General features: G+C 39.8%; 2 long non-coding RNA genes across 3 annotated transcripts; one reads left to right on the top strand and one right to left on the bottom strand.

The window, feature by feature from the left end:
- Window positions 1-32,419: 32,419 nt before the first annotated feature.
- Window positions 32,420-62,726, bottom strand: LOC132673580 (uncharacterized). The gene is made up of 4 exons (XR_009608113.3): window positions 62,633-62,726; window positions 36,967-37,078; window positions 34,173-34,290; window positions 32,420-32,560 (listed from the first exon to the last, which is right to left on the bottom strand). It is a non-coding gene; the product is annotated as an uncharacterized LOC132673580 (long non-coding RNA).
- On the top strand, window positions 33,020-36,408 carry LOC132673579 (uncharacterized). Of its 2 annotated transcripts, XR_009608111.1 has the most exons (3): window positions 33,053-33,176; window positions 33,999-34,126; window positions 35,853-36,408. It is a non-coding gene; the product is annotated as an uncharacterized LOC132673579 (long non-coding RNA). The 2 variants fall into 2 exon arrangements; XR_009608112.1 differs by lacking the exon at window positions 33,999-34,126 and having other exon boundaries at window positions 33,020-33,176.
- Window positions 62,727-72,089: the final 9,363 nt, after the last annotated feature.

Raw genomic sequence — 72,089 nt, 5'->3', positions numbered from 1 at the left:
TTCCGGGAGGGACACCGAACACTCCCCGATCGCCTAGGCACCAGCTGTTCTACGCGCTTTTCATCAGACTGAAAGGAGATACCTGTAAATATGCCAATAAATTAACTGAGGTACTTTGGATCTAGAGATCTAAACTACGGCCTGACTTTTCCTTCTTGTATTGACCGTAACCCCATGGACATGCTCATAAAGGCAAAAATCCGTTCAAGAACCTGAACTTTCCTATGAGCGAGACAGAAGAAAAATGAATGTCCTTTTCGGTGAAGAACCTGATTCTTTTACTTGTGGACCCCCCACACATACCTGGGCTAAAATCCTGAATGCTTTGCTCTAGAAGCAGATGCGTAGCATAGAGTAGCTTTTTCCACGATGGCTCTTCACCATCCAGCGTAGGATATGTTTTGAGATTCTAGGAAATGTCCAAGATTTCCAAAGGGAAATTGCTAAGACCTGAGACGGCCGTTGCCCTGATCATTGAGTGAAAGCAGTTTGCAGTGACGCCAGAAGTTCTTCAACAGTACCCCATAATTATCTCTGCTTTTGAAATCTCACTGTAATTAACTCATACTTACTATTAACTCTTAACTTATTATGATACCCATGTCATTCTTTTCTTATACTAACGTTATGTGTATGCCTCATCTTCCCAATTGGATTATAAATTTCTTGATGATTTTACATGTCTGTTTTTCCATGACATCTGTCGTAGGGGAAAACGAATATCGATGCCCATGTGGGTTAAATAAATGAATTGAAATTTGTCCGTGGACCTGCCCGGCATTGTTTCTATTTCAGGAGTCTTGAAGGGTGATCATTATTAATAACTTCAGGTAGCAGAGTTACAGGGAGAGTAGCCTGCTTTTGTAAATATGAACTTTGTTGAGTCAATCAGCTTTTAAATGAAATGCAATACACTGTATTTTCATAAACCAGGAAACTTTTTTGTTCTAGATGTTCACAATAATCCATAAACATTGTCAAAATAAATGTCTGTGACCTCCCCCAGCTAGAATATGAATCTCACTAGGTCAGATATGGTATCTTCTCTCAATAGAAATGAAATGCATGGGGTGCCTCGGTGGCTCAGTGGGTTAAGCGTCTGACTTGGGCTCAGGTCATGATCCCACGGTCCGTGGGGTTGAGCCCTGCGTCGGGCTCTACGCTGACAGCTCAGAACTTGGACCCTGCTTCAGATTCTGTGTCTTCCTCTCTCTCTCTGCCCCTCCCCCACTCACACGCTGTCTCTCTCCCTCTCAAAAAATAAACGTCAAAAAAACTTGTTTTTAAATTAAATGCACGTACAGTATTTATACGTCAGTGCTTTCCATGTGATAGGTATTCAATAAATGTTAAATTTATTTTTAGGAATTTTTCGTATTTTGGCAACAAAGTGTTTGCAAACCTTTAATTTTCTTCTCGTCTGACCAGAATAAATTCAGACTTCGGGGCTCAGTGCATGACCTTTAAAGGGGTAAATGAACTGGATTGATCAGGTGTGGCATGGCAGCATTGTGGAAACAAAACAACCAATGACTCACAACCTTGATGAAATCCTGCCTCTTCCCCTGCCCTAGGGTCTGAATGTTATGGTTCATAAAAGCTCCAGCCCTGAGAACAGCTCCAGCATGGTGGCAAACTGACACAGAGCAGGTAAATACGGCAGGGCCGGGGCCAAGAGAACTAGCCATATAGTTGAAATTGCCCCTGAGAAGAAACAACGATCTCAATCACTGTGTCCAAAATCTGAGGCTTTACCCAACCCAGTCTGACCAGACAGGCTTGATCTGACCACATAGGCAGGGACCCAGCAGCAGGAATCTTTGGACACCAAAGAGTCCTTTTGTCATTACCAAGAGGTCCATTTGGGCTGAAATAGGGCCCTGATAGGGGGTCTGCAATCCATCATACCAGACAGAGATCCTAGGAGGGGGATTACTGGTAAGGGCTAACAACAACCAAAGGTTATTTGGCATGCAGAACAGTGCAAAAGCACAACTGAAGCTGACGGAAATCATGCCCAAAGACAAAGTGTTCACAGGAGAAGCTGCAGGTCAATGACGTAAGGTTATAGGAAACTGCTTCTTAATGCATCTCAAGTTAGCCGCCGATTGGCTCAAGGACTAAGCTACACTGAGAATGTCGGTCTCCGTGTTTAAGTATAGGTAGCCTAGGACCATGGCAAGAAAATCTTACCAACTCAGCCCTGGGTCTCTAAACTGCAGCCCTATTTCAATTCCATGTCAGCATTTCTCTTTGCACCTTTTTTTTTTTTTAATTTGTTTTTAATATTTATTTTTGAGAGGGAGAGACAGAGTGTGAGCAGGGGAGGGGCAGACAGAGAGGGAGACACAGAATCCGAAGCAGGCTCCAGGCTCTGAGCTGTCAGCACAGAGCCTGACGTGGGGCTGGGACTCACAAAGTGTGAGATCGTGACCTGAGCCGAAGTCGGAAGTTTAACCGAATGAACCACCCAGGCATCTCGTTTTGCTCTTGAATCCTGAAACCAATTCCTAATCAGCCATCAGTATGCTGCTTCTAAATCAACATGCCTACCTAGAATAATTTCTCTTGGCAGTAGCTTCTCAGTTGACTGGTCTCCTGCAGTCTCCTAAGGGGTCTTGCCCGCCGAATGCTGATAGGTCAACCTTGTCATAGATACAGTCGTTTTCATGACATATGAAAGAAATTGACACACAGAAATGATATGTGATTTGTCACAGAGAAATTAACCCCAGGGCTGGGAATACCCTAGGGCTTCTAATACTCTCTATCATGCAAACCTATTTTCTTTTCCATTTCCAAAATGATCTTTTGCTCTGCCGGGTTTGAAAAACTAACACTCATTCTATAAACTAGTTCCCCCATTTCTTTATTTGCCGACTCTAAACAAACTGCTGTAGCCAGCTTCAGGTTCGGTTTCCTGTAAAAAAGTAAAAAGAAGTAATCACAATATTGGGATTTTTAATGAAAGAATCACCAAGCCAACCTAATTAAAGAAGGTCAATTAAACATAGCACTAAACCATCCGAAGCACAAAGAACAATTTTCCATTTAGAAACTCAGGATACAGCAATTACCTGGTTAATTTGGCATGTAGCCAGGATACAGATTCCCAAAGCACAATCCTGTTTCTTGCACTTTGAGTCTTTATTTTACATTGGTTTCCACAAGCATTCATTTATAGGGTAAAATTTCTTTGGAAGACTGCTTTGGAAACCACATAGTTGATTGAGTCAGATTTTAAAAATCTGTTTAATGTATTCTGCCTCCATCCTGTTTTTATCCTAACCAAGCCCATCCTTTTGGTCCATTCTTGATTTAGTATTCAACTGGGAAGACGTCTAACTAATGTCCTTCTGAAGAAAGCAGTCAAGTATCATCATTCTACGTGAATCTAGAAAATTTTCATTCCCTAATGAAGCGGTTCTCAAAATTTAGGATTGAAAAAGTTGGCTGGAGATATGATAAAAGTTTTAATTCCAGCCTTTCTGGAAATTCACTTGGTCAAAGATAAGGCCCCCAAATCTCCATTTTAATAAATACACACCAGAATTTTTTTTTGCATGGGTTTCCAGACAATATTTGAAATATCTATCACTTTAGAAAACTAATGACATATTAAACAGCCTCCAAACTATCTCTATGCCCCGACCTGTCTCAATTTATGATATTAACCTAGGTTCGATGGTCTCATGTAATAGAGATTCCAAGGACCAGAAGCATTTTCGGTTCTACCTACTGCTTTGTGATTTATCTTACAGAGTTAAATAAAAACCACAACATCTTGAAAATACATCACCTGAAGTTTATTTCTCCCTCCTCAGACAAAAGTCCAGAAACTCTTATGTTTGAAACCTAATCTCCTTAATCATGTGCTTCTCTTGAGGTAAGGTTTTTATTTACTACTTTTCTATGTCCCTACAGAATTGATTACTGGGTGAACCATTTCTGGCTGTCTCCAAAAGCTGATTTCTGTGTGCTTTATAGAGTCGGACAGTCCAGTCAGGAGTTCCTAAGATATTATACAGGAGGCTGCATAACACGTAGAGTTAACGTGAATTTGAGATAAAGTCCCAACAGGGCACACAGGCTTTCTTTTTTTTTCAAAAATGAGTATCAGTGTAAATAGAACATTAGCAAAGCTTCTATTCATCAAGATCTCATTTCCCAAAAAAGAATAGAGAGCAGACTTTTAGGTTGAGGCTTTCTGCCTCTTAAACATGCAACAGAGACATATGGAACAATTAATTCATTTTTAGGGCCCATCAATAGTCAATGTGATGAATTGATAAAATGTTGCCCCAAGGAGTGCTTTCCAGCTTGTTGTTGGTCTCTTATTCTGGTGAAATTGCCTGCTCTCAATTAAAGCAGGGTTCTGGGTCAGTCTTCATACACTGGCATGAACTCCAGACCCATGTTTTAGACAGAGGCTGGGTATGGCTCTGTGTGTCTGAAACTCAGGCCCATTTGGATATCCAGAAACCCCCCACAACAGGGCCCATGGTAAATCTGCTTTATTTTTTTTTATTTTTAAAAATGTTTTATTTATTTTTTCAGAGAGACAGAGACAGAGACAGAGACAGAGTGTGAGCAGGGGAGGGGCAGAGGAGAGAGGGAGACACAGAATCCAAAGCAGGCTCCAGGCTCTGAGCTGTCAGCACAGAGCCTGATGCAGGGCTCAAATCCACAGACCGTGAGATCATGACCTGAGCCAAAGTCGGATGCGTAATCTACTGAGCCACCCCGGTGCCCTGATAAATTTGCTTCAGACCCAAGTAGCGTTCAGTTCTGGAGTGGCTCCACACTTACTGTAGGTACAAGGTGGTGTGGGGTTCCCTAGGGCAGGATGTCATGGCACCAAGGGAATCGCTTTGCTGTAGAATCTGTGCATTTCCAAAATAAGCCACAAATCCAAACATACTATGGATTCACCCTTTGTCCAGGCTCTTCAGATTCTAGGGCCCTCTGAGTAGCCACACAACAGAGTCTTCTTGAACTCAGAGTGGAGCCTTGGGATGGCCAAGACCTCAGGATCTCCAGCTGCATACTAACCTGCCCCCTCCCCAAATTAGGCCAATTGTGTCTGCAAACTGTTCATGTGCTATTTTAACTACCCATCACTGATAACCGCAGCCCTGTGAGACTTCCGAGAACACTAAATCCAAGAATAACCCATCACTTCTCAAACTGGATCATATCTCCAAGACTAACCGGTGGTGCGCCATGGGGGTCTGTAAGTACAAAGGATTTAAGTACGGTGTGACCTTAGGCATCACCAGATTTGCCTGAAAATCAATGAAGGAATATACATTTTTATGTTAACCCCCAAACATTAAGGAGTAGGGATATGGTATTTGACTGGATTCTGTAATAAAAATAAGATTCTAAAGAAAAATCTTGTTTGCATTGGGGTCTTAGAGCTCTGCCTCCTCAACGCCTTAGACAATACGTTCATTCTCTTCTGTCTTCCACGGTATATGTTTAGAAAAAATGGCAAGCCCTATGTCAATTTCCTCACATGATGAGAGAGTAAATCGTTTGTTCAAAGTCAACAATTAACCAGTGTCCATAGCTATGATTCCTATGTAGGGCCCTCACTTCTGCTATCATTTATTCTTTCTTCCTTATTATAACATAAACCACATGAAGTTCAATCCTTCATATTCTTTTAAGGCTTACAATACAAATAATCTCAGGAAGGATATAAGACATTGATATCTTGGGTAGAGATGACTGATATGTCTTGTCCTTCTCTTCAATATTTTTACAGCAAAAGGAAGAGGCAGAATAAAATGGTGCTTTGGAAATGAACATGATTGCTTTCTTGTGTCTGTGTGTGTGTGTGTGTGTGTGTGTGTGTGTAGACTTCTACATATATGTTTGTGGGTCCAGGTTTATGAGTTTGTCAGTAGACATGTAGTTGAGTGGGAGAAATACAGCACAAAATAGGCAGAGAACCAAAGCACATGTTTCCTTAGTTTGCAATTTTGCACAAGATAATAGTAGTTGTTATAACCCAAATACTGCCTACCTAACCTTGGCCTTTTCCTTGGAAAAATCATGCCTTCTTGAACACTTCCATCACTCATGTAAAAAATATAGCTAAACATCTTTCCACTTGCAGCTGCTTGAGGTAATGGATTATGCCTTTGAACTTGCCAGTAAACTTCACGGTCCTGGTATAAATATCAAACCTGTCAAACTTGCTTTCCAAGGAAGCCCTATAATGAAAAGCTTATCTGTTTGGGGGGTAAGTTAATGCCTCAACTTTGCCTCAAAGCCAGATCCTGAGAAAATTTTGGTTGCAGAGAACTTCCTGCCAGCTATCAGGGTGATCTCTGGCCAGGCCCGGAGGCTGGTTTCACTGAAGTTTGGTCTCAGCCATTCTCTTGACTTCCACAAAGAAGGCACTTTCCCCATGAGCTCTGTGCCTTCCTCTGCTTTTCCTTTCCCTTTGAAAAGACATATCAGATTATCAAAGGCGTCTGTGTGCCCAAACTACCACCGAAGGAGAAAGAAGTCAGTGACAGTGTGATGGGTTTCCGCCAGGGACTTTGGGGGTGCCTGGTGTTACAAGGTGAACAGCCAAGCAAATAATTCTCAGCCTGCTCATTACGGACCTCAGGTGACAATCTGTGGAGCCATGGACATTTCTCAGAATCTAGGTTGCAATGGGGCAGCTAGCAGTTTCCTCCTTTCTGGGAAATATAACTAGATAGACCGGTATCCCTTAAAAAAGTCTCTGCATTCCAACAACAAAACCACTGTCAAATTTCAGAGGTCAAAGAGTATTTTTTTAAGTTCTTCTTCTTCTTCTTCTTCTTCTTTTTTATTTTTTTAGGGAGAGAGAGAGCACAAACAAGAGAGAAGGGCAGAGGGAGACAGAGAGAGAGAGAGGGCAGAGAGAGCGAGAATCTCAAGCAGGCTTCACGTTCAGTGCGGAGCCTGATGCAAGGCTCAATCCCATGATGATGAGATCATGACCTGAGCTAAAACCAAGAGTTAGACACTCACATGACTGAGCCACCAAGTCCCCCCTCAAAGAGTATTTTTTAAAAGAGGAGTGAGAGGGGCGCTTGGGTAGTTCAGTTGGTTAAATGTCCAACTCTTGATTTCAACTCAGCTTATGATCGCACCGTTCTTGGCTTCCAGCCCAGTGTGGGCCTCCATGCTGACAGTGTGGGGCCTGCTTGGGATTCTTTCTCTCCCTTTCCCTCTTCGCCCCTACCCTGCTTGCTCTCTCTAAAAAATAAACAAACAAATAAAATAAACTTAAAAATAGAGTTAGAAGAGAAATATTGTTAATACTAAGAAGAATGGCTTTAGAGCACTCCCCTACAGATCTATTCCTTGCAAATGCATGTGTCTCAACTGCCTTTTCATAAGGAAATGCTGGCTTCCTGCCCCCCTGGGCTATAGAATTCTTAGTAACGTCCATTAGGTGCTGACCATTTGGGCCACATCCAGGGTCCTCCCTGGGAAAGGCAGGGTTTGTTTTTTTTTTTTTTTTTTTTTTTTGGTTTTCTCCTTAGGTAGTTGAAGGATGATTGCTAATAAGAACCTTCTGGCCTTCTTTAGACACAAAATGTGTTTCCACAGGATGCCCAAGAGAAAAGCTGTGGATTTTAATGTGTTCTGTGGTACTAGGCAAAAGGAGAGACTCAGCAAACAACTGATGATAATCAGGCCAGCCTCTCTGAACAGATGTTTCTACCTGGCCCGACTAATAAAGATCCCAGACCTATTGTTCCTTTTTCTTTTCTTTTCTTTCTTTCTGTCTGTCTTTTTTTTTTTTTTTTCCACTTCTAGATCTGTGGCCAGCTGTATTGTAGTTAAATTTCAAAATACTCATTTGGCAGCTTTGTACAGTGGTGCTATAATGTTTATAAAGCCCACGGTGCTAGTTTGAAAGTGACACGCACAGATATGCATTTAAAGGGGGCATAAAACGAACAAAATGCATTACCGAATGCAATACCCAGTATTAACCACATTCATATGAGTTTTGCATTGGATTCAATAAACCCGTGGTGCCAGATGTAAAATTAGCCTGTCAGCCTTTCTCTGCATTTCAACCATCCATGATTCCTGGTCTCAAATACCAATGTATGAAGGTGACATCTTTCTTAAAAAAAAAAAAAAGTTAAAAAAAAGTATATAATACATGGCATGTGCAGCACACGTATATTCATTATATACCATGTATGTTAACAGATATCATATATACAGTATATTTCACTATATATGCTGCGTGTTTATGTATATGAAATAATTACAATTAGTTCAATTATTGACGAAATCGAATGAGATTCTCTCATTTCTGATTTGACTTACTTCATGTCAGATATTAAAGGGATTGTAAAAGCCCTACGTCCTTGGAAGTTATTTTGGTAGTTTGTCCCAATATGCTCCTCTTGGAAGGAAACAGATTTTGTAGAGGCATCCATGGTGTTTGCCCAATCAGTACACATTACCCATTCTTCGGAGAAAAATCACCCGTGGCTCAATTCAGTTGACCTCATGTCCTCTGCTGCGAGCCCAGGCTAGGATGTGCACAGAAGCCAGACCTGGTTAAGCAGGTCATTTGGTCTCCACTGTCTGAAGTTATTTGGTCAGGGATGGACATGTGGACTAAACCAGGGCCATGAGATGTAGTCCAAGCTCTTTTTCGAATCTTTGGGAAGAGAAGAAACCTGCCCCCATTAATCTTGAATTTGTGACGATACATGCCTGTTGCTGATGAGGGACATCTTCAGAGGAGAGGTCACCCAAGAATGAAGCTAACTTGGAAGAAAGCAGAGTTTAAAAGCAGGGAAAAGCTAATCTCAGAAAACATTATTTGAGAAGCCAGTTCTTTCTTGGATTTTCCAGCAAAGTCTGTTGATAGATCCCTTTCTTTTCCTGAGCCAGTTGGAGTTCAATTTTGTCTCTTGCAACTGAAAGTGTACTGACGAATACATCTCTATTTAGAAGTTTCCTGTTGATCTTGTCAGAAGGCAGATATTATCTTCATTTAACAGATTAAAAATCTAAGCTTCAGATAAAAACTAAGTGACATAACTCACCCGAGACCACACAATTAGTACATCTTAGGAGCGAAATCTGTCTAAGTCCAAAATGTAGGTTTTTAACATAAACTCAAGGTCTTTGATGTAAGTTTATTTAAATGTGAATATCTTTGGAAAGGGAAATAATTTAAGCAAGTTGTAAATCATTTAAATCTTAATAAATGAAAGATCTAAATATGCTTTTAGTGAGAAAACCAAAATGAACTTCAAAGGAGTGGGATCTAATAGGAGACTGGATGTATATCTGAATTGACTAGAAACACTTGGAGAAGACACTTGGAGAATGAGCTGACTTTCGTTGAGGACATATGTACAGAAGGACGTAATCTTCTCTCAAACCCCATAAAATGGGCGCTATTGTTATCCCCATTGTACAGATGAGAACATTCAATCATATAGACAGGCAGTACCACATCCAAAGTGTTACAGTTGCTAGAGGTAGGAAGTCTCCAGATCCCAGTCTCACCTTAATGTGTAAGGAAAATACAGGAGATGAGCTCCTAAATAAAATGTAATACCTGGACTGGCAAGTATTTACTAATAGCTCTGGTGTACACATTTTTCTAGAATCCTACGGTCTCTAGAATGTGGTTCGCTAACATATAAGGTTAAACATGATTTCATCTATGAGACTTGACTTTAAGAAAAACTTGCTATCGTATAGAAATGTGTTATAAACAGTTATTTTCCACGGATATTCAGACGGGTAGAAATTATGATTGTAATAGCTCTAGTTGTTAAGAAGCTGATTTAGCAGGGTCTGAAGTCCTAAGATCTTTATAATTTAGATATGGAGGGGGAAAATTATCAGCCCTTTTTGCAACCTAACTGCCAGAGATGTTACAGGAAGCTGTTTGATCATTACACAGTGTCACAGAATCCGAGGTATTCAACAGAATTTTCAATAATGATTTCACGTGACTTGAAAATTTAGGTAAGTCCAGAAAATACAAGAGGCAAAGACGGAACCTGGAAAGGCATATTCATAGCTGACATGTCTGCACTAATACTCTCCAAACTTTCAGAGGGTTCATTGATAAGGCAAAGGGCAAAGGGCATCTCAAATACTTCCCTTCAAGCAATACGGATTTGCGTGGTCCTGTGCTCGGTCCGTTTCCAATGGGCTCTGGCTTATAGGCAGCTATGAAAAGGGCTTTGTCTAAGAAAGGCTTTGGATTGTCCTTTATGACCTTACCCTAATTTTCCAGAGACACTGGGTTGACTTTTCCTTTGTGGGGAAGGTCAGGCAGAGAACATCTTAAGGGACGATGAAAGAGGTGCTAAAGAAATGAAGGGAATGTAATTCTTTCAAAACCATAAAGTCACTTCCATGTGCTAAGAATAATATAACATTACAGATGCCTGCGACTTTCATGTCTTTTATGTAAAAATAGTAACTTTAGAGGAGCTTATATAATGGTCATTTTAACTTGCCTTAGCGGGGTCCTTCATATCGGGCCCCAGCTCTGACCATGGCTCCCTTGGATACGACCAGAAACACAGACAGGCTTGTGAAGATGCTCGTAATGACATTTTTAATAGACATTTCTTACGTATGGGGGAAGTGTAGACATGAGGAGACGTTAAGGCTTTTTTTAAATGCTACCTTTAATTGTTCTGTGACAGGGTAGAGAGGTCTTAAAAGAAGAATCATTACTTCAGAAATGGAAATAGGCTGTTTTGGACAAATTTTTAAATTTGGAATTGCAACCTAGAGTCCCACACTACATATTGTTTATGGACTGAAAGAGTTTTCAAATATGAAGAAACACTCCAACGTTCATAGTTTATTTCTCCATTTCGTTAAGAACGGCCAAAATTTTAAACATGAGCAAACCTGAACTGAATCTAAATAAAAGTATTGTTTGACAAAACAGTTCACACACATGGGACTTAAGACGTCTAAAATAAGATTTGAGGGGTGCCTGGGCGGCTCAGTTGGTTAAGCATCCAACTCTTGATTTCAGCTCAGGTCATGATCTCACAGTTCATGAGGCTGAGTCCCCCGTTGGGCTCTGTGCTGATAGTTCAGAACCTGCTTGGGATTCTCTCTCTCTCTGTCCCTCCCCTGCCTGCAATCTCTCTCCCTCTCCCAAAATAAATAAATAAAATTAAAAAAAAAATAAAAAATCAAATAAGATTTTATTCTTAGAAATACAACTCTCACGTCGCTTGTTAGAAAAATACCTTACTATGTAAAGTGGATTTCAAATGTTACTTGGTAAGTCAAATTTTATAATCATTTTGTCTTATTTTTGTTTCTGTGTTCCCTCTAAATGGAAGAACCTCCTGCTTGTGTGGGAAAAACTGATTTTTCTCGCCATCAAACCTTAGTATTTAGTAGAAACACATCACTGCAAATGCTTCAAGTATAACAGGGATGAAATGCAGAAACAATGAGAAAAAAAAACAGCCCTAAGTATCCTATGATATACCCGTGTAAGTTTTTGGGTTATCCAGATTTTGGTTCTTCTTCATTTGTGTGGGTGATGAAGGCTAGACTATAATTATATTGAATTCAGTGATGCTGAATTCAATCTTAAGTCCTAGGTCATTAGCTGACTATTAGTGGTTGGCCTTATAAATGCTCTCTACTCTTATAATGGGTTTTCTAAGATTCGCTGGAAGCCAAGATTTTTTTAACTTGGGTTTTAAGGATTTGCCTAATACCCTTAGAAAATAAAGATTAATAAAACTCGTCCCTACATAAGATGAATCAAGAGTACTTAACTATATTCATTTTAATAGTTCACCTTTATAATAGTCTTCCATAAAAGAAATCAAAATACATAGATTTGATTACTAATACATATCTCTACCTCATGCATTGCAGATACTGAAAGGTAATTCACTTAAAAAAAAGTATATTCATATGAAACAGTTCTGGAACATCAAAGCAAAACTGTGACAAAACATCACTATCCTTGGAATATTTCTGGCCACCTATATTTGGTCAGAAAATTTTCTGCGCTTTTTAAAAAAAAAATCTTCAGTTGTGCTAGATTGCATATTCAAGGATATTTATCTTCAGTTGCAAAATAGATAATTAATTTAATAGCAATGTTTCTGGAAAAATTGTATTACATATTCACTTTTTAATATACGAACCATAAAAGTAAATATTTATTCTTTTTATTAATAGAACACACCCTTTTTAAAAATAGAACATACCCTATTTTCTTCTGTATTAGAAAATTTGAGTCTGAACAGAGCTCATATTCAACGTATTAATATTTAGTGAATCATTTTGGTTTTTATCATTATGCATGCTTCAAAATAACACTTTCTCCCCTAATCTATGCTCATCACTTTCATGTTTTTAGCATTTTTAAGATTAATAATATAATTTCAAGATAGATGAAAAATACTGAAGTATATAGTCTGCACTTCTATTTGGTAAATTATATTACAGTCTTAAATATTTTGTTCTCAACCGAAGTACTTGTTTTTAGAAGTCATGCAAAGTCTCTTAAAAGTCAAGCCAGAAGGGGCACCTGGGTGGCTCAGTCTGTTAAGCGTCCAACTTCGGCTCAGGTCATGATCTTGCAGTTCATGAGTTCAAGCCCCGTGTCGGGCTCTGTGCTGACAGCTCGGAGCCTGGAGCCTGCTTTGGATTCGGCGTCTCCTTCTCTCTCTGCCCCTCGCCCACTTGTGCTCTCTCTCTATCAAAAATAAATAAATGTAAAAAAAAATTTTTTTTTAAAGTCAAGCCAGAAGATACTGACAGATGTTAGCTCCTTTAAGCTTTCAATACTCAGGAACAGATGATATTAACTTCTCCTAGCTTTGAACATTCTATGATCTTGTCCAAGAGTTTTGGCAATTCCTACTGTCTTTAATTGCAGACAACCTTCTGTGTGAACAATGCCTTTTCATTTTGATTCTATATCCTATAATGATTTTTAAAAGCGATTTTATTTGAAAAATCAAATTTTAATCTTTAGCGAAAATCCAATTGCATGCGGAGCCACCATTGCCAAAAATCTCATTAAGGTGGCAAGAGGAGGAAAGTCATCTCTCTACACAGCTGATCTCACATATGTGCAGTCAAAGTTCACTGCTTCGTTATTACTCCCTGCTTAGCACTGAGAGTGAGTAACATGCAACCCAATACCATTAATAGCAAAATTCTTTTAAAAAATGGTACTTATATCCCCTGGCAGAAGGATCTCTCTCTCTCCTACAGTCTCCCTAGTGCATTTTATTTTATGGTTATATATGCATCTGTCTTATTTATTCCACTTGATTGTAGTTGTTGAAGTATGTATGGAGGACCGTGTTTCTCCAGCCACAGTCAGTCTGGCTCTCTGTGCCAATCCATTCCTGCCAAGCTCTGAGAGTTTCATTAAAATTCATTCAGCACAAATGTGTAGGTAATACCACAAGCTACTCTATTAAACTAGCCATCATCGAGTTACTAAACAGAGAAATTAGTAAGAGTTCTTATAATTGCTGGCCCCCTCCACTCAAGAGGAAATCCACTTTCTTGCCTTCCAACATAATCCAAGTGAAGGTGTTTTTCATGCCAAAAATGTCCATTCTTGGATTTGAGGACAGGTTATGAAAAAGAGCAGAATCTGTATTTTTCTTCATAGTAGCTCATAACAAATGCTCAATTTAGTATCTGCCGAATGAATGGGTATACAAATTATAATATCTATGTATTAGTTATCTGTTGCTGCATAACAAATTATCCCCAAGTTTAGCAGCTTAAAACAACAAACATTAACACACAGTATCTGTGGGCCAGGAAACCAAACTGGTGCTTAATTAGGTGCCTCTGGTTCAAGGTATCTGATGACGTTGCAATCAAGCTGTCTTTTGAGGCTGTATTCAATCGAAGACTCAAATGAGGCTGAAAATCAAGATCAAGATTTTCTGACTCAAATCTGGGAAAGTGTGATCCCTAATGTGGTTCGTTGTCAGGCTTCAGATGGACTTGGGGCCTCAATTCTCATCATGCCTTGTAAGATTCTCACAACATGACAGTTCACTTTCCTCAACATGAATGACCCCGGGAGAGAAAAAGAGAGACAGAGAGGAGGTGAGGGGGAGGGAAACAGGTAGGGATACAGCCTTTCAAGGAGTGGAGAAAATGTCTCTATTTCCATTGAAATGGGTGTGGAGATGGTGATGGGAAGGCTTTTTGGCCATTAGACTATCTACCACACTCTTTTCTCTAGTCACAATATGTCATATGTCTTCCACATACAAAACATATTCACCCTTTCTCAAGACCCCACTCCTCATAATCTCGTATCATTATGGCATCAGGCATGAAGTCCACAATTTTGCTAACTGCCCCAAATCTGGCTTCACATGAAGCTCCTGGGGATAGCTCTTCAGGTTTGGTTGCTCTTAATCCAAAGACTTGTGAACTAAAAAGACAAACTGGTTGCGATTCATGCAGCTCATATACATAGTGAGGCGGTGACAGGTCAATTATAATAAACACTGCTGGCCAGAAGGAGAGGAACAAAAGGCACATGAGCACGGACAGTCCGAGACAGGCTCACTCATGTGCTTGGCAATTGACTCCAGTTCTTGGCCAAGCCAAGAACTTTCTCAGGGCAGTTGATTGGGCTCCTTTACCGCATGGTTGCCGGATGCCAAGAAAGCAAGAGAGAAAACCACCAGGTCTGTTGAGGTCTGGGTTCCAAAGTCACATATCATTCCTGCCACGTTCTGCTGGGCAGTGCAAATCACAAGCTAAACCTAAATTTAAGAAAATGGGAAATTTTGGGAAGGAATCACTGGAACCATCTTTGCAAAGTATTGACCAAAGAGGCCACTGGCCATCCCTGCCACAATTGAGTGCTTACAACATGAAATAAAATTTAGATTTTACTTTAGACATTTCTATCAATCAAGTATCTATCTTCATGGAATTTCAACGTATATATTAGCACAATACTTTTCTCCACTGGGGAGTAGGCACCATCCCCTGTGAGAGAGACGGGATATAAGATTTCAAAACACGTAGTAGAAAGAGAGATCTGGAAGTGAATATTGACCCTAGCTTACCATTTCATCTGACTGAGACCTTGTCAATGGGTTGTTGACCGCCATACCAGAGGATGCGTTAGACTCAGAACGTGGAAGCAGAAGAAATTGGTTTTTGATTGTAATACCTTACCAGAAAGAGCTGACTGCAATCTGGAAGTCAAAAGGAATAAAGGAAATGTGGCTTAGCACCCCAAATATCATGAAAAGTCTGTCATGTAGGCTAACACAGGTTCCTGGGTTTGTTCATAATTATTATTGATTATTGTTGAGGGCAAAAATCCACAACTAAGACATTTTAACAGTCTCAATGTTAGGCGGTGACTTCTGCTTTTTTTTTCCCCAAATCTTTCACTTGATGATTTAGTAGAAATCTAAATACTCACTGATAATAAGATGCGTAGAAGAAACTCCAGTGTCACAAATATTTTCAGTGATTAATCACGAGAGATCATTTGATGCAGTATCTTAAAAAGTCAAGGAACAAAAGAGAACTATTATCTTCTTTGTATACAACATTTTTTTCTTCAACTTTTAAAAAATTTATTTGAGTACATCTCAATGTGAAACAGAAAAAAAAGAACGTCCTACTTCAACTGTTTGGCGTGTTTTTATTAATTGAAATATCAACGCAATAGAAACAACCAGAATATTTTTTACAGTTGCCAATTTTTTGAGATCTTGGAATTATCTACTGTGCATTCAGGCCTGAAAATAGCTTTTAAAGAGAATCCCTAAGAACACAGAATAATGGAGAGTGTGGAAATCGTTCTTCCTAGGAAAGCCTGGAATTCATTGGGGAGGAGCAAATTCCGATAACATGGAAGTCAAACCCTCCCTCCACTCCCCATCCCCACCTGGTAGGCAGTACGGTTTTCTGGAAGAGAATGGGGAAAACATTCAGCAATAGCTCTGAACTATAACCAGCAAAGGGCGAGAAAGGGAGGCACGTAGAAATACAAAGCAGGACATTGCAAGCTCAGAGCATAGAGCCTGGTAAAGACCCAAGCGATTACTCAAAACATGGCCTCCATTTTAGGTGGGGAAAAAAATGGACACCGAGAAAGTTGCTCAAGGTCACACGCAAGTTAATGTCAAAGCGGCCAGCAAGTAGAAACGCCTTCGCTTTCCAGTATTCTCCACCGTGCGCTGCAGTCAGCAGCTACCCTGAATTCTCCAGCTGACTCTCTATCTGGTTGCTCTTCTAACGGCCCCTCACACTTTCCCAGATTTGAGTCAGAAAATCTCCAGCAGGCAGTCCTCTGGGTCAGTCCCACCCCACTCTGCTTCTGCTTTTATCTATGCCAACCTCTCAAGACCTGAGAATTTATGAACTTGATGACAAAGTAATTCCTTTAAAAAATGCAGAAGTGGAGCATGCATTGATTTATACCCCCACATCTTTCCAGCAAGCAAAAACATGCAGGTGATGTTTGACAGTCCTTCCCTGAGTCTGCAGATTGCCCCAATAGATAGCCACCGGATAGCCACCATATGGCCAGCTTGATGATGGACATTGGGGAAGGGGAAGGGCATGTCCAGTGTCCTTCTCACAGCAGGTTGCTGGCTCTTTGTTTACTTTCTCCTCTTCCTTCTGCCCTCTTTTTCTCAAATTTGCTTTCTTTCTATTCATTCAGTATTGATTGATTGATCACCTCCCATGCTTCTCAGGAAGGAGAAATTCTGGTCCAGTTGGTTTGAAACTCATATTTCATGGAGACCTTACAGCAGTCTATAAGAGCTCTGGATCTAGAGTAGTCAGGTTCAAATCCAGGATCAGCATCCACTATTAGCTGTGCAAAGAACGGTACTACCTCAGAGGGCTGCTGTGGGGACTAAACAAGTATGTAAAAGCTTTTAATAGGGCCTATGAAGAGTTAGCTCTTCTAATTGGTCTATTATCACCAATCCCCCTCCAGACTGAGACAATCTCTAGAGCTGGGGAAGGACACAGACCTGAGCTGAGTAAGATCACTGGCTGAGATTAGAACCCCGAATAACAAAATAATAACTATGTTGACTAACTTTACCTAGAAGTGAAAAAAAAAACAAATGTCATTTTCTGTACTTAGGAGGGCAGAGAGACCTGAGCAAGAAATTCAAGTGAGTTGTAGGGATCTGTTTTGAAATTAGAGTTTTGTTGTCTGAGTGTGTGAATTGTGAAAATATTATATCCCCTACCATATAACCACAACAGTATGTATCATGACTTTAACTGGGGGCAGAGTAAAGAGGTTGTGAGGCAGAAGAGAAAACTTCCTTAGGGAAGGTATACCTTTGTTGAAACCACACAAGACTAGGGAGAGACACGTGGCAGGTGATCAAGGTAAAGGAGACCCCTTTTGTTCAGGCCAAGAAGTAAGAGAGATTGGTGATCCCCAAATGGACATATGTTAGCAAGGCTGGAAGCCTCAAGGAGGTCTGTTAACGAAGGAAAGACTCATTCGTAACTAATAGAGAAAGATATTTCTGTGAGGTTGTGTGTGTGTGTGTGTGTGTGTGTGCATAATGAGAAGAACACAACCCTGGTTTTTACATTTCCACTCCTGCTCAACCAGTGATTTCTATGGGAAGGCAAGCACACTTCGGTTTTTTGCCAGAAACAACTCCAAGGGAGCTATTGCTAGAAAGAACTGAGAGAAAGAGCTCACGTCCTCTATAAAAGAGTGCAGAGAAATAAAAGAAGGTAGCAAGAGAGAAGGAAGCATTCTGCCCTTATTCCCCAGTGAATTTCCTCTTCCAGCTTTGACTTGTTTTTCATTCTCTCTTATTCTTCTTCTCAAGATACACACACATCATATATATATATATATATATATATATATATATATATATGCACCAAGCATCTGTAAAACATTTGGTTACCGGGAGATTCAAACACATTGAGTCAAGTGATTGCCAAACAGCTTTATTTTTGCTCTCATATTCTATCAGAAGACCTTGTGATCATTCTGGGATGATGAAGAGAGACAGAAGGATTTGGGACCAAAAATGAAGCTGTCTCTTAACCCTTGAGCCATTTCTTACTCTATTTTTGAAATATGCTAGTAAAAAGATGGAAATGAATCTCTTTAGAAAGGGCTAAAATGATCTCTGGCAAATATATAAGGAGGTGGAAACGGATATTCAAAACATATCTGTTCAGTTTACATTTCGTGTGCTTTTCAAAGGGACAGAAAAAAATCCTTTGAAAGAGAGCGAAGCATTCAAATATAGTCAATAGTGATACAATTTTATTATCAAACTTGGCTGTCTCAGAAAGCATGGAAACCCATGTTCTGGAAGAGGGGGAGTTTGAGAGCCTCTTTTCCTCGGTAATAATACCCAAGACAAAGACCTGTGAAAATCAGTTGTGTTACATTAAATACCCATTTAAAATGTAAAGAATGCCACTGATACTATCTTATTGTTATTTTTAAAATTTGGAATATAAAAATTATCCCTCATGTCTACTTATCCATCTATTTATTATCTATTTGTAGGAATTTTCAAAGTGTCCAGTTTAACCAAACTCCCCCAACCCTAATTTGTCCATAAAGTTTGATATTACTCTACCTTAGGTCTCCAACCAAAATTGCTATGAGGCGTTTAACTTACTCTAGACGGCTTTGTAAACACTCTCAAGGATTTCATGGGTGTTCCAGTTAGCCTGATTGTGATTTAAGTGTGTTAGAACTGAAGAGAGTTGTCTAGTTTTCAAATTTTCTTTTCTCCCCTAGACCCAATGTTATGTGGAATATCAATACAATCAGTGTATCGACACATAAATATTTCATTGCTTTTTCTGAACTGGGGAGAAAAGACTAAAAGTCTGGTATTGACTCTCAACATCCTCATCCTCATCTATCAAAGACATTTTGCACACTGAGACAATCCTGTGGGAATGTGGACCCTTGAGAAAGCCCCAACGTGTTTCAACCCACTCATCGTATTGATGAGGAACCTGTGATCCGAAGAAGCAAGTTGATCTGAGCAACATCACAGATTGAGTGGCCACCCAAACTAAGACTTTGACTCAGGAGTTCTAATTCCAAATTGTGGCTCTTTCAAGTATAAGGCTTTTGGATTTTCAAACTGTGTTTTGTTTATTTTCATGTCCCTTCCTCTTTCAAATAAAATTGTGTCTGACATGGGGTATTCATTAATTAGTTGGGTATAACTAGCAAGTCAGAGCAGAGCTGAGTGAGCCATTAGAGAATCGGAGATTTAGGGTTTCAGTAAACAACAAAGGTCCACAGTAATGGAAAAGGAAAATGGAGCTTTAAGTAAGAGATGGGTTGGTGGCAAAATTGTCCACTGACATATCTTGGAATAGTACTAGCATTGTCTAGATGTGTGATGATCCATTAAATTCCAAGTAAAATAGGTTTTGAAATGTTATATTACTCATTCTAAGCTACTTTGTAATATGACTTAATTATATGATTTGCAATAGTGAGAATGCCAATAATGTCAGACATACCCATATCCAAAAATAAATACAAAATATTTTTAAGTCAAGTACACATGCCTTTTGGATTATCTACTATTTTTGGATTATCCTCACATTATTTCTACTCATTAGCACTAATGATGAAGGACTAATGGTGGAATTAGCTGAAGGAAAGTCATCATATGTCAAAATAAATTCTTTCCATCCTTCGTAACAAAGAGCACACTTGAATGTTAACTCATTGAAAAATAGGAATTATAGAAAGCCACAATTACATTTCACCAAAAAAGGAATGTAAATATTCATGTTTTGCACATCTAAGTCCAAGTGTTTTAAAAAGGCCATACATAAATAAATTCTGAAACTTCAATTTTAAAACATAGTATTATAAACTATTTCTGCCCCAAATAATTTTTTTTTTATCTAACCTTTTCAGGTGTCATAATTGCAAGTGTTTTGCAATCATCATGGCACCATTTGGAAATCAATTTGGATTATCACTATTGGGGCCATATGTTTTGGATTGTCAAGAAAAGTCCTGCCTTCTAGGGCGGTTCTGACTGCCAATATCCCTTCCTGTTATTAGGCCACGTGTTCCATGAATTTTCACAATTTTTGGTGAGGAAAATATTCACCAAGAACCTACTTAAGCAGTTCTGATAATAGGTCATCATTCCCATTCTCCCATCTTGGAAGACCACTCAAGCAGAGTTTATTCCAAAACTCAGATGCTTTCCCCCAGCCTGTCTGGGGGACAACCTGAACATTCCAGTCTGTGTGGGGGAAATATGAGGCATCTATTTCAAACTATAACAACCTCAGAGATTCAGAATTCCACAGGGTGAGAATAGCAGGCGCAGAGCCATTTTCAAACCAAAGCTTGCCCTTGTCCAAAGCTAAGTTGTCAGTATAGCTTTGGTCTTTCACTGACCCAAATCCCTGGGATGGTGCTAGAAGTCATTTGGGTCCTCCTAGGGGAGGCTTATTAGTGCTTCACTCCCTCCCCTCTCTTACTCAAATTGCATAAAAAGGCTGCAGATTCCAAACTCTATTGTTTGATGAATGTAGTGCAGATGGAAAGCATAAGAGAGGTCAGAGTCGGTTGCCATTGGGCTAAGGGTGTCCTATTTTCATGCAAGCAAAAAAGATGACTCAGAAAATACAAAACTATTGTTCATGCGGAACCAATGTTAAACTAACAAAACTTCTTTAATAAATAACAGAACTTGTCAATGGTAAGAGTCTCATCTAGCAGTTCACATGACTTTAAATACTGTTCAGCCACCCACATGTCATATATAATATCAGTTAAACGTGAAAAATTGTGGCATCTGTTTTTCTTAATACGTGTGTGTGTGTGTGTGTGTGTGTGTGTGTCTGTGTTGAGTCCATTTAGAAACTAACAGGTATAAACTTACTATGAATAAATACATTCAAATATATTATTATTATTATTAAAATTTATTTATTTGTAAATCCCACCTGACCACACGTTGGGAAATCAACAATGCCAAAATTCAAATGCTTACTTTATTTTTCAGTTGTTTTAAAAATACTTTGGCTTGATACATATCATAGAGGGGCAATGTCTTTGGCTGGGATCCCGGTGGATGAATAGTTACTTTTTCCATGAGTTAGACATCCTCAAAGGTACTCTTAACTGCGGTGGAATCCTCAAGTACCCATTTAATAAACTTTCACAAGTGGTCTCATGATCAAAAAGCCTTAGGACCCGATAAACGGGATTTATCCTAGACTGTGGCAATGCAGCTGGCTACACAGCTGGGAAACTGGATGAAACAACAGTCAATCAATTTATTTTGGCCATTTCCGTGATTACCAGTAATTGTTCCAGCTGCACTGATGTGTGGTGATCAATATTCATTGTAACGATGGCAAAAATGGCCTGCACGCATGCCCCTTTGTCTTTCCATTTCACACATGTTGACCTGGCCATATTAGGACAGAATAATTCATTCAACTGGCAGCATCTAGCTTCTAACTCTCCCATTATAGAATGCCACAGTAGCAAATGACTATTAAAAACAAAGCAAAACAAAACATTCTAGCAACTGGGTGCCTCAATTAGTGCAAAGAACAGTTTGGGGGAGAGAGGTGGGTGGATAGATGGAGAGATTGGCAAAATGCCGATGTTCCAACATCTGAAGCATTTGGATGCTCAAAGCTGCATCCCAGGAGGGCCAGTTGAGTCCTCTCTCTCTCTCTCTCTCTCTCTCTCTCAAAAATAAATAAACATTAATTTAAAAAGTTTAAAAAAAAAGAAAATGAGCTCCAAGGGGGAGTCCATGAAATCCCAAATGCCACAGGACAATATGAGATGCCAGTTTGCCCTCATCCTTGCCCTTCTATCAGGCTACATTCCTGAGTCTAATTACATTCCATACATACATAACCACTGCCCTTCTTCTGTGGTCCCATTGTCCACACTGAACAAATTACTCAGAGTTGACTCCTAAGAGTCTATGTGAGATGCCAGCCTCTAAAATTTGGAAGCCTGCTGAAGCCATTGTCAGATCACTCAGAGATTTTAGATCTGTCTATTATCTATCTATCTATCTATCTATCTATCTATCATCTACCTATCATCTGTCTTTTATTTATTTAGTCAAAAAGGGAAGATCTCCTTGGCATCCTTGAACTATGCCTGGAAACTGGAGTACCTTTTATCCTCCCATTGGGAAAACCTACAGGTTCTTCAAATACAACTCACCGTCTCTTATTTAAGAACTCCAGGGTGTTGAATGGAAGACTATATTCCTCAGAGAAGACTTTTAGAAGTTAGACGAAGGGTAGACGGAATGAACACTAGGCATAAGTGTCACAAAGGGTATGTCTCTCTAGAGGGAGAGATAGAACTAAAAACTCCTCTTTTAAAATCAAAGGTGAATTTCAGTTAAAAGTCCTAAGTGTATTCTAGACAGCTAAAAGTGCCTAGTCATGCCAAGCTAACCTCCCTTTTTTTCTAAATTGCCTTCAGTTTCCAATATTCAGTTGCTAATATGTTTTTTTTCCCCCAACTGGGAAGAGTTCTTCATCAACATTAGATTTAAGTGACTTTTACCTAGACCCAGTATGTGTTCTGAGATGGTCACTCTATCACCCTGGGCTTTAGTTATTTCACTAATAACAAAGGTTAAACCTGGTCTTCTCCAGATGCTGGGAGACTTTACGCCAGAAATTGCTAATAAGATGAGGGGCAGTAATTCATGTTGCGTTAAGAGTTCTCAAGACATGGCTTCTCTCAGCTCTCTCTCTCCTCTTCATACTGGAATTTTCTCCTACCATAGAATGGAAGTCTTGCAACACCAGGTATTTTCAGCAAATTGTTATCTGATTAAACTTGACAAGCATGCAATCGATAATAAGAGAAATGCATAATATTTTTTTTTTTAATTTTTTTTTTAACGTTTATTTATTTTGAGACAGAGAGGGACAGAGCATGAACGGGGGAGGGGCAGAGAGAGAGGGAGACACAGAACTGGAAGCAGTCTCCAGGCTCTGAGCCATCAGCCCAGAGCCTGACGCGGGGCTCGAACTCACGGAACGTGAGATCGTGACCTGAGCTGAAGTTGGACGCTCAACCGACTGAGCCACCCAGGCGCCCCGAGAAATACATAATATTAATCCTCGTTATGACTAAGATTTTTTCTCTTAAGGGTTGCTTGCACATCCATTATCACGTTTGTATTCTCACAAAGCCTTATAACCCAGCTGATTAGGTAATGCTCTGTGATTCTTGGCTTTCAATGACACGAGCTGGCTCGGGTTCTGTCTGTCACATTTTCCTCAGTTTGGTATGTTCAGAAAAGTTGGTATTTGGCTCCAGTCTTCCCCCCAAGAGAAGCGGCAGAACATACGCTAAGGACAGAGGTCAGCAGGGATTGGGGCTACCACTGGACCCAGATTCTGTTCCCAGTACCACCTCTGGAGAGATGTGGAAGGAAACTGAAATCTTCTCTCCAGGGTTTAGTTTTCTCAGCATTAAAATGAAGGTGTCTTGGGACATCTGGGTGGCTCAGTTGGTTAAGCGTCTGTCTTCGGCTCAGGTCATGACTTCACAGTTCATGGGTTCAAGACCCGTGTTGGGCTCAAGACCCGCGTTGGCTCTGTGCTGACATCTCAGAGCCTGGAGACTGATTCGGATTCTCTGTCTCCCTCTCGCTTTCTGCCCCTCCCCTGCCCATGCCTCCCCCCCACCTCTCTCTCCAAAATAAACATTAAAATTTTTTTTTAAAAAATGAAGGTGTCTTCCCATAATCCAGGACTCCCTTCCAGCTCTGTGATTCTTCGTAACTGATAGTGTGGCATTATTTCAATTCTGGGTCCCGGATTTTCAAATTATGTCAGAGAACGCTGATTATATTTCATGTTTAAATTAATATTAATATTAATATTAATATTAATATCTCTCATTGCGTCTGAGTCCTGGGTTTGCTCCATGTAACTACAGCTGGAGTAGTAAAGGGAGAACCAGGGAGTTTGAGCAGTGTTTGCCAGGATGTAGAAAGGTCTTTTGGTTAAAAAGCTCTTAATTGCTATTAATTATGGCTGGAGGTGTGGCACTTACACTGTGTGGAACACAAAGCTAAATATTTCATCCACCGTATCTCATTTAATTCTTCAGAAAACTCTCTGATGTTCTCATTAATATTCCCATTTTACATAGGAGGAACTGGGGTTCAGAGAATTTAGGTTACTCGACCAAAGCACACTGCTAATGGGTCATAGATCTAGGGTTCACACTTGTATGTAACTGCTTCCAAAGTTGATGTTCTTGATGCTTACCAGAGGTTGCCTCCTAAGAAATGGAATGGCATGCACACACACACACACGCACGCACACACATATACGTACACACACACCACTTGTCTGCATAAGAGTGAATAAACGCCTGATTGAGAAGTGGATTGCATAGATGTATGCCGGTGCATGTGTTCCTATAGGCGAACAGACCTACACTGGTTCCAAATTGTCTGAACCAAGTATCACAGACAAAAGGCCGGTTTCCAGATGCTTAGGAGTCATTCCAGGTCAGCCTGGTCGACAAAAAAGTTCTGATTAACTGCCAGTGTCAAGTTTGTGTTATTTGTTAACATCCTTTGCCTCCATGCAATAGCACACACATACAGTAAGTGGGGAGAAACACGGTCAATAGTACCTTTTGCAAATGTCTGCCATGCCTGAGAGCCCACACGATGGTGCAACATGGGGGTCAGAATGTAACAAGTGTCACTTTGAGAGCGTTGCATACAGATCGGTAACCACTTTTGTTTACAATCTGCTAACTTCACTAAAAGTAGAAGCTCCTTTTCAAATGAAGACTCCCTATTCAGCAGAAACGGGGGTTCTCTTTAGTACTTCTGCACGAATACTATCATCGCAGAGTTATGAGCCCAAGATTTGATTGTTCAGGGAACTGGACTAGAGCGATTAGGCTGCCTTTAGAAGTTTAAGCATCATACTGGGGCACCTGGGTGGCTCAGTCGGTTAAGCGTCTGACTTCGACTTAGGTCATGATCTCGCAGTTCACGCGTTTGAGCCCCGCACCGGGCTCTGTGCTGAAGGTTCAGAGCCTGGAGCCTGCTTCTGATTCTGTGTGTCTCTCTCTATCTGCCCCTTCCCTGTTTTCTCTCTCTCTCTCTCTCTCTCTCTCTCAAAAATAAATTAAAAAAAAAGAATTTAAAAAAAAAATTTTTAAAAAGTTTATGCATCACACTGAAATTTCCCTAGAATATATTCCCTATACAAAACAGTTATAAGCCACAGATAGACCAGAAACATATCTATCTTTCTGTCTTGTGACATGGCTACCATTTCTGTTCTTTAAGAAGAAAGCCTCGTTTCATTTGGAAGTTATTACCCCTTAGATGACCAAACCCTGCCCCAAGATGCCTAATATTTACTTTGTCTTTGAAGCGTAATAGTTAAAGTTATTTCTCCATCTGTGTGATTTAAAAAAAAAAAAAAAAAAAAGCAGAAACTTCTTAAACCCTGTCCGGTTGTGACAGAGACCAAGATTCCATAATGTAAATGTGCCTCATTAATCAACTCTATTATTTGGGGGAGTAATGAACATTTTGCTATTTGACATCTGGTAGTGATTTACAGTAACAGAAACAGGAATTTCTAGTTTACAAAAGTGCACATGTATGATTTGATTTCTTTTGGTGTGTATATATAAATCCCCCTGCTGCTTTTCTTAACCGGCACACACAGACACAGACACACACATGCAGACACACGCACATATACACACAAAACAAAACAGTGCGACACAATACAAAAAAAAAATCCCCAAACAACAAAAAAACCAAGATCGTGAGAGCAGGCGAACTATCTGGGTGGGGTTAGACTATAAACTGCATGTAGATTTACAACTAACTAACTAGCTTAGAGCAAAATGTTGTGTGAGCTATGTAATGTGTAAAATCTGGTGTTTATGTAGCTTGCAGGCTGGCTCAATACCAGTTACTAGCGAGTGATATCTAAACATAAAATAATTTCTACATAAACTGTGGGTTTGTAAAAATGTAAGCACTATATTTTTGTGTAGTCTGAAAGAAGGTATTCTTCGAAATAGATTATTAGTGTAGGGCATGATTCCACCCACTGTATTTCTGTGAGTTTTTCTTTCCTTTTTTTTTTTTTTTTCTTTCTTGGAAGACTGATTAGGGACTTGGGCCTCTACCAAAAAGTCAACATGTACTTATAAAAATCTTGATATGTGATACACTCACTAAAGTGAAGTTTATGATTTACTTCAAGTCGACTTTGCTACTGTGCAATGAAAGCTTTAAATGAATGCATAATCGTTGGGAACGTGCAGCCTCCAACTAAGCCATTAGTGCACAGGCAGTTTTCTTGGTGGTATTACCTTACAAACAACACTGATGCTATGTTAATGATTAAATACATGGAAGAAAAAAATCGCTCGGCTGGAGGCGGAAAGAAAAATAAGATTAGAAAAGATTTTCAAATCATGGCAATTAAGCATTAATGGGTGGTTGTTTAGATTGAAGAAATGCAACCCTCTCTTCAACAGTGGGCTATGAAATTAGGTATTTACCCCTTTTAACCAGATCCACATGTCATACATGAACACGTCAGAGGTGTAGTTATGATGCTCTTATGAAAAGCGCTTTCAAGGCTTTCTTTGCATATTCAAACCTCTTCATGATCTTCTTGTCTGGGTCGCTATTAGCTGTTCAAAGAGGTCTTTGGCATCTAGAGAAAGTCCAATTGAAACCAGAAGGGGAAAGTCGGGATGGGTGGTTGGGTGGTGTTGGTGAAAAGGGGGGCCACCCAGACACGATCCAAGGTTTGAATCCGAAGCAGACATCCGGCAGGTTCTCCAGAATTCCTATCCACATTCTACTAAATGAAGCCAAAGCTGGCAAGACACTTCCTGGTGATTAGTGTACTGGAAAGAGAATGGCTTCCTGCTATATTAGGTGTGGCTCTTACTGTTGCAAATGACAGAATCCCACCTAAAACTGACTTAAAAGAAACACGACATACGGTCTCACCAAATGAAAATTCCAGATGTATACCTGGCCTCAGGTGTGACAGAATGTGGAATTCAGACGTTTTCACCATGGATCAGTTCCTCGCCATCAGTTCACTGTCCCTCCTGCTGTGCTGGCTTCATCTTCAAGCTTTACACCAAGGTTGTCAATCGTTCCGGGTTCACGTCCCATACCCCTTCCACCCAGGCAGGCTTGGGCTCCGGTCTTGCCCGCGTGTTTTCATGGGCCCAGATATCACAGACATGAGAAATCGAACTTTATCAAAGACACAGGGAGCTTTTATCACTTTAATTTTTTTTAAATTTTTTTTTAACGTTTATTTATCTTTTTGAGACAGACAGAGACCGAGCATGAGCAGGGGAGGAGCAGAGAGAGAGGGAGACACAGAATCCGAAACAGGCTCCAGGCTCTGAGCTGTCAGCACAGAGCCCGACGCGGGGCTCGAACTCACGGACCGTGAGATCATGACCTGAGCCAAAGTCGGACGCTTAACCGACCAAGCCACCCAGGCGCCCCTATCACTTTAATTTTTTAATGTTTGTTTATTTTTGGAGAGAGTGACAGAGACAGAGACAGAGTATGAGCAGGGGAGGGGCAGAGAGAGAGGGAGACACAAAACACAAAGCACGCAGGCTCTGGGCTCTGAGCTGCCAGCACAAGAGCCCGATGAGGGGCCCGAACCGCAGACCCTGAGATCATGACCTGAGCCCAGGTCGGACGCTCAACCCACTGAGCCACTCTGGCGCCCCTCTCGCTGGCGGTTCTGAACTTCGCCCTTGGGCGGTGCAACCTGTAACCTAAACATCTGCTCTTGTGACTCGGTGTCCTCAGACCCCAGGGAAATGCTTGTCCCTCTCACTTCAAAATAATCCGCAGTTGCTTCCAAAGGCAGTGAGGCCTGTGGGTCGCCAGGGGGCTGCTGACACAGGAAGCGGGCAAGGCTTTGGGACACGGGGACTGTCTGAGCAGTGGGAGTACTTAGGCAAGAGAAGAGAGGAGAAAAATTCATTAACTTGTCAAATCCCCTTGGAGAGCAGGAATGCAGGGGCTTCTCCCATCACGCCGTGTCCTTTGGAGGTGGTGCTGAGTGCCTGTTTTCTCTCTCGTCCATACTCCCATCCTTGGCTTTGCAGGAACACATGAATTCAGCACAATATTTACAACAGTGGAACCCAGTGACCGAGAAATATTTTGCAATATTCAGCAATTCAATTATTCTTAAATGCGTTCATGTTCAGGTTGGGACAAACCATAAATGCAGCATGATATACATTCTTTACATTGGCAACCGGGTGGACATTGAATGACAGGGTAACGAATGGCTTCCTATTTAGGAAAATACTGAAAGATTTAACTCTTTCAAAAACTAAAAGTGAGTTTTGTTGAAACCCACTGATTTAAAAATCGTGACCAAGTTAACTACAATTCATTTATTATCCCTTAATTTTGATAGATATTTTCAATATTTTAGAGAAAAAAATCGGGATGTATAATAAAATTATTTACTTTTTAAAGTTCAGAACTTACTTTTAGTTTTTTTTTTTTTTAATTTAGTTTATTTATTTTAAGAGAGAGAGAGTGAAGGAGGGGCAGAGAGAGGGGGAGAGAAAGACAGAATCCCAAGCAGGCTCTACACTGTCAGCACAGAGCCCGATGCAGGGCTCGAACCCACGAACTGTGAGATCATGACCTGAGCCCAAACCAAAAGTCAGACACTTACCCCACTGAGCCATCCAGACACCCCTTTATGTTAATTCATATTTACCTTAATTTATATTTTTGATGAAACTATACTCAATAAAATATATGATGTACTTTAATATATTTTGATTAAGGTATATTTTGATTACAGTTACCTTGTACTCTTAACCTTTTTTATTACTGAGAATAAGTTGAAATGATATTTTATTTTTTAGATATGTAAAAACAGTAGCACAGACATATTTTTAAATTTGTCCTTATGAAAATATCTTGGTTAAGATAGGTGCCTAACACATTTTATTTAATCATCTATTACATTACAATGTTGGTTTATTTTTTAATGTTTCTTTATTTTTAAGAGAGAGAGAGAAGGAGATAGAGCATGAGCAGAGGAGGGGCAGAGAGAGAGAGCGAGGCACAGAATCTGAAGCAGGCTCCAGGCTCCGAGCTGTCAGCACAGAGCCTGATGCGGGGCTCGAACTCACAAGCTGTGAGATCACGACCTGAGCCAAAGTTGGATGCTTAACCGACTGAGCCACCCAGGTGCCTCTAGTTTATTCTTTTAAATATTTATTTATTTGGGGGGGAGAGAGAGAGAGAGAGTGCAAGCAGGGGAGGGGCAGAGCGAGGAGACACGGAATCTGAGGCAGGCTCCAGGCTCCGAGCTGTCAGCACAGAGCCTGATGCGGAGCTCGAACTCATGAGCTGTGAGATCATGACCTGAGCCAAAGTTGGATGCTTAACCGACTGAGCCACCCAGGTGCCTCTTTCTTTTAAATATTTATTTATTTGGGGGAGAGAGAGAGACAGAGTGCAAGCAGGGGAGGGGCAGAGCGAGAAGGAGACACAGAATCTGAAGCAGGCTCCAGTCTCCGAGCTGTCAGCACAGAACCTGACATGAGGCTCAAACCCACGAAGTATGGGATCATGACCTGGACTGAAGTCGGACGCTTAACCAACTGAGCCATCCAGGTGCCAAAATGTGTCTCCAATGGAATACTACGTGGCCATGAGAAAGAATGAAATACGGCCTTTTGTAGCAACATGGATGGAACTGGAGAGTGTTATGCTAAGTGACATAAGTCATACAGAGAAGGACAGACTGCATATGTTTTCACTTCTATGTGGATCCTAAGAAACTTAACAGAAGACCATGGGGGAGGGGAAGGAAAAAAAAAAGGTTAGAGAGGGAGGGAGCCAAAACATAAGAGACTTAAAAAACTGAGAACAAACTGAGGGTTGATGGGGGGTGGGAGGGAAGGGAAAGCGGGGGATGGGCATTGAGGAGGGCACCTGTTGGGATGAGCACTGGGTGTTGTATGGAAACCAGTGTGACAATAAATTTCATAATAATAATTAAAAAAAAGATAAAATGTGTCTAATGTGTGAGTGTCTAGTTGTAGTCTTAGCCCAGGCCCTGCAGGTGTTCAGGGAGGGTCCACTCACACAGTTTAAGCAACAAGTGCAATGGAAGAAGTGACCACAGGAAGGAGTGGACGAAGTTCTGTTCAAACATAAAGTCCTGAAATTGAGTTTATTTATTGATTTAATTGAACTAATCTAGTCTAATCCCTGTTAATGTATAATTATTGAAGACCTGAGAAATATTGTAGTCAGAATGAGCGAACCAATAGTTTTAAGATTTTTTGAAGTGTTATAAACTGAGGAAAATGTGGAAGTTTAGACTATGATTACCGACAACATAAATTTGGCTGAAAGGCAATGAAACGGACGTTGAACTTTCCTTATAGGCGACACGTTCAGAGATTTATTTTCAGTTTAAGAAGTTTGCTTCTTGTTATGCAAAGGTAGAAATAAATATTAAGAACAACAAAAAACTAGAAATGTTTCTCATACTTCAGTGGTATCAGTGCTCTTGTGTAGACACAGAACCCATAGTTTGATGTTTACATTACTGCACGCATAATTATATTAACTCTAAGTATAAAAATGGACAATCATTTAGAAACACAATCCAGCAAGACATCTGATCTCAAATACTATGCAATTAAGCCAGTCTCAAAGGGCTCAACATCCAGTAGAAAATAACTAATAATTATAATACCATATTACATTTTTTTAAACTTTTGCATATTTTCAAAATGCTTTAATGCCCATCATCTTACTTGATGACTAATTTGGACAATGTGTTCAACCGAACTGTCTTGTTTTCCTTTTCAGTTAAAGGATAATGTCCCAAGCAAGATGGTGGGAGTTGTCCATAATTTCCTCTACAGCTTTTACCTTTGTCATTCACAAAGGTTTCCCTTGAAACCGGTGATATATATATCGTTTTATATAACGTTATATAAACATTTTGATCTCCACGTATGTGTTACATATATCGTTATAAACGTTATATAAACGTTTTGATCTACACGTATGTGTTACACATGGATATATGGTAGGAGTTGAGGTGGTTTTAGCAAGAATGCTGTGTTATTTATCTCAACTATGTAACCAGCCATACCCTCTTCCATGAAGAGACAAACATCGGTACCTAAACTGACCAGCTTAGCCAGTAATAAGGAGAAATAATAGTTAGTTTCCCTACTAAGCAAAAGTTTCATAATTTTATATTCTAACAGGGCATCATTTCCATTTCCATTACCCTGAATTGACCAGAAATTGATCAAAAGCGAGATGAGATTTATCATTTTTATTGATGACATCAAAATGTTTGTTTTTCATCTTTGGTCATTTGTAGTGTCATTGAAGATTAACTAGATGGAAGTTAAAAAGAGCTTTGAAAAGACAACTTACTTGAGGTTGTTAGTACGGACTATCACAGACGACTTGGCATCACGTGACTAACATCAGTCTTCCAGAGTAACCGATGACCAGGTTGAGGTTATCTTTGCCTCCAAGTCTATCAAGGGACATACTCCCAATAACTGTAGGCGGTTATAACTCTTTAATGTAACTGAGTTATGTGGATATCCTCTCCTTCAGATTGAAAGTGCACTTGTTCTGATGATCACCGGATATTGTACCGAAGTGTTGAATCACTAAATTGTACACCTGAAACTAATATTACACTCCATGTTAACTGACTGGAATTTAAATTTTAAGTACATTTATAAAAGATTGCTTCTTTGTGGGCAAACAGCAGTGGGTTCATTCATTTATTTACTCATTCTCTCAAGAAATCTTTATTGGGTAACATTCCCTCCTGCTAAAGCCACCTTTCCTCAAGTAACCCGTACAGGCTAAAGCTAGGTCTATAGGGAGCCGCCCTGTTCTAGAGACATCTTACTTGCCCATATCCAAACTCTAGCCTGGAGAAGGAAGCAGACTTGGGCTGAAACTAATCACAGAAAGTGTTGTTGAAGATGAAACTTTGTTGATGGGTTTGGGTTCACACCACTGTCACAGAAGCTCTTTCCAACTCACCTTCCACCTCCCTTTTGATCATTCCAAACAGAGGATTCTGGAGATGCTTACAAGTCTCACACTGAGAAGGTACTCTAGGCCATTTTTGTCCTATGACACAGTTAGCCAACTACCAACATGATTTTTAGGTGAAAGGGAAAAAATGTAATTGGTCTTAAGCTTCAAATATATTTTACTATTTAAATTAAAATATTGTAACTGGATATTTCATAGAATAACTCAAGGAAGATGCACCCTTTAGCTAATTTATTTATTTTTTATTAATTTCTTGGTCTGTTATATTTTCCGCTGATCGTGGAAACCATTCAGCCCTCAGTTCCTTAACATAATTGCTATAAAGGTAAGTCCCAGAATGATTACCAGTTGTGTACCCATCACTCTGCTGGAGCCAGATATGGAAATTTGCCTTTGGACTCTGTAACAGAAAGTAATAAACCAAGAGTTCATTATTAAACCACAAAAGGGTTTATGAAAAGGATATGGTGATACAAGCATAAGCCTCAAATGGCATTTATAAAGTAGGTGACCTCATACCAAGATATTTCCTCTCTCAGATGGTTCTCGGTTATTGCCTACACACTACCAGCCTCCTGCACTCATGTGTCTAGAGGAGTGTGGAGTTTGGATGTGTGTGGGCACAAGGCTTGTCACAACAGAGACATGGCTGAGCAACTACCTGAGAGGTGGGGCCGCCCTCAGTAGATGGTTCTGAAGGATGGGTCCTATTGATTTGCTCATTGGTAAAAGGTTATCCTGAAGCTCTTCCAAGATACTTTTAGTGTGTGAGAAGATGACCCCCTTCCCTCAAGAAAGTTTAGAGTGAAATTCCCTGTCAATTAATTGGATTTATCTCACAATGTAAGAATGTGACTTCTGGGTCCAAGTTTAGCAGTTGTAGTCAATCTATGACATCACAAAGCCTCTGGCATTTTGCCTTGCTCACAATAGCTGTTGAACTGATCGCTGTTCTCATGACTGTTCTTAGGGGAAGAAACAGACTGGGACGTCATCACTGGTTTCAGGGGAATCGGGTGGGTATAATTCATAAAACGTGGATGGAGTGGGGAAAAGGGACTATTTCTTTTGGCTTAACTACATTCCAATTTGTAGGATAGATCTAGGTTTATTTTTGAAGTCTCAGTCCTTTCTCAGGTGGTCCCTTTGCCTATTACAGCTACATTCATCCCATAACACACATCCACTTATTCCTCCCTCACACACACACACACACACACACACACACACACACACACACACCACTACCAGCACCACCACCACCACCATCACAAATACTTACTGGCTAAACTCTATCAGCTCAAGTCAAATTTATCACTCTTAACTCTTCTTGGAACCAGAGGATGTCCCTAGACTCTTTCAGTCTCCTGGGATAGTCTTAAGAGCATCACATTCCGGGGAGCTTGGGTGGCTCAGCCCATTAAGCATCTGACTCTTGATCTCAGCTCAGGTCATGATCTCACGGTTTGTGAGTTTGAGCCCCACGTCAGGCTCTGCTTGAGATTCTGTCTCTCTGTCCCGCCTCTGTGCTCTCTCTGTCTCTGTCTCTGTCTCTGTCTCTCTCTTTCTCAAGATAAATAAATAAACTTAAAAAAAAAAGGAGCATCTCATTCCCAAAGTATCCCCAGGGTTGCATAACCTCACCCTTGCATACTCTGTCAGGTAATCCCACTGTCCCCAAGCATGCCAGAATTGCATGGAGCAAGTTTAGATCAACACCCTAGATTTTCAAACAGATTTACACAACTTGTAGAAAACAAAAGGCCCTTTCTTTAATATCTGTAGACACATAACTAGGGAATTGTTTTTTCAAGAATGTGAACCTCTGACCTATTTAGGCAGAAGATAAGTAAACAGAAGATGAAAGAAAAGTCTTCGGCTTCTCCTCCAGGCCATAGAGATGTCCCCAGAGTGAGAAGTCCGTTTAAGGGTCTGAGATCTGTGTGTGCTGCCTATGGAAGAAGAGGTGGGGGAAGGGAGAAGGGGGAAGTTGGGAGGGGGGTGTTCCTCACCTTGTACCAGGTGTTGGAGTCTTGGCATTGGTTTTGACTTTGCTCTGATGTTTTGGGTTCACTTACGGGCCCGATTCATCCCAGCCTCCATCAGCTGCAGATCAATTTCTAAATTGTTCTGGGAAAGCCACATAATGAAAACTTGCCAGTGAAGAAAAATGAGTAGCGTCAGTTGTAGCCTGACTCATGACCAGTTACTGGTGGGGGCTTAATGTTCACCGGGTCTCCCTTAGTGGAATATTATATACACCACCTTCCTAATGTGCATGGTGGTGTGAATTAGCTTTTTGAAGCTGCAGGAGAGCCGATCATTTAGGGACTCAGGGCCATAACCACAGCAAAGAAAAGGATTAGGGTCAAAAACAGAATAGTTCAAAAATAACATTGGAAGCATTGCTACCTAGTTGGAAGCTTTTGCCAAAGAAAGAGCAGCCAGTATGCTCTTAACACCTCCTTAGAGAACGTTAAATTCAGAAGTACGGTTTGGATTTGTCAATATGATACAGAAAACCCAACATTCTATGGCTATAATCAAATCACTTTAAAACCTCGATCTGAAGCACAATGACACTTTCATCAAATAATTTCGTTCTGAGCAAAGGATATGAACACTTTAAGAGCAGATATTTGGAAAATCTGGGTTTGAGGTCACTGATAAGTTCTGCTGGTAGATAGGTACATTTTTTAAAGGTGAAATTCCATTGTATGCAAATGAAGGTGTTTCTAACCCCACCTAAACAGGTAACTAGAAAATGGTGAAGGATGCTACGTAAATCATACAGGAATGTGTTTCATATACCTGCTCTCATTATTAGTAAAACATATTGTGAACATCAAATCAGTTGTTTGCCTGTTTCCGTGATAGCGGAGGCAGGAGGCAGTGTTGGAAGACTTAACTACCTTCCTGTTTGAAGAAAGGCCACAAAGTTAGGGTCCTCTACTAAAGGAAAAGGAATGCTGAAAGTCTGTGCATTGGATTGTAATCGGACTGGAAAAAATATAAGACTCTCTAGGTAATGACCTCTGGTTCCCTGATTTTTTTGGACCCGGTTATACCTACTGGTTACATCATACTAAAATGCATTGAAATTCTGTGTTTAGGAGTTAACCCAGGCTATGCATATCAATAGCCTTCTAACTGGCTTTGCAATATTTCCTCTCACTCCAGTGGTTTTTCCACATGGAAATAAATCAGATCAAAACTGGTTCCTGCTCAACACCATCCGACCTCCTTATCTTGGCCTTGTAGTACCTGATCTGGCCCTTTCCCACTTCTCTGAGGTTACCTTCCAGCCCCCTCCTCCTCAGTCCCTGGTCAGCCGTCTTGGCCCTTGAGATGTCCCTAACAGATGTCACAATATTTTGCACTTGCTTTTCCCAGAGCCTGGAATGTGCTTCCTCAAACATTTCTGCATGGCTTTCTTACTGCATCTAAATCTTGGCCTGGTTGTTATTTTCTCACAGATGCTTTACTTGACTTCCTTATAGGAAGAGCCACCCTTCCACTTTACCTCACTTTCTAATACTTTACCTTTTTTTTTTAACTTTCTTTATAGTATTTATCACTACTGCATATTAACTAATAAATAATATTATCTCCACCTCCATTAGAATGTCAACTTGTGGAAGGGAGTTATCCTCTCTTTTTTAAAACTTCATTTCTATATTCTTACCACCTAGAATGGTAATGGATCAATAAACATTTGTTGAAATGGAGAAGGTCGGTGAAGAGTGGAGGAAGGAGAATTCCGAAAGAGATAGGTATAAGCAAGTCTTTGCTGAGGGTCACATTGAGCTGCGAGCTGCTTCAGGGGTGTCCTTAGGAGTCAACGTGATGGCGAAAGATGTCAAGACCAAAATCAAGAACTACAAGACTTCCCCTTTTGACAGCTACTTCCCCAACAAGCACCAGACAAAGAACTGCTAGCAGAACTAGCAGTTTCTAGCAGTGGACTTTCACCGCTGTGAGAAGTCAATGATTGCTAAAGGGGTGGACGTTTCCATGCGTGAATGGTACCAGCGTGCATACAAATCTCTCTGCCCCATATCCTGGGTGTCAGCCTGGTAGACAGGTGGTATGTTTCCTGGGAAGATCTGAACTGGCTTCACCCACCTCTCCTCTGTCCTGCATCCTCCTCCAAAGGTGGTGAGGGGGGACCTGGGTGCATGGTGGTCCCCACCCTGGATCCCTGAATCATGGCTTACCTAATAATAAATACTCATTGAAAAAGCGTAAGACTGTGTATATGTAAAAACCTGGATGATCAGGCAAAGAGCTGGGGTGAAATTAGTACTGTGACGAGCAAGAGGGGCATCAGGGTGATTGTCTGTTTTGTTTTGTTTTATGTTATTAAACTGACCACCTTCTCTATACTAGATAGTAGAGTGAATGATTACATAAAATAGCTTCAAGCCACTGTATGTGCTAAAATTTATCTGTATATCCCTCCTTCATTATCTAGACAGTTTCAAAAAAATTTCCTTATGTAATTTCTGAACCACATAAAAATGTAATAAAAACCCCTGTGTATCCCCACAAAAAAGAAAGAAATAGGTGTAAGCAGAAATATTCATAAGTATAATGCCTATAATTTAGTAGCTCCCAAATTCACAAAATCATAAAAATCATTTCAGTTGTTTAACACACACACACACACACACACACACACACATTCTTAAGAGTCATCTCAGATTTAGGAACTTAGGAACTCCAGAGGAAGGCCCCCTGTCTTAGTTTGCTTAGGCTATCATAACAAGACACCACAGTTTGGACAACAGAAACTTATTTTCTCACAGTTCCAGAGGCTGGAAGTCCCAAATCAAGGTGCCTGCTGATTCTGTTTTTAGTGTTCTGGCTTCTAGAAGACTATCTTCTTGCTGTATCCCATGTGGCCTCTTCCTAGTGCCTGTACAGAAAGAGAGATCTTTGGTGTCTCCTTCTTTTCCTATAAGGACACCGGTTCTATCAAATTAGAGCCTCACTGTTATTTCATTTAACCTTACTTTCCTCCCTAAAGGTCCATCTCCAAATACAATCACATTGTGGGTTAGAACTTCAACATATTAACTTTGAGGAAACACAATTCAGTCCATAACACCCTCAGAAACTATATTAATAACAACATCTAAAGTGCCTAAGTAATTCTTACAGCCGGGAAAGTCAAGGAAGCAGTACTTAACAGTGAAGATAACTCCTCCTGGCTATATGGAGACAGAGGCCCTGTGGTCCTTGGTTGAATCATGTTGATAATACGAGGGGAAAATTCATTAGGAAAATATTTTGATAATAAGCTAAGGTTTTGAGTATGTTGAAGAAGAACTACAAAGATATGGAGGAAAATAACAAATCCTAATGAAGCGTTCTGTCGTTGTTGTCGTTTGTGTGTTTAATTTATAAGTTTTTTTGTAGAGTCAAAACTGTCCCTCCGTCTCACTGAGAGCTTGTAGTAAAGTCCAGGCATTAAGGAGGTTGGTCAAGTCCTTGGCAGCTTAAAACTCGAATAACACGTTCAATTTGAAGCATACCCACTTTGAACTTCTGGATTTGCAGGGGGAAGAGGTTGTGTTTGCCCTTCCCTTGCTTTTCCTTCACTCAGTTATTTATTTATTTATGTTTTAGCTCCTCGGGGTTAGTAAGGGAGTAGAGAAGATTAAAAGGAACACAACTATTTTTATTAAGTGGATGTCGTTGGTCGTGGCTATCAATGCCTTTCTACGTGACCATAGCTTACGTTCCACCTGCCTTGGGGGGACGTAAGTGAATAATGTTTTAAGAGGCACCTTGGGCGGGATCTCTCTACTTCACAATTATCTACTGGAGACATATTCTGTTTTGATCTCCTTTGGAATTTCCTTAGCTTCCTCCCCCTCTATGGAACTACTCTAAGCCTCTTGTTATGAGGGTCTCTTGGCCTGTCTTTCACAGTATCTCAACGATTGATGGAAAATGCAGGCAACACATAGGTCAGATGATGGTAGTTCAGGACGTTTTTCCCCTAGGAATTTTCTGTCTGTGTCTTCTCTCTCTTTCTCTCCTTGCCTTTCCCACCTGCTTCCCACAGCAAGTGTGCCGTCCAAGCTGAAGTCCAACCAGGAAATGAGATGCCAGCCTCCCTCGATTGCATCAGTAATTTCTCATCCTCCTGAGTGCTGCCTCCCCAGTCAGGGGGGATGTTCTCTGTTCATAAAACAGTCTCAGAATTCCCTCTCTCTCCTGAGTCCTTTAATTACGTGGTTCTAGGAAAGGAAGAAGGACGTAGTAGGGATGACCGGCCACGTGACCAAAGGCCCAGGATAGACCTATGAAGGTAGTTAAGAGTGTTGTTTTACCTTAAACCTTTAGCTACAGTTCTGAACCAATGGTAAAAGTTTCCATTCATATCCACTTTCAAAAATTGTAACAAGATTTACATTTTTGACGCACTGTTTCAAGGTTCTGCCGAAGCAGCCTTTATATCATGGATCTTGTGTCACTGAAGTAATTCTGGAAGCTTCAGATGGACCTCCTAATGACAGAGTGTATTTTTTCTTTTTTCTTTACAGAGTAAATAAATCCCTTTTGTAGACTAACATTTTTAAATTCATTATTAACTCCCTCCCGCTTTTGTAGATTATTTTCTCCTAATTATTCTCTCCCCTGTGAAATTTTAATTTCACAGACATACTGTATAACTCTTCATGGACTGAGATTTTTCCACTCCTCTCTCAAGGACGGATTTTCAGCCCCTTGAGGGCAATATTGGACCCATTGGGAATGCATGGGGAGTAATTATTGAAAGAGCAGATTTCAGAGTACTCAAGTATATTAGTGCTTTGGAAAGCTCCATTATCATAAGTTTTATCCCATGTAGTTAAACCAATTGAAATAAACTCTCCAAGTCTATTCTGCAGCATTCTTCCAGATTACACAGCAAATTCTTAGGTTGGCAGGAAAAAAAAAAAAAAAAAAAAAACCAGCAAACTGGGTCCCTAACACAGGCATATCTCCATCACCTGGACACGTTAATAGATTTTTCCCCCTCAACTTCCATTTTTAGCAATCTCAAAACCTTTCCAACAATCATAAGTCCTTACCATCCACAGATGCCTTCTTTACAGACTTTGGACTTCATTCAAATTTCACCTTTGAAGACAATGCCAGCTCTCTGTTTCTTTTGATATGTAAGTGCTACCCTTTGTCAAAGACTAGTTCTCACTCCAGGCTGGAGTCTGTTATGTCAGAGAGGGGCATAATGTGTGATTTTCTGCTTTCACCTTAACTGTAAAGGCGAACTTCAAATTTCAATTAGAAGTAATAGTCTATAAACCACCACATAAAAATGTACAATTTTCATTCTCAATACTTAGTCTTATTCTTTCTCATTAGAGAGCCATATTGAACAATGAAGCTTTGCTTGCACTCGTTAATGCAAGTGCCATGCCTGAAAAGAGTCATAAAATGGGAGCCCAAAACAAAAGGCTGGAGAAATTTATATAAAGATTTTGGTTTTTATTGTAATCCCCCTGAAGTAATGCTATACACAGTTCCTTTTAAATCTGTGCCGTGATTGTGGAAAGGAAAATTGGGAAATAATAGACTCTTCTTGTATTCACGCACTCTCTTTACCTCCCCTCACCACTATACCACCCAATCTAGTCAGCAAAGAATTCAATTGTGACAATAATTACAAAATTAGGAGTTAGAATTGGGACTTTTCTAGAGTAGTTATATTTTCTGTAAAAGACTTTCACTGGAAGAAAATACAAAAAGCTGAATAAAAGATAACAAGAGAAAATTAAGAGGGAGGGAGGAAAATGCCAGAAGTAATATTCACATTTTCATTATAGATTACATTCAGCTACAAGCAACAGAAAATTCCAATAGTTTAAGTAAAGGAAAATCCTAGAAATGCAGCATGGCGTGGCAAACATCTCAATAATATCCTCGAGGACTCAGGTTCCCTCCTTTCTCTGTTCCATCTCTTGTCCTCAAAGTTACTTCCCTCTTGGTTACAAGCTGGCTGCAGGACTTCCAGGCATCCCATCCAGATCTACGAAGGAAAGGTCAGGTTTCTTTTCTTGTATGTGTGGGGGGGTCAGAGGGCAGGTATTAAAATCAGTCAGGAAAACTTTTCCTAGAAGGCCCCTAGCCAACTTCTCTTTATTTCTCCCTGGCTAAGTTGGTATCAGATATCCACGCCTGGAACAGTGACTAGCCAAAGAAAACAGGATCATGATGAGTATGTTAGAGAAGTTCCCCTGGGGCTGCCAATGGAGCCAACTGCCTAATGAAACCAAATTTTGAGCAGAGGAGAATGGGAACCTGAATAATTTCAGGGCTCTGTCAGGGTGAAAGAGAGGCAGGGGAGGGTAGTGTGGGGAATAGGAGTTGCACTGGGAGTTACCAGGGTCTGTTCCATAGTTCTAATTATCTTCAACAGAAGTAGGTTTCATTTCTTCTCCGATAGGTTTTGAGATCCAACTTCTAGAGCTATTTTATCAGTTTTTGTTGAATATCATAAAGACCCAGCCCTAATTCACTTACTAACGAAGTTCAGTGTCGTCCACTGTCAGTATCTTGGTGGATGTTGAAGGGGTTTTTATTTATTTATTTATTTATTTATTTATTTAAAGCTTATATTTAGAGAGAGAGAAAGAGAGAATCCCAAGCAGGCTCTACCTTATCAGCACAGAGCCTGATGCTGGGCTTGAACTCAGGAACCGTGAGATCATGACCTGAGCCAAAGTCAAGAGTTGGATGCCTAATGGACTGAGCCACTCAGGCACCCCAGGAGCTTCAGTTTAGTCCTTCTAGCCAAATATACCTGTTTGCTCCAGACCTGAAACACACCTTGAGCTATATGGCAGTTTTCACTGCCGATGTTCTCCTCCAATTCCCCTCAATTTTCTTGAAATTCTCCCTTCTCTTAGCATTTGTGACCATTCTCCTCAATTCTCCTTTTTTCTTTCTTTGGTTCCACTTCACCAATCTATGATTATCTCCTGAAATCCAAGCCCTTTGATCCTGTTCCACTGTGTACGTTTCCTCATTTGTAAATATCATCTGCTTTTAGGGCCTGAATGCCTAGGTCTACACAGCATAGCTTAGAAATGTATGTTTTATATTTCCTTAGGGAAATTCTTTCAAATTCAACATGGCCAAAAGTCATCACCAAATCTTTCCCCTGACACTGACTGGCTTTCTGAATCCAATGGCATCATCATGTGGCAGAATTCAAACTCAAAATTTTGTATCACGGGGTGCTTGGGTGGCTCAGTCCATTAAGCCTCCAACTTCGGCTCAGGCCATGATCTCGTGGTTTGTCTAGTTCGAGCCCCGCATTGGGCTCTGCGAAGACAGCTCAGAGCCTGGAGCCTGCTTCCGATTCTGTGTCTCCTTCTCTCTCTGACCCTCTCCCACTTGGGCTGTGTCTTTCTTTCTCAAACATAAATAAACATTAACAATAAAAACACCTTTTTTTTATCACGATTGGCTAGTTTTAACATTACTTTTGTATTATCCAGCATGACCTGCTGATTTAATTTTTTCTATGGAGACGTCTCTTATATGGCATGTTAAATGACACAGTGCTTATATAATACTTAATATAGTGTTAGCCAGAAAGTAAGAAATAAATGCATGTTTGTTCCTATTGTTGCAGTTACAATAGTACAGAATATCACCATTGAATTTACTGCAAAAAAATCCTTCTAATTGTTGTTATCTTATTTAATTTTTCTCTAAATTCATATGTCACATTCCCTTATACCAACACTTACACCATGATTATTACCTTACTTATGATTTTTTGATTCTTTAATAACTATCTGATTTACTCTAACATCAACAAGGCTTCACATAATCTTATATCCAAGGTTATCACATTGACTTCTCAGTACAAATCTCTCCTTCCATTAAATCAATCAACTTTTTATTTCTTCTTCTTGCTCACCTTGCCTTTATAACCTACATCAGTTTTTAGTGTAAACTTAGGGTATTTAATTCAAATCCCTCATTGTGTTGATGTGAAAATCTAAGCATCGAGGACTTGTCCGGGGTCAGATGACCAATGAAGGAGAGGCAGAGCCTGGGCTCAAACTCTGTCTCCCCATTCAAAGCTTTTCCTAGTTCGTCAAAACTATTAATGCATTGCAATATTGCTGTTGGCTTACATTAAATTCATCCTTAACTAACCCTTCTGTTCATGTTTTTCATGTAAGTGAGTATCAGTTCACTCTTACTGATGTCCTTGAACTTTTGACCTAAAATAGTAAATATTAACAGAGCTTCAATAATTTTTTTAATTGTTTGTATCTCAGCGTTTTGGTCGAACGCGATCACAATTTTATCACCATTATTCGTATTTCTACAGCTCTTTGACTCAAAATGCAACGGTAGACAACACAGTTCTAGGAAATGAGTAGTAATCATTAACTACCTGCTAACCTAATGTTCACCAAAGCACAGATTGAGAGGTCCCTATTAGTTAGCCATAGATGATACAATTTTATTGCATTTTTATTTAAGCCAAACCAGTAAATCTGGTCTCACATTGGGGTGTCAGAATTTTGTTTAATGTGGCAGGTAGTCATATAAACAGTTCCAAAGGTTCTTTTACAATGATTCTATTTTGTAAACTGGGAGAGAGGGAAGGGAAGAGAAATGATAAACAACGAAAGACTTAACCTGCAAGCTAGAACATGCTTATCAATACCTCCGCATTCAGAATGATGCCTCTATAGCTTTGACCTTTTGTCTTTCCTAAAATGTGGCAAAGGCCGATAATTAGGCCCCTATTACCTGAGTCTGTATTTCTCTACCAACTTTCTCATTTACATCAAACTCTTCCCACGAGGGAATAGAAGGGGAGCATCAGTTTGACTCTCAGGGCCAGAGAACAAGGGAGAGGGCGAAATGAGTTAAGCAAACTGGCAGGAAGAGCATGAACGATCTTTGTTTTAAAAAGCTTGACGTTTTAGAACATCCGTATAAATTCGGAGCCTGTATATGACCCTCTATCAGCTCCTAATACCTCCAAACAAGAGACAGGAGATAGAAGCCTTTCCGAATGGAATCAATATCCAATAAAGTAGACGCAAGAGAGGAAAGAGCAGGAAGACGTAAATGAAATGACATCTCTATGTTTGGTTCCCCGTGGCAATGTCTACAGCACAGAACTACTTCTTAGCAGTCTTCAATAGTTGTGCATACGTGTCAGCATTGAGGACATGTTTGGGGATAAGACTGAGAGTGGCCTTAGTGGATCATCAAGGAGCAAATAGCATTATGTCGAAACTGTGATTAGCAAAATACAAATACGATTGCCCTAGAGTGCTGCCGAGTGCAAACTTGGTTTACGGAAGAAAAATTAGCTGTTCTTAAACCTAGAAGACAATACGAATTAGCCATTAGCCCACACATTCGGACTGCATTATGCTGTTCTGCTGATGCGCTCAGTAGCATGTGGACAAAGTTCCGGGTACCCTCGTGTAAGTCTTCATACATTTATCTGACTTCGTTCTCCCTTCATTTGTTTGGGAATATTTGGCCGCTAATGAAAACAAAACTGTCTCCAGCGACAGGAATTGTTTTCAAACAATCTCTGAGCTGACTCTGAATTTTTCTAACTGCCTCTTCTGTTATTCATACCTCTGACCTATTTTGTTTAAGTGCATCATTGCCCTGGGGGAATTACTCTCTCTTATTATGACATGAGACCCAATTATCCAATGAGCCAGTATCACCTAGGAGATAACATATATGTTTGCCCCTTGAGTGTTTCTTTAGGAAGAATGAGTTAGTTTTCTCTTTTGAAGAGTCCCGTAAGATTCTCTTATAAAAGCAATCATTTATAGCATAATTAATTTCTCATTCAAATTCTACCCTGATGTGTCACGTGTTCATTTAGTATAAAGAGGTTATTGATCATTTTTTTATATGATTAAGAGCATTTCAGCTTCCCCAAATATAATGATAAACTTTAGATGATAATGATGAACTACTAAAATCAGCTGTGTTTTATTTTTTATAATCCTTATAATTCCTAAATATAAAGAATCCATTAGCTTTAGATTATGTTCAACAGAAAATAATCTATTTTGGTCATGCTATCTAAGGTTGCAATATTTATTTTCCATCCTTGGGAAAATAGTACCATTCTGATCATTTAAATACAAATAAGTATCTTAGTTTTCATTCTAGGAATGGGTCTTCACATCATCTAACTCTAACAGCCAACAGGCTTGCATTTACAAGTACCACAGAACTTGTAGCAAACAAAGAAACAACTTTTAATGGCACAAAATTACCCCTCCCTCCACCACCGTGACCAGAGACCTGGACCCAACACAGAGGAAGCAAGCAAAAATGTCTCTCTCTCACTTTCTCCCTGGAAGGGCTTTAACCACATACTTTCCCAGCAACTGCCTGGGATTCTAGTTTTTAATCAGCTTGCTAGATACTAATTGCAATCTTCCTCTTTGGGACACTGATGGATCTCGGCACAATCTCAAGTTCTGGGAGCCACTGAGGACACAGAAGGAGGCTTGGACAATACAAAAGTTTGAGAGACAGTTAGCATCTCAGGCTTTACTGATCAATAGTCTTACTTTTCTACCGAAGTCCACTCGGTCAAGAATGAAAGAGTTATCTGTTTTTCTAATGTACAGAGACCAATACAGAGAGTCAAGAAAAATGAAGAAACAGAGGAATATGTTTGAAACAAAAGAACAAGATAAATACCCAGAAATTAATCTTAATCAAACAGAGATAAATATTTCATCCGATAGAGAGTCCAAAATAGCGGTCATAAAACTGCTCATGTAGGTCAGGAGAGCAATGGATAAGCGAAGTGAGAATTTCAACAAATTGAAAATATTAAAAAGTATCAAACAGAAATCATGAAGTTGAAGAATACAATAACTGAAATGTAAAATTCACTAGCAGGGCTCAAAGGCAGACTAAATTAATGGAAGTAGGGATCAGTGGACTCAGAGAGGGCAATGGAATTCATTCAATCAGAGGAATAAAAATGGGAAAAAATGAAATACAGTGAAGATAGCTTAGAGGACCTATGGGATACCATCAAATGGACCTATGACATATGAATATGAATATTGTATGTAAACATATATGGGACGTGTGTATATGCATATGTATATGTAATATGTATATGAAATGACTTATGAAATATGAATATGAATATAAAATGTGAATATGATTATGAATATTATATGTATATATGTATAGGATATTTGTGTATATATATATATGGGATACCATCAAGTGGACCTATGAAATATGAATATATATAATAGATATGTATATATAGATACATGTAGATATAAATATAGATATAGATATATTATACAGGTCCCAGAAGGAGAAAAGAGAAAGGAAAAGAAAAAGAAATCTTATCCAAAGAAATAATGACTGAAAACTTCTCTACCTTGGGGAAAGGAACAGGAATCCAGATCCAAAAGCCCTGAGAAACACTACAATTAAATTATCAAAAGTTAAAGACAAGAAGAGAATCTTAAAAGTAGTAAGAGAAAAACAACTTGTTGTATGCAAAGGAATGCCCATAAGGCTACCAGCATATTTTCAGCAGAAAATATTTAGCATGACATATTCAAAGTATTGAAAGAAAGAACTACCAAGCAAGCATACTCCATATGGCAAAAGTGTTCTTAAGAATTGAAGGAGATGAAGAGTTTTCTAGACAGACAAAAGCTGAAGTTGCTCATCACCACTAGACTGGCCTTACAAAAATGTTTTAAAAAATGCCTTCCAGCTGAAAGAAAAAAGACACTGATTAGTAATATGAAAACACATTAAAGTTTAAAACCAACAGGTAAACATAAATATATATTTAAATTCAGAATACTGTTCTAATTGGCAGTGAATCACTTATAACCCTAGTGTGAAAGTTAAAAGACAGAAAGTTTTTTTTTGTTTTGTTTTGTTTGTGTGTTTTTAATTTTTTTAATGTTTATTTTTGAGAGAGAGAGAGAGAGAGAGAGCAAGGGAGTGGCAGAAAGAGAGGAAGAGACAGAATCTGAAGCAGGCTCCAGACTCTGAGCTGTCAGCACAGAGCCCAATGTGGGGCTGGAACTCATGAACCGTGGGATCATGACCTGAGCTTAAGTCGAATGCTTAACCAACTGAGCCACTCAGGGCACCCGAAAAGACAAAAGTATTTAAAGTGACCGTAATGACAGTAATTAGCAGACATACATGTAAAAGATGTAAGTTGTGACATCAAAAGCATAGAATATGGGGGTGGGGTAGCTTTGCTATGCATTTGAAGTTTTTATTAGCTTACAATAGACTGTTATAAATATTAAATATAAATACTTTATGTAAGCCTCATTGTAACAGCAGGGTAAAAGTCTATAGTAGATACACAAAAGGTAAAATACAGTGAGATAATAAAATCAAAGAATACAAGTATAGAAAATCATCACATCACAAAGGAAAAGAGGAAGAGAATAATAAAAGAATAAAAGAATTACAAAACAACCAGAGAACAATTAACAAAATAGCAACAGTAAGTTGCCTGTCAATAATTACCTTAAATGTAAATGGACTAAATTCTCCCAAGTACATAGAGTGGCTAAATGGATCAAAAACCAAGGCCCAACTACATGTTGCTTATAAGAAACTCACCTCAGCTTTAAGGTGAAAGACTGAAAGAGAAGGGATGGAAAAAGATATTCCATGAAAATGGAAAACATATGAAAGCAGAGGTATCTATAGGCATAAAAACAAAAAAAAAAAACAAAAAAAGCAAACAAACAAACAAGATTTTAGCCAAGGACTGTGACAAGAGACAAAGAGGGTCATTATATAACAATAGAAGGATCAAACATCAACAGGATATAACAATTGTAACTATTTATGCTTTCAACATAGGAGTACCTAAGTACATAAAGCAAATATTAACAAATCTAAAGCAAGAAATAGACAGCAATACAATAATGGTAGGGATCTTCAATAATCCACTTTCAACAACAGATAGATCATCCAGACAGGAAATCAATAATGAAACATAGGACTTAAACTACACATTATACCAGATGGACTTAAAAGACAAAGAGAAAATTCTGACCAACAGCAACAAAATATACACTCTTGTCAAGTGTACGTGGAATATTGTCAGGATAAACTATATGTTAGGCCAAAACACATGACTTAATAAATATAATAAGATGGAAATCAAATGAAGAGTCTTTTCCAATCATAGCAGTATAAAAACAGAAATCAATTACAAGTAGAAAACTGGGAAAGTCACAAATACCTAGAAATTAAACAACGTGTTTCTGCACAACCAATAGGTCAAAGAAGAAAAGAGAAATAAAAAAGAAATAAAAAAAATATCTTGAGATAAATGAAAATGATGAAAACACAGCATACCAAAGCTTATGGGATGCTGAAAAATCATTCTAAAAGGACGTGTATAGCAATAAATGCCTACATTAAGAAAAAAAAAAAAACTCAAATAAGAAACCTACCTTTACATCTCAAAGTACTAGGGAAAGAACACACTAAGATCAAAGAAGGAAACAGAAGGAAGAAAACAATAAATAAGTGTCTGAGTAGAAATAAAAGAAATGTAGACTAAAAATACAATTAAAAAGATCAGTAAAATGGAAGACATTTTTTTTAATTTTTTAATGTTTATTTTATTTTTAAGAGAGAGAGTGGGGGAGGGGTGCAGAGAGAGAGAGGGAGACACAGAATCTGAAGCAGCTTCCAGGCTCTGAGCTGTCAGCACAGAGGCCGATGTGGGGCTTTAGCTCATGAGCCGTGAGATCATGACCTGAGAAGAAGTCATCGCTTAACTGACTGAGCCACTGAAGCATTCCAGAAGACTTATTTTTTAAAAAGATACACATAATTGATAAATCTTTAACTAGATTTACTAAGAAAAATAAAGGATACAAATCAAATTAGAAATGAAAGAAGAGACATTAACAACTGATACCACAGAAATACAGAGGATCATGATAGACTAGTAACTATGACCAATTTTTCACTAACAAATTTGACCACCTAGAAATGATTTCCTAGAAACATACAACCTATCAAGACTGAATTGTGAAGAAATAAAAATAATAAAAAAAAAAACCTGAATGGAAGAGTGGAATTATTAGTAAGAAGATTGAATCATTAATCAAAAACTTCCCAACAAAGAAAAGTCCAGGACCAAATAGCTTCACCAGTGAATTCTCACAGAAATTTAAAGATTTAATAACAATCCTTCTCAAAATCCTTCCCCAGAATAGAAGAGGCAGGAACACTTGCAAGCTTATTTGATGAACACACATGCAAAAGTCCTCAACGAAATACTAGCAAACCGAATTCAACAGTACATTCAAAAGATAGACGCCATGATCAAATGGAACTTTTTCCAGGGATGTAAGTCCATCCCAATATCTGCAAATCCATGTGATATAGCACATTAACAAAATGAAAGTTAAAAATCATGTGATTATTTTAATAGATGCAGATAAAGCATTTGACAAAATTTAGCATCCTTTCACAATAAAAGCTCTCAACACACTGGGTATAGAGAAAACATACCAAAACATAACAAAGGCCATATATAAAAAGCCCATGGCTAACATCATACTCAGTGGTTAAATGCTGAAAGCTTTTCCTCTAAGTTCAAGAACAGGATAAGGAAGCTCGCCCACCACTTTTATCCGGCATAGTACTGGAAGTCCCAGCTAGAGCAAGAAAAAAGAAATAAAAGACATCCACATTCAAAAGGAAGAAGTAACACTGTCTCATTTTTAGAAGATATGATGTTGTATATAGAAATATGATGTTATTATATAGAATGTTATTATATAGAATATCCTATAGGCTCCACCAAAAAGCTGCTAGAACTAATAAACGGTTTCAGTAACGTTGCAGGATATAGTGTACTAAAGTCAGTTGTGTTTCTATGTACCAACAATGAATATCAAAGAGAAATTCAGAAAGAAAGAGAATTAAGAAAAGGAAATTAAGAAAGAGTTCCCATTTATTATAGCACCAAAAAAAATAAAATACTTAGAATAAGTTTAACCAAGGAAGCAAAAGATCTCTACACTAAAAGTTGTAATGCATTGATGGAAGAAACTGGAGAGGAGAAAAATAAACAGTAAGATATTCTGTGTTCAGGGAATATTGGAATAATTCCAATAATTGGAAGAATTAATATTCATACTACTAAAAACAATCTGCAGATTCAATGCAATTTCTGTTAAAATTCCAATGGCCTTTTTCACATAAATAGAATTTGTATGGAACCACAAAAGATCCCAAATATTCAACGCAATCCTGAGAAAAATGAATAAAATTAGAGACATCACACTTTCTGATTTCAAACTATATTAGAAAGCTATCGTAATCAAAACAGTAATCAAAAACAGGTACTGACATAAAAACAGACATAGGAACAGTGGAACAGAATGGAGAACCCTGAAATAAATCCATACGTATATGGTCAATTCATCTGTGACAAAGGAGTCAAGAATGTATAATGGGGAAAGGACAATCTCTTCAATTTCATAAACAGTGTTGAGAAAACTGGACAACCACATGCAAAAGAATGAAACTGGACCCCTATCTTACTCCATAGACAAAAATAAACTCAAAGCAGACTAAAGATTTGAACAGAAGACCTGAAATCATAAAACTCTTAGAGGAAAACATAAGGAATAAGCTTCTTGACATTGGTTTTCGCAATGACTTTTTGGGTATGACAACAAAAGCACAAGTAACAAAAGCAAAAATAAACAATTGGGACTACATCAAACTGAGGAACTTCTGCACAGCAAACAAGACAACAACAACAAAAAAGGCAACCTATGGAATGGGAGAAAATATTTGCAAATCACATATCCGATAAGAGGTTAATATCTGAAATATATTTTAAAAAGCTCATATAATTCGGGGAGCCTGGGTGGCTCAGTTGGTTAATCGTCCGACGTCAGCTCAGGTCATGATCTCAAGGCTCCTGGGTTGGAGCCCCGGTCGGGCTCTGGGCTGACAGCTCGGAGCCTGGAGCCTGCTTCCGATTCTGTCTCCCTCTCTCTCTCTCTGCCCCTCCCCCACTCGCGCTCTGTCTCCGCCTCAAAAATAAATAAATATTTAAAAAATTAGAAAAAAAAACACACACATACATTTCGATAGCAAGAAAATCCAACCCACTCAATTAAAAAATGGACAAAGGAGATGAATAGACATTTTTCCAAAGGAGATACACGCGTGGACAACACGTATGTAAAAAGGTGCTCAACATCGCAAATCATCAGGGAAATGCAAATCAAAACCACGATGAGCTATTACTTCACACCTGTTAGGATTGCTCCTATCAGGAAGACAAAAGAGGATGTAGAGGAATGGAACCCTTGTAAACCGTTGGTGGGTAGCTACACTCGTGCAGCCACTATGGAAAATACTACAGAGCTTTCTCAAGAATTGAAAAGTAGAAAACTACAGTAAGACCCAGCACTACCATCTCTGGGTATATATGCAAAGGGGACGACATTATCTCGAAGAGATGCCTGTGGTTCCATTGGCATAGCACGGTCATTCACAGCAGCCAAGAAATGGAAACAACCTAGTTGTCTGTGGATGGTTGCGTGGGTGGGGAAAACGTGATGTGTGCGTATGTATATAACGGAGTATCATCAGCCTGAAAAGAGAAGGAAATTCTGTGATTTGCAACAATGTGGATGAACGTGGAGGGTATTAACTCTAAACGAAATAAGCCAGACAGTGAAAGACTAATATGGCATGGTATCACTTATTTGTGGAACACACACACACACACACACACACACACACAAAGTTAGTTGTCAGGATGGGGGGGGAGGGGTCGAGGGAACAGAGAGGGCATGTTAAAAAGGTACAACCTTTTAGTAATAAGATGAATAAAGTCTGAGGATCTAATGCATAACAATGTGACTATATTGATAGCATGGTATTATATAATTGAAATTTGCCTAAACTAGAACTTAAATGTTCTTACCAAAAAAAAAAAAGAGTATATATGTGAGGTGATAGATATATTAACTAACTTGATGGTGGGAATCCTTTTACAATGTGTGTGTATGTAGGGGTGCCTGGGTGGCTCAGTCATTTAAGCCTCCGACTTCAGCTCAGGTCATGATCTCACAGTCCGTGAGTTCGAGCCCGCCTGGGGCTCTGTGCTGACAGCTCAGAGCCTGGAGCCCCCTTCAGATTCTGTGTCTCCCCCTCTCTCTGCCCCTCCCCTGCTCATGCTCTGTCTCTCTCTGTCTCAAAAATAAATAAAAAACATTAAAAAAATAAAAAAAAAATGTGTGCATATGTAAATATATATATATATATATATATATACACATGTATCTATCTCAAATCGTCACACTGCACACTTTAAATAGCTTACAGTTTTATTTGTCAATTAAACCCCAATCAAGCTGGGGAAAAATACGTTCCAGCTCCTCTATTCTTTGAATGATTTACAGTTGCTAATATTATGGCCTGGCTCAGGGTGCCTGTGTTTCTGCATAAAGTTTCTGTTAGTATCCCTATTATGTGATGAATTTAAGTGTCTTTCTGAGGGTGCTACAGAGGATTTACCATGCTCGGGACATTAGCAAGTGAAACAAACACACAAAAAATGCTTTCTTCTATTTACGAGGCCGAGTGAGAATGGACCGAAGGTTAAATCCAAACAACGCTTGGTTCCCTCAGTTTTGAAAACCTACTCGTTGCTTTGCTCTCATGAAATTCATTGTGTTCTCAAGAGCATGTATTGGCCCAGCAGGAATGAAATTTTTATGAGCTTCAATTATGAGGTCTCCAAAGCACATGTAGCTTGTAGTATGCTGCTATTCAGAAATTGCCCAATATTTTACTTTCTGTTGATTGGTGTGTATAAATGTGTATACGTTATATACCATATATGATATTATATATAGTACATATGGTATATATATTGTTGTATATGCATATGTATTCTATGCATGTAATCACAAGGAATTCTATGCTTTATTTATTAGATTGATGTGCCTGCTTTGTTTTTTTATAGATGACTTTATTATCTTTATAATAACTCTCGGAGATAAGTATTTAAGTTCTCACATGACAAATGAGAACACTAACTTATTCTATTTTGTCCTCGGATGTGCTGTAGAACATAATGTCATACTCGTGCTTCTGGTGGGCATGAGTTTCCAACAGCTTGTTGAAGCCGTATTTCTCCAGAATGGTTTTTGGATTTTCCCACCCTGGTCAGCAGTGCTGTTATGTCTTCCCATTAGCCCTGGCATCCTCTGGGACAAGAACTCAATGATTGTGTATTGCATGAATTAATGGATGATTATGTTTGGTTAAACAGAAGCACATAAAACAAGCAAATGAAATTGATGTCCCTTGAAACCCTACAATTAAAACCGGTAAAACAAACTGGGAAATCTATACCATTTCTGAGGTTTCTTTTGATTCCCCAAATGTAACCCCGTGGTAACAAAAGTCTTCGCCATGGAGCCAGTGAGCTAGAAATCTATGGCTAAAACTGCTTCACCCTCCACAGAAACCATCTTTTCCTAGGGGCACCCCAAAAGAGCCGGGCATCTCACAGCATAAATTCTCCTTTCAAATGCAAATAAGAACACCGGCAAACAAACACACTTGAAGCATCCGTGCATCTTTTTACAAAAACACACATTTCCAGAGCTCTGTGAAATACATTGATACCCCCTTCCTTTTCACACTTTGAGACTCAATGAATTTTCACCAATAATTTAGACATTATAAGGCCAAATAAATGAACTCTTAGAAGGTGATCCGAGGTAAATCTTGTGTTGCATATTCGTTTTAAGCTTGTATTCTACTTTAAAACTCTCAAGGTAAAGTATTTTCATACGTGAACTCATTAATCTCTTGTAAAGAAGGAGCAGAAGGCATGATCATCAAACAAGGCATAAAAAGTGGAGATCTAGTTTTTAAACAAATATATTGACTTTAAGCACGCTTTTTTAGAAAAGATACAGAGCTGCTTCTTAGACTCTTTTGGCAACAATCTACTAACGTTTTAGCTTATTCCAATGAAAATAGATGGTGCAGCAATATAAAAACAACAGTGCCATTAAAGTTAAATGGTTCTGAGCCTCACATTCCTACAATAATAATATTGGCCTTTTGCCTCTGTTATAGCAAATGTATTAAATATTCATGCTGATATTTATTTTCTAAATGTAAAATGGAATTAGGATAACAAATAAAGTCTACCATCTGGTGATAATATTGGTTATATATTATATATTTTTTGTTTCTTGGGCTTTTACATGTTTGATTCAAGGTAGGTTACTGAATAATGCATAAACATCTTTAAAAATGCATTTCAATAGTTGTGATTATAGTTGGTTGTCAGGTTCTCATCTTGAACTAATAACGTGCTGATTTTCTTTTGGTACGGAATAAAACTATGGAGAAGCTAGCCAGTAAAAACCTAATCGGTGTTGAGTCAAAGTGTTTTTCTGATACAGATTCTCAATCAGTGAGTTCATTTTGTAGAAGAAAATCACAACAATATTCTGTATAAACGTTACATTTCCTGAAGTATCTCCCTAGGACAGTTTGTGTGCGTGTGATTGGAAGTAATCTCGATATAATCTAACAGCGTGAGAAATAGGCTCTATTTGCAAATCTCCCAATAACTAACTGATGTAAAGCTATGGAAGACAACATATCTGTTTGCTCTAGCTGTGCCTTTTTGAAGGGATCATTTTTATCTCTCTACTCATCATGAACTGGTACACATGTACTTATACTTTGAGGCTAAATAGATACTAAAGATTTACCTTCTTAGGGCTTTTTTAAGTAGTAACTGTCCATAATATTGCCACATTCATTCTGGGTTCTGATTCTGAGTTCGGAAGATTCAGAAATTTGACTCGAAAAACCTTACTGTGACTTTTCATGTTTGGTGGAAAACTGCCTTTAATCAAGCAGATCCACTGAAGATTGATTGATAATGCAAAATCCCATTTTATTAATTTTGAATGAGAAACATAACCACAAATTAGACTCAGGACTGGCTACATAACGGGGAGGGCCCATTACAAAATGAAAATATAGGACCCCTTTGCTCAGAATGATTAAGAATTTCAAGACAGCAATGGCAGGGCATTAAACGAAGCGCCAGGCTCTTCTAAGAGCAAAGACCTTGTATAACTGCACGGGTCGCGTGCCCATGAAGCTGGCCCTAATTAAACTCATATATCTGCCAAAGATTGCTTGAAAGTACAGAATTAGAGTTAAAGGATTTGGACACACACCTGTATTCCTGAGAACACTGGCTGGATTGGTCTTTCCAACCTTAGCCAAGTAGAATGGAAACACATTAGCACTTCCTACGGCTGACTCAACTTCATTTAGCTCATTGCTCTTTTGTTGTAAGACAGGAGCTTTCTTCGTCATGTTATAGTCCAGTAGAGCTGCTAAGAGTTTTTGCAAAATATCCTATCTGTTTAATTGGATTCAGTAGATGACCTCGTCGAATCAACTATACTTGAGGTTTTTTTTTTTTTAATTTGTAAAATCATTGCTGTTATTGGGTTTGAAAATTATATTTTTAATATGAAGTTTATTGTCATATTGGTTTCCATACAACACCCAGTGCTCAGCCCAAAGGGGGCCTTCCTCGATGCCCATCACCCACCTTCCCCCCCCCTCCCACCCCCCATCAACCCTCAGTTTATTCTCAGTTTTCAAGACTCTCTTCTGGTTTGGGTCCCTCCTTCTCTAACTTTTTTTTCCCTTCCCCTCCCCCATGGTCTTCTGTTAAGTTTCTCAGGATCCACATAAGAGTGAAAACATATGGTACTTGTCTTTCTCTGTATGACTTATTTCACTTAGCATCACACTCTCCAGTTCCATCCATGTTGCTACAAAAGGCCATATTTCATTCTTTCTCACTGCCAAGTAGTATTCCATTGTGTATATAAACCACAATTTCTTTATCCATTTGTCAGTTGATGGACATTTAGGCTCTTTCCATAATTTGGCTATTGTTGACAGTGCTGCTATGAACATTGGGGTACAAGTGCCCCTATGCATCAGCACTCCTGTATCCCTTGGGTAAATTCCTAGCAGTGCTATTGCTGGGTCATAGGGTATCCAATGGAAAAAAGACAGTGTCTTTAACAAATGGTGCTGGGAGAACTGGATGGCACCATGCAGAAGAATGAAACTACACCATTCACAAAATAAACTCAAAATGGATAAAGGATCTGAATGTGAGACAGGAAACCATCAAAATCCTAGAGGAGAAAGCAGGAAAAAACCTCTCTGACCTCAGCCGCAGCAATTTCTTACTTAACACATCTCCAGAGGCAAGGAAATTGAAAGCAAAAATGAACCATTGGGACCTCATGAAGATAAAAAGCTTCTGCACTGCAAAGGAAACAATCAACAAAACTAAAAGGCAACCGGCGGAATGGGAAAAGATATTTGCAAATGACATATCAGACAAAGGGCTAGTATCCAAAATCTATAAAGAACTCACCAAACTCCACACCTGAAAAACATATAATCCAGTGAAGAAATGGGCAGAAGGCATGAATAGACACTTCTCTAAAGAAGACATCCAGATGGCCAACAGGCACATGAAAAGATGCTCAGCATCACTCCTCATCAGGGAAATACAAATCAAAACCATACTGAGATATCACCGCACGCCAGTCAGAGTGGCTAAAATGAACAAATCAGGAGACTATAGATGCTGGCGAGGATGTGGAGAAATGGGAACCCTCTTGCACTGTTGGTGGGAATGCAAACTGGTGCAGCCGCTCTGGAAAACAGTGTGGAGGTTCCTCAAAAAATTAAAAATAGATCAACTATACTTTCAAAACATATCTTGGTGAGCCTTGTATTTTTTTATTTCTTACCTATGTGATTTATTTTTCTTGAGTTTTTATTCAAATTCATTAGTTAACATACAGTGTAATATTAGTTTCGGGTGTGTGATATTAGCGATTCGACATTGCATTGTATTGTACACATTGTGAGCTGGTTTTTAGTAGTTTCTATTTCACAGGGGGACCTTTCTTAGCTCCGTTCCTGGACTTTGAAGAAATTTATAACAATCATCTGCACCCTCTAGGCTCTATTCATTCATTCAACACATCTTTATTGAGTGTCTACTATATAAATGATAGGTGTCATAGTGTTTACTATTACAGAACATATATAACATCACGTTATATGAATCATATACATTCAACACATGCTATTTAAGATATGATATTCTGAGAATTGACCCATATATTTGTCTGTTATGTGACTCAGGACACATTTATTTACATTAACAAGCCCAACTCAAATTATCCTAAAAATTAAATAAATATATGATTGATAGATACATAGATATATAAAGTGGTTTCAACTGGCTGGATTGTAAAATACACAGTGTCATGAGGACGTCTCCCTCTTCTCCTCTTCATCACCTTCCTCCTTCTCTCCATCCTCTCTGTCTCTTTCTTTCCATTATCCCACTTCCTGTGAGTTGGCTTTATTGTCAAGTAGGATCCCTCCATGTGGTGAAAAAAAAAGAAATAGACTCAAATACCCCTGAGCTCTCATGTCAGAGGAGAGAACATCTCCCTTATTTGAGCATCCAAAATGATTCTTCCAAAATACTTTGATTGGCCTTATCTTGGTCGTATCACATGCCTACCTTGACCCACTAACTCTGTCACGGGGCCTGGAACAGTTATTAATCATCTGTGAGAACGTTGAGTCCCACTGGGAAATGGAGGGGGGGACTTGTAAAAGGAAAAGGGAGGCCTTTTGTTACCACAAAAGAAAGAGGAGAGTCTGTGCAGGTAAAAATATATGTCTCCTCCAGCTTTACACAATAGGACTCGGTAGTTAAATGTAGAGAGCGCTTGACATTTAAAGTCTGGAGTAAGGGATGTGCCACTGAAACCTGTTTTCCTTGGAAATGTGACTGTCATTGTGATTTCCAAGGTAAAGCAGGAAGCCGATAGAACTACTGGTTCCACAGTTCTTAGAGGAAAAACTAAAAAGTTTACAAGGCACAATAATCAAGCTATAGATTTTGTCCAATTTTGTTGCATATATAAAAAGATGCCATTTAATTTTTTGAACTTGGTCAAAATGTTTAACCCTTAGGACTTGGATTTCCCAGCTTATAAAATGGGAGGAATCCTCTGATTTTGCAGGCTTTCATCCAAGACAAAGAAATTATGGCGGCCGGCAATTCCACGTCTGAAGCTATGCCTCGGGTTTTAATACTCCCAGGAGTTGCATTAACTCTGAAATCTAAATGGACCAAGCTTTTCTCACCTCTTCTGATTCCCAGTGAGGAATGCCAAGAAGCATTTGCATTGTTGCACACCCATCGGAGCGAATTCTTTGCAGAATTAATATTTCAAAGTACTTGGAGATTATTTTCTTAAACTCTACCTTCTGGAGGGAGGCAATAGTATCATTACCTAATGCGATGGGACTTGGCTAGAGATGAACAGCTCATAAACGGAACTGTACACAGGCAATATAATCATCAGTCCCACCATAATTTCATTTCTGCTTCCCTTCACGTAACACAAGGTAGGATGACCACATGAAAGCTGTGGTGTTCCACCCAGAGGAAAGCTGTGTTCTTTTCAGCCTCAAGTCCTACCTTCTCTCTCCACCCACACTCACATCTCCAGAGCCTGAGTCTGACATCTCCAGAGTCTCACCCATGTGACAACACATCGGAGAAACGTTGTTCTTGTGTGTATTCTTTACGTGTGGAGTGATGGGACCCTCCAGCTTGTCTCCCAAACTCCTCGGTTGCATCAGGGGCCACTTCTGGGAGCTCTGGTGACGGTTGATGCTCAGCCCTTCCAAACAGAGAAAGGGCGGCATGCTTCCTCCTGAAGCTTCGTGGCGATGCTTAAACAGGTCCCACTAAGTATCTATAATTTTCAGGAGACACGACGGTCACAAAAACCTTGAGATCAGTGAGTCACCGAATCCCTAAGAAATCATAAAATGACAGCAACACAACAATCAGAGCGGCACCGGAAGATCCTGGCAGACACAGCACGTTTTGATGAGCATCATGGTCACTTTCAGCGTGGACTGAGCGCTATATTCTTAGTGCGGACTCTCAGCCAAGGAGGTGTTTGGGGACCTGGGTTTCTGAGTCACAGGTGACGTGGAAGCATCGGACTGATGGAAAGGGCTACCTGGGGAACCAGCAGGCAGCACCAGGCCCTTAACGGACAACCAAGCCATTCTCCACGCGTGGATTTGTCCCAGACATGACACCAAGGTAAAACAAGAGAGAGGGAACTTGTATCATGTGTCTTTTTCTTTTTCTTCTTGTTTAGGCGGTAGAGAGGGGAGAAGAGGAAGGTTAAATAAATGATACAGGCTCCAATTCCAGAAACAAACTAAGGAAAACCAAAAACAGCCAGCTCCCTAAATAGAGTGGAAGGACTGTCTGCAGTGAGGGACCCTGGAGGATACATCTGCCACGGAATCTACCAATCCTCTCAAAACTTTTTGTTTGCTCCCTTAATGGATCCTGCCAACACTTTTTTTTTAATGTTTATTATTTATTTTAGAGAGAGAGAGACAGAGAGAGAGAGAGAGAGAGAGAGAGAGGAGTGGCAGAGGGGCAGAGTGAGAGAGGGAGACACAGAATCCGAAACAGGCTCCAGGGTCTGTGCTGACAGCACAGAGCCCACGTGGGGCTCGAACCCATAAATTGGGAGATCATGACCTGAGCCAAAGTCCAACACTTAACCAACTGAGCCACCCAGGCGCCCCTCACTTTTTTTTTTAAGTTTATCTTATTTCCCGACGTGTCCAACTCAAAAATCCTTTCTATGCTGCAAATTCAGACTCTGCCTTCCATTAATACTTTCCCCCCTCTCCTTACTCCTTCATTCAAATAACCTACACCTAGGCCAGCTGTCCTAGAAGCCCTGGCGGGCAGGGATGTAGGAGAAACTGAGATAGACACTCTCTCTCACTGCCAGTCACAGGCTGTGAAACTCTGGACAACTCTTTCACTCTGAGCCTCACTTTTCCCATCTGTAAAATGGAAGAATACTTGCTTCAGAATGTTCCCTCACGCCCAGAGCACTCTACACAGTCCGTTCTAGCTCATCCCTACCTCTGCCTCGCAAATTCTCTTCTAGGCCAGTCTCTCTCATTCTGCATCTTTAGGGAGATCTGCCCATATCAACTTGAGAAGTTACTCCCCTCTCCTTCAAAACAGCCCCTTTGTTTCATGAGCACAGTTTGTGACTATCTTATGTCATTTTATCAATTTATGCATCTATTTTATTTTAACTTTTGTGGGGAGGAGGTGTTATTGTGTCTCTCCTACTAGACTGTCAGTCCCATTCACAAGGCCAGGGACTATTTCTAGTCTTTCAACACCCTCGCAGAGGACCGAGTACTTGAGACCTGAAAGTCTCAATAAACATTTTGTTTGCAGGGCGCCTAGGTTGCTCAGTCTGTTGAGCGGCTGACTTTGGCTCAGGTCACGATCTTACGGTTTGTGGGTTCCGGCCCCATGTCGGACTCTGTGCTGACAGCTCAGAGCCTGGAGCCTGCTTAGGATTCTGTGGGATCCCTCTCTCTCTCTGCACTTCCCCCACTCAATCTCTCTCTCTCTCTCTCTCTCTCTGTCTCTCAAAAATAAATAAAACATTAAAAAAATGGAGCTCCTGGGTGGCTCAGTAGGTTGAGCGTCCAACTTGGGCTCAAGTCATGATCTCACAGCTCATGAGTTCAAGCCCCTGTGCTGATGGCTCAGAGCCTGGAGCCTGCTTCAGATTCTCTGTCTCTCTCTGTCTCTCTCTCTCTCTCTCTGCCCCTCCCCCACTCGCATTCTGTCTGTCTGAATGTCTCTCAAAATAAATAAACATTAAATTTTTTTTTAATTAAACAAAATTTTATTTGCCCTCCAGTAGCATGTATGGAAATAAACTGAGACCACCTCCCGTCTCCAAATTAGAACAAATAGATTCTATTTATTCAGACTGTGCTACAGCTGAGGAGTCAGCCACCATTACTTGTGGGGTGATGCGGTAAGGGGAATATGGTAAGTTTTAGGGTAAAAAAAAAAGGAAGATGCTAGTATGCTCTTATTGAAGGTTGTTAGCAGGAGGAATCTGGAGGCAGCCTCTCTAAAAGCAGGGCTTTTAATGATCGGTTTGGGAAGTATATTTGGCTTTCCCTGGCTGGCCCTGAATTAGAAGCGGGGGCAAAAAAATGTAGGAGTTGGCAGTCACTGACCAAGTCCTGTTGTGCTGAACCAATCGCTAACCCAGTACACAACTCCCACTTTCAGACAAAGTAAGGAGAGAATACATTAATTAGCTCAAAATAAACTGTTAATCGGGGCGTCTGGGTGGCTCAGTCAGTTATGCGTCCTGTGTTGGCTCAGGTCATGATCTCACAGCCCATGAGTTCGAACCCCTCATCAGGCTCTCTGCTGTCAGCATGGAGCCTGCTCTGGATCCTCTGTCCCCCTCTCTCTGCCCCTCCGCCACTGGTGTGCATGCTCTCTCTCAAGAATAAACATTTTAAAAAAGGGGGAAAAAACGGAGCAAGTCATTTAAGTAAGTTCTGAAAAAAATAAAATAAATAAATAAGTAAACCGTTAACATATGACAGTATCTTGAGCCACACCCATTTCAAAGATAACTGCATTTATTAGAGCTACTGAGAACTCAAACAAGTGGATGGATACAAACACCAGCAAGGGGACAATGTCGGTGGGCAGAATATTGCATCGGTTATCCTATTCCAGTTATACTGCAGGAACAGCTCTGCCTAGTTTTTCTCTTTAAAAGGTACATATAATAAAATGTTAAATTTTTTCAAAGATATTAAGTTCATAAAGGAGAACAACAAGAAGACTCTTCCATCTGGATTTTAGAGAGAGCAAGAAAAAGAGAGCACGAGTGGGGGAAAGGGGCTGAGAGGGAGAGAGAGAGAGAGAGAGAGAGAGAATCTTTTTTTTTTTTTTTAACGTTTATTTATTTTTGACACAGAGAGAGACAGAGCATGAACCGGGGAGGGTCAGAGAGAGGGAGACACAGAATTGAAACAGGCTCCAGGCTCTGAGCGGTCAGCACAGAGCCCAACGCGGGGCTCGAACTCACAGACCGCGAGATCATGACCTGAGCCAAAGTCGGCCGCTTAACCAACTGAGCCACCCAGGCGCCCCAGAGAGAGAGAATCTTAAGCAGGGTCCACACTCAGCATGGAGCCCGATGTGGGATTTGATCCCAGGCCTCTGAGATCATGACCTGAGCCAAAGTCAAGAGTCAGGTGTTCAACCGACTGAGCCACCCAGGTACCCCCAGTAAAAAGACTTTGGATGCCCATGCATTAATGACTAGACGCCATGGACATTTGGGCCTCTGAAGTTCCTTTGCCCGAGTTGCTTTGCTCTTGTCTTCCCTGCTCTAGACCCTGACCTTCAAGATGAGCTCCCAGAGCTGTCCTCCTCCGGGCAGTTATTGCCAAGAATAGGCTCACAGCCCTCCCACTGTCCAAATTCGTAAGTCTCTTATCTGTGTCAGTCAGCTCTTAGTGACACTTTGCAGCGGGCATTTCTTAGGCTGGCGTTCTCACTTACCAACTAAATTGGAAGTTTCTGTCACTTTTGTATATCTACCAGGGCAACTATAATACATACACACTCAATTCGCTCAGCTGTATAAACACTTTCTTTCACCATCGATAAAAGTAGGCAAACAATAGACATTAAAATTTCAAAAAAAGAAGTAAGAGTATTCTACCCTGGGTGTGGGGATAGAGTTACATGTATTTAGTGATGTGGGCTCCAGATTAGGCTTTGTGGTTCAGACCTAAACTTGATCGTATTCACAAATATCTGCTCTTAAGCAAATTAAAAAAAAAAATTTAATGTTTATTCATTTTTGAGAGACAGAGAGAGACAGAGTATGAGCAGGGGAGGGGCAGAGAGAGAGGGAGACACAGAATCTGAAGCAGGCTCCCAGCTCTGAGCCATCAGCACAGAGCCCGACGCGGGGCTCAAACTCACAAACTGCGAGATCATGACCTGAGCCCAAGTTGGACACTCAACCGCCTGAGCCAACCAGGTGCCCCTACTCTTAAGCAAATTTTTAACAGATGTCTAAGCTTTGGCTCTCTCCTTTATAAAATGAGGATGATATATGTCTTCTATAGAACATGTTGTATATAAGTATGGGGGAAGCAATGATAGTTCATTCAGGTGATCAATCATTATTTTTTATTATATTACTGAAAACTAACCTAAAATTACATGTTAAGACTTATTAGAATCTACAAAATGCATATACTTCTAAAAGTCAGGTTGTTATGAATGTGTTTGCATTGGTTTTGAAGAAGTTTTAATTGACATGAAGTTTAAATCTATGAAATATATGGAGAATGAATTAGTAATATGATCACTTACTTCAGTTGAGTGTCAGACCAGAAGAATTATGGTCCAGTTGAAAAAAAGAAAAATAACATACATATGTGTGTATTTCATTAGCATACAAAAAACTAGGCGTGTGACAGTGAAGAAGTATCCTTTCCCTTTATGACCATCTCAGACAATATACTCATCAACTGATCGGATGTTAGTTTAGTTAAGAGAATAAGGGCCACTATGATGGAGCATAGAGCCCTGAACTTGGAATTGGAACTCAGGATTCAAGATCTACCATTTGCTAACTGGGGGTAAACCACATATATTCATTAGAATTTTTACCTCATTTACGGCACCTGCGTGGCTGAGTTGGTTAAGGGTCTGACTCTTGGTTTCGGCTCAGGTCTTGACCTCACGCTTTGTGAGTTCAAGACCCATGTCAGGCTCTGCTCTGACAGTGCTGAGCCTGCTTAGGAGCCTCTCTCTCCCCTCTCTCTCTCTGCCTCTCTCCTGCTCATGCTGTCTCTCGCTCTCTCAATAAATAAATACATAAACTTTGAAATAAAGAAAGAAACACATAAATAAAATCTTACCTCATTTGTAAAATGCAGGTACGATATTTAACTTAGGATTAATAAAACACAAATGTGAAGGGACTTGTGTTTCTGGCCATGACTGGCAAGCTTATAACAAACCCATATAGCACCAAGGATAACTGGAAAAGTCAGGTAGGATAGGTAAATCAAATCTGTGTGGAGACATTGGAAACGTGCCTAGGATTTGGGGGCTAAGATCCCAGGAAGAAATGATAGCCATTAAGATAAGCTGAACGTACACATCCTTCTTTTTCCTTTTGGGGCATTTGTTCATCTTCGATGGAAGTGATTTTGAAGCCAGGCAGAAGATGGCTGCCAGGAGGCAGAGAGGGCAGTGGAGCTTTTGAAAATATCACAGGGCCGGAAGACAAAAACTGGAGTTCAGGCCAATGAGGTGTCAAGGGTTTGAGGAAACAAGATCACGGAAGATAAAGAAGCATAGAGAAATGAGCCTGACATTCTTCGTACACCCCATTCAGCATTTGCCAATTCCTTATTGAGCGGTGTCAGAGGTTAAGAAGCTAAGTAAAAAGCAGCTGAAGAGGAGAAGGGAGTTTTTGGCAATCTCACAGCATTTGGGTAAACAAAAACTGGAATTTAGGACTGCCAAGGAAAAGAGGTTCTAGAAAGCACTCCAGTCTTTCAGTCGGGACTGTTGGCAAGCTCTCCTCCAGGAACTGGAGGTGAAAAGTAGACCAAGACTTGACTAGACTCCAAACCTCGGTTGGGTCCCACATTTTCTGGTCGGATTGAGGGAAACTCCCCTTACCTAGCTGCAGGATGGGGTCACTCTTCACCGCAGGGAAAGCATCATGCAGACTCTATCATACTCGCCATAAACAATACTTGCCATTCAATGGAAATCACAGTAAATAACAATAAATAGCACCCCCAAACCAAAAGGCAACGGAGTCACAAATGAACTGGATGCCGGGTGCTCAGACCTCGACCTGAAATTGATTTAAATGAACCACTTCAATAAAATAGATGGCGAAATGCAAATTTCAGGAGATCAGAGATCTGTGTTCAATATTCAATAAAAAAAAAATGTCCAGGCCAATCAAGAGATAGGATAATGTGACTGAAACTAAGGGGAACAAGGACAATAAAACGGGCTCGGGTGGTGCAGATGTTCGAGGTAGCAGACAGGACATTAAATAGCTATTCATATTTTCAAGGAAATTACAAAAAAGATGGACAAAATAGATAAAAGTAAGAATTCGAACAGAACAATTGCTTATGAAAGTATTTGCTATTTCATATGAGATTACTATCTTTGGAATAAGCCACCCTTCCCCTCTACTAGTCAGCAAAGGTGCAGGCTTATTATTTCTCTTCAGTCAAGAAGCCATTTGAGGCCATTTTTGCAAAGTTAAGGCTCAGCCAACCTCTGGCTGCCTGTGTGTTTGGCACAGAGCCCTCCGGATCAGGTGACTGGGACCCATCTCACACGACTCCAGAATTTAGCAAAGGCGTTGAGGGAGAACGTGACCGTGTGTTGGCCGCCCTTCCAGTCCCCACTTTTGTCTTTCCATCTTTAGAGAACCACAGAACGTCTTCCTTGTTTGTCATTTCCCAGTTCTCTTCCCAGGACAGATCCTGGATCCTCAACCTCTTGTCCACACCAAGAACCTTCAGTTCCTCTGGGAACAAAAGCAGCCACGCATGATACACTCGCATTTTCTGCCTTCTCCCCCCTCTGGAATCTTAGCCTTTCTGGTTTCTGTTGTTTCAGTGGCTCTCTGATACTTTTAAACAAATAATTCTTTTTCAATGTTTATTTATTTGAGAGAGAGAGAGAGAGCGAGCACACAAGCGGGGAAGGGCAGAGAGAAACACACACACACACACACAGAATCCAAAACAGGCTCCAGGCTCTGAGCTGTCAGCACAGAACCAGACACGGGGCTCCAACCCGTGAACTGCAAGATCATGACCTGAGCCGAAATCAGTTGCTCAACCAACGGAGCCACCCAGGCACCCCAAGAACAGTTTCAAGTTTTAATGTGTGTGGGTCCCGTTCCCGGGCTCGGAGGGAAGCTATACTTCAACATTTACCAAGGTCAAAATGACCCGGCAGAATGTCAAAACATGGGCTCAATTTCTGCCCCAAGCACACGTTGTACATCGGCTTCATTAATGAAAGTAACCAAAAGAAGAGCATTTGGAACACACACACACACACACACACACACACACACACACACAATAGGAAAAAGGAAGAAACTTCCCTGGTTCCCATAATATTAAAGTCAAACAGCTCTGCATATACTAGAAACTTAAGGGCTGCAACTTTCTGAAATGTTGTCTAATAATTTGTAACTTTTCATGTAAAAAATGTAACACTACGTCAAGTGTTTCCTTACTAGAGCGTTCTCTTCCTTATGAAAATTATACACCCAGAGCAGCTGTCCTAACTTGAACTGCAGTAAAACTCTCTTCCTTCCTCTTTCTTTTTTTTTTTTTGTTTTTGTTTTTGTTTTTTAGACATTCTAAAAGATTTGTTTGCGTCAACACCAGCTACTTAAGAAATACCTTCATATGTTCACCCAAGGGCAGGCAGAAAAGCCTCAAAGTAGAAACATCCGAAATGCAGCAGAATAGGTATATAAATTGTATCACATTCATTCAAAAGGAAAACAAACCACAACCATATACAACAGGGCTAATCTCACAATGTCTAGCACAAAAAAAAAAAAAAAAAAAACTAGATACAAAGTAACACATGAAGTTTGCAAAAGCTTTGGAAACAGCAAAGCACCACACACTTTGAGAATTATCAATGTTGATAATACCCTAAGAATATGTAGAATATTTCTAAGTTTTAGGAATTTTATTCCATAGAAACTGAACTCCCAATATGTTTTATGTGACTGCAGTGAAAATCCATGCACTGGTATAAAAAAATGAAGAAAGATGAATGCAAAACTGTATCTCTTGAGCTAAACTTAGTAGTAAGTATCAAGGCACTCCTAACAACACAAGTTGCTTTTTATTCCTCCAAACTAGGAAAAACTGCCAATGTGTTACACATTCCACAGCTTTTGTCTCCACTGCTCAAATGGATGGCTGTACATTTTCTTCTTGCTTTGGCCTGATATATGCCTCTCATTTTTGTCACTTACGTCTGAAAGTGCCACATTCTAATTTGGACTGCTATATCTTCAATCTGATATTTGTGGACCTTAAGGAATGTAGTAGGCACATCACATGACTTGTCTCAACTTGTGACAATGATGAGGACATTCTCCAAAAAAACAAATGCCCCTGATCTCCTTCTGTTAGGCATCAGAGCATAGCAGTTTTGCTCTGCACAGTATTACTTTTCCAAAGGGAATATCGTGTGAAGGATCTGAGACAGAAAGACCTTGATTAAATCTAAACAATGCCAAGCATTTACCAGTAGAGTAGTCTTGATATTATAGACTACCTAGACTTGAACAGGTCTCATAAATAAAAGAAATTATATATGAGGCTGGTTTGTCTCAAACATACAAATTCTTGAGTTTAGAAATGTCAGCGTGTTTGGTAAAAGCAACTTGTCTCAACCTCAGTTGGGGGCTATTACACACTAGAAGTTAAATATTTTTGCAGCCAGACATTGAACTTACTGCTTAACACATCTGGAATATCACTTCTTAGTTCTAACCGGGCTGCTGATATTTTTTAAGAGAAGGAATGTCTTCGTGTTGGGTGATTTTTTTTTTCTTTTTCATCTAGAACTTTTAAAAATATCTCTTTATTTTTATATAATTTCAGACTCACAGACAAGTTACAGGAATAGTAAAAGGAATTTCTATAGACCCATATACCCATATTTACCCATTATTTACAATAAACTTAACCCCCTCATCTTGCCATGTTCTCTTTCACTTTATCTTCTTTCCTTCTCTGTGTGTGTGTGTGTGTGTGTGTGTGTGTGTGTGTATGCATGTAGACCATTTGAAAATAAGTTGAAGATATCATTTCCCTTCCCCTTCATCGTTAAATATTTCAGTGGTTATTTCCAGAGAACAAATAATCCATCAGCCCTTTTTGTCCTCCTTGGCCGTGATATTTTTAAATAGTGAAAACCAATTAGTTTACAGAATATCCCTCAATTTGGATTTGTCTGTTGTTCTTCATGGTTAAATTCAAATCATGCATCAAAAAGGCAGGAACACCATAGAAACAATGTTGTATCCTGGTAATGCCGGTTTGTTGCCGATATTAACTCTGAACCTTTGATTAAGGTACCCAGGTGTCTTCTTAAACTTTTGTCCATTGGTTTTACCATTCTAATGGAGATTAGTTCTGGCTTCATCATCCCCTTCCCTAATGGTGAACTGGAATATTCTGCTGTAGGAAAAGGGTTCCATCTCTTCCATTTATAGGTTCATTTGTTAATTTATTTAATTATGTTATTATGGACTCATGGATTCCTATTTTAATCAATGGTTTATAATACACTTCATATCATCATTTATTTTTATGTGCAAATTATCCAAGATCTGGATGTGCCCTCAAGCTGTCTCGTGTGTGTGCGTGTGTGTGTGTGTGTGCGTGTGCACGCGCACACGTGTATATTTATTTATCTTCTTCATTCTTTGAAGACTTTCTTCCTTCTGGGTCAAAAGTAAGTTCCAGGCCCATTTCCCGCAGTTCCTAAATGCGCTTTCCTCAAAAGAGTCCTGGTATCTTTTTGTGGATCGTGTTCTGGTATGACATTTCTTCCAGGCATTCTCAGCAGACAGAGTTGGAAAAATGCACAAATTTGCCTCTTTATTTTCGTATATATCTGCATTTATATATATATATATATAATATGTATATATATATATAAATATAAGCATATATTTATATAAGTATAATATATATAAACATAAGCATATATTTATACTTATAAATATAAGCACATATTTATAAGTATAATATATATAAACATATAAGCATATATTTATATAAGCTTAATATATAAATATTTAAGCATATATTTGCATAATATACATAAATATATAACTATATATCACAAGGTATATCCTAATCCACCTTTCTATATTTGTAACTCTCCTATCCTGCACTGAGTAAATTTTCTTTTCTTCTTTCTTGCTTGTTCTTCTCCCCTTTTTCCTATGCTCTTTTCCTCCCTTCTTTCCAAATGTATTTTTTCCTTTTTAAAATATATTAGTTATAATATTTCAAATATTTGAAAATGTTAAATTAGTGTTAAGGAAGGCCCAAAAAAGTTGATGTTCTAAACACAATGTGTATTTCCATAAAATTAGTGACTCCAATGTTAAATACTACATTTTGCTTATATATATGTTAGCTCTACCCATTGGATTGTAGGTTTATTTAAAAGTGGTACAAAGAGAGCTCTTTTTGGAAAAAAAAAACAAGGTTGTAGAGAGTTAAAGAGAAGATAATTTACTTGGCAAACATTTCCATTAATGTGGTAGATGCCAGACAGATATCACTCTGATTTTGTAAAAGTATGATAGGAAAGGAACTCTTTTCACTGAAAATGCCAAGCAGGATTTTTTGAATAATCATGGCATGCAAGTTCCACCATTGTACTGTTTACATCCATCAGATCTGGCAAGAATTACCTAGATTATCTTTCAAGAGTACTACTCTTCTGGGGCGCCTGGGTGGCTCAGTCGGTTAGGCATCAGGTCTTGATCTCAAGGTTTGTGAGTTCGAGCCCCGCATCGGGCTCTGTGTGACAGCTCAGAGACGAGCCTGCTTCAGATTCTGTGTCTCCCTCTCTCTCTGCCTCTCCCCTGATCACACTCTGTCTGTCTCTCTCAAAGATAAATAAATGTTAAAAAAAAATAGTACTACCCTTCCATTGACTTTCTCAGAAAATAGATATTACAGCACCAACGTCTGTTTTCAACCCCCTTCTTGAAAGCATAATCTGTAAATAATGGACTGTGGAGATTCTAGAATATTTAAAAGTACCAAATAAAAAACTTCTGCTGTCAAGTAAATGTAAGGTATATTGCACCACACTTGGGAGAAGAGAAATGAGTCTGATAGAGGAGGCAAGAAATTGCTCAGTAAGCACCTAAGTACACAAAGTCATAAATAAGGAAAACAATAAATAAAAAGTTAAGGAAAATAAACTTTGGTTTTTGTGTATGTGTGTGTGTGTGTGCGTGCGTACCTGCCTTTCAAATAACACCCGATCTGGAAGTAATTCTTTCTTACCCATAAACCTGGTGTAAAGGCCAGCTGTCCCCTGGAGCACGCAGAGATTAAAGGTAACGCTGGAGACTGAAGAGAAAGAAAAAGACAGAAAGACTTTCTGGACCTACATTTCAGAATAGAATGAAGAAATGTCACGATGAATACTAGGTGTGAGGCCAGAATGTTATTGTAGCGGTTGGTCAGCAAGTCCAAAATGAGCATTTCAACATCCAAGCCACAGGGCCTGGTGCCACTCAGACATCAGCAAGGGTACTTAGAAGCCTAGAAAGCCTGAGGTCAAAGTTTAGCATTGCCGGGGAGAGAACCATTACCTCGACAGGTAGATGAAAAAATGATGCATGAGTTCATCCAAGAGCAGAAATCAGAGCCTCCAAAAGCTGAACATAGCCCACCAGCCTACAAAGGGCCACACGTTGAAATAAGGGCCATATCTCGTGTTGTCAGAGCTGGATTTGGGTTCGATTTCATCTTTTTTTTTTCTTACTTAGATGGCAACTATTACTATATCTTCTGTATACTGCAGTGCGGGAATGTGCAAATGCCAACAGGTGAAGGGAGAGAAAAATTGAGAAGTGACACCTGTAAACAGCTCCAGGGCAGGACAGGCGGGCAGCCATGGGTGTGAGTAAGCCCCACAAGCCCTGCTGGAGAGCATGGGGGAGCCGGGCCCCCGGGCTCTACTGCAGGATGCCGCCCACCCTGACAGATCATTCAGATGATTCAAAAGGACACCAGGGCCGGTGATCTAACAGTCAACCCCTGGCCCTGCTAGGTGCCAGGCGCTTTATTTTATCTTGACAACAAGCCCACAGGCTAGGGGAGATTACTCCCCATTTTACGAATGAGGAAATTGACGTTACCCTAGCCATGTCTCCCCAATCCCAGGTCTGGCGGGCCTTCCACTGAGCTGTGTTGCTTTGTTTTGAACTTGAAATGTTTACAATTTCCTTAGGGATGGAGGGAATGAAAGGAGACTACATGCATGGAGTTTCATCCGGTAGAGACAGTCTCATATATAGTTCATTCTAAATCACAGAGGTCTTTGGGGCGCCTGGGTGGCTCCGTGGGTTGAGCGTCCGACTTCAGCGCAGGTCATGATCTCGTGGCCCGTGGGTTCGAGCCCTGCGTGGGGTTGTGGGCTGAGATCCCAGAGCCGGGAGCCTGCTTTGGATTCTGTGTCTCCCTCTCTGCCCCTCCCCCGCGAGAAGACAGCTGTCTGTGAGCCAGGGAGCAGGCTCTTACCAGGAAATGAAATCTACCAGTCCCTTGATCATGGTCTTCCAGCCTCCAGAACTGCGAGAAATAAGCTACAATTCCTTAAGCCACCCCATCTACGGTATTCTGTTACAGCAGCCTGAATGGATTGCAGCATCTGCTTTCCTACCACAGGACCCTGCATAAGCTGCTCTTCTGCAGTCTTGGTGCCTGGCACATAGTTGGAACTCAGTAAACATTTGCAGAATGTTACTGTTTAAAAAATGAATTTAAAATGCAGACTTGTCATTGCCCACGGTCGGAAGTCTATCTGGTTTAAATAGGCCTCACCAGGCAAACCTACAAATACTCTCCAATAAGAATTAACAGACTCCTTCTCCTGTGTAGTGAAACTGTCTCTGGGCAAATTTAAATAGTCTTTTTCTTTTCGTAAACGCATACATGTCACAAAAATAATGTGAGTTAAAATAACCCCGGGGAAAGGCCTGCCTTTATAAAGCTGCATCTCAAAGAATGGCAGGGTGGTGTTTAACTGCAAAATGTATAAATTTCTGGGGCAAATTAAGTGTTCTGTTGTGGACTTATGGACACGCATTTAATATGGTTTATACAAATGAAGACATTGGGTAACTGGCTTGAAATTAAATTAAAATGCTACAGCAGTCATGTTTTCGCGTGAATCTTACTGACACCCAAGTGCCCTTCCTCCTGCTTCTCATCTCCTCTTTTTCGTCAGGTGGCCTTTACATGGCCCCCAAAGACAACTTCATAAAACGCCAAGCTGACTTTGTCACTCTTCTGCAAAATGCTAGCGCTACTTGCCAAGAGAATAAAGCACAGAGTATCTCTTTTCAATGTATCTTTTTAGCCTTTATTGGACTCATCCCCAAAGCCTGATATCCCCCACCCCACTGTTCTGTTAAGCTGATGGGGGTCTTTCTCACACCCTCCTGCTCTGAGTCCCGTTGTACCCTGGGTCACTGCCTGGAATAAACGTCATCCACTATCCTTTTTCCAACTCAACCCTACTGGTCCCTTCAAGGCTCATTAGAGACATCACTTGCTCTGCAAAGCCTTCTCTGACCTTCTCTCCTATTGTAAGGAGATAAAACCACTCTGCCACCTGCATTACTCTGGAACCTTGTCCTTCTCCTATCTCTATTCCACGATTTCTCTACTATAACATAAGCAACTTGAGGACAGGCCATTTCCAGCATGCTATTAGATGTGGGAAAACAAGCCTCCACGTGGTAAGTGCTCAGTAACATATTTGATGGAGAGAAGGAGGATAGAAGTAGGAAAATCAAGAAGGAAGACAGGAAGAACGGATATCTTGAGATACCATAAAGAAAAAGCATGGCTATTCCATCCAATATAACCATCCGTGGGATGGGAAGGAGAGCAGAGAATCATTCGGTTTTCCTTCCACAGATGTAGGAGGAAACTGAAAGACGAGAAACCTAATTTTGATTAATTCGGAATAGATACCTGCTAAC

This window comes from Panthera onca, chromosome C1 (assembly GCF_046562875.1).
Source record: "Panthera onca isolate mPanOnc1 chromosome C1, mPanOnc1 haplotype 2, whole genome shotgun sequence".
In the NCBI taxonomy this organism is placed as follows: Eukaryota; Metazoa; Chordata; class Mammalia; order Carnivora; family Felidae; genus Panthera; species Panthera onca.
Note: the sequence above shows the minus strand (reverse complement) of the source record. Positions and strands in the feature narration are given on the sequence as shown.